At 39.2% G+C, this 72,089-nt stretch overlaps 1 protein-coding gene across 4 annotated transcripts; it reads left to right on the top strand.

Annotated features, from left to right (window-relative positions):
* Positions 1-19,892: 19,892 nt before the first annotated feature.
* On the top strand, positions 19,893-54,320 carry NGF (nerve growth factor). 4 transcript variants are annotated; one of them, XM_055819645.1, is made up of 4 exons: positions 19,895-21,015; positions 26,392-26,511; positions 50,027-50,167; positions 53,441-54,320. In XM_055819645.1, the coding sequence occupies exon 4, from the start codon at positions 53,453-53,455 to the stop codon at positions 54,170-54,172; it is 720 nt and encodes a 239-aa protein (XP_055675620.1). In that variant the 5' UTR covers positions 19,895-21,015; positions 26,392-26,511; positions 50,027-50,167; positions 53,441-53,452; the 3' UTR covers positions 54,173-54,320. The 4 variants fall into 4 exon arrangements, with proteins under 4 accessions (XP_055675622.1, XP_055675620.1, XP_027652820.1 ...); XM_027797019.2 differs by lacking the exon at positions 26,392-26,511; XM_055819647.1 differs by lacking the exons at positions 26,392-26,511; positions 50,027-50,167 and having other exon boundaries at positions 19,893-21,015.
* Positions 54,321-72,089: the final 17,769 nt, after the last annotated feature.

The raw sequence follows: 72,089 nt of genomic DNA, 5'->3' as shown, positions 1-72,089 counted from the left end.
TTCAATACTGAAATGTGGTTGCTGAAATACATGTCAGCATTTTCATGTATCATTCATGTATTTTGATATAATTTTGGACTAGAAGATTAGATAATATTTTCATTTGGTTCTATTTAAGTGCATTTCCCAGTACCAGGCTTTAGCATAAACAGGATTTTCCACACCAACTGTTCAGCAGTAACTATATAACTTTTACTCCAAACAAGCAAGGTAACCCCTAAGGTAGCTCATTCCCTGCTCTGCAGCTCTGTCATCAATGCTAAAGGTTTCTCCTCATGGCCAGCCCCAGCATACTGCAAATGTGGCATTCAACTACACTGAAGAGAAGTATAACTAGAGAGTGTTCACTCAAACAAAATCTGTTGTGGTTTTAATTTACATAGTTGCATTACTTACAGAACTTGTATAATTAAACTCTTTAGGAAGAGAGTCATATAACTGTATGTAGTTATAGTTTATACAGCAATTTCAAATATCTATATCTATGCAGTTACAGTTTACCTGTCACCAGAATAAGTTCAGTTCAACATCATACTAAGACAAATGAAATTTTACTTGGTAGTCCGTTAAAACAGGAAGACAAAACGTGTTAGCAGTAGATTGCTTTTGTCACTAACTAGAACAAATAGTATATTTCCTGCTTATAGTCAGAGAGAATGAAGAATAATTTTTACTGAAGATAACTAGGTTTACAGCTGATTCATGAATCTGCAGATTGCACAAAGTCTCTGAATTATGCTTTGTCAGTAAGTGGAAACTAATGGTGTCTCCTCAGAGAAAGACACTTGTATTCCTCCACAGCCTACAGCTGTAGTTCATAGACTGTGGCAGAAAGAAAGGGCAAGGGCAAGGGCAAGGGCAAGGGCAAGGGCAAGGGCAAGAGAGGAGAACAACAGGAGAGGAAAATGAAGAGGCATTATGGAGCTCCACTGCTTTCTCTGCTCTTATAAATTGTGAGGGGAAAACATATAAAGATTATAAACTTCAATTCTATGAGATAGTTTTACACAGATTTTTGTGAAGAAGTTAAATCATAAACTAAATTCATAAAAAATAGTGATATCAAAATTTACCAGTGCTGTAAATAATTTCCAGGGAAGTTCCCCTCTCAGCTAATGTAAATAATCATAGTTCCACTGAATTTTATGTGTCTTCACATTAACTCTTTCCAATCAATTTTAAATCAATGATTGAAACACCTAGGTTTTGCGCAGTTGATCTCAACTGTGGAATTCAGAACCACATGCCAAGAGTAAATGTACCACAACACGCGGGGAACAAAGCACTCCCGAGCAATGGTCATGCCACATCAAGGGAAGTTTAACTGGCTCAGTCTAACCAGTAAAGACTACCAAAAAAAGTGACAATAAGGCTACAGCATATCTAAAATCTTACAGCTCACTGGGAATTGGCTATTTTACCCAAGTATGTAATTCATATCCTGGAACCACTCTCTCAGTAGTAGGCACCCGCAACTTCATTTTCAAAAATCTCTATAGCCCCCATTCACTGGAAATGTGGCAGTGAATGCAACTGCTTCCACTGCAGCACACCGCACTCATTCCCTGCCTCCGTTTTTATCGCACCTATCCAGGAAGCAGGAGGCACAAGGTGAATTTCTTCATTCTGTAAAAAAATAATAACCCACATCTCCCATCTTCTGAGAGTGTTCTGCCAACCTGTTACGTTAGGAGTGGGCACTGGCACAGAGCAGAGCAAAGCCAAGCCCACCCCTGTGCTTCCAAGGTCCTCTAAACCACAGGCCAGCCTTAACCACATTCTGAGAACATCTGTTGGATGCAAGCCCTTTGGGATTGTGAGAGGTGACTGCCACACTTCTAGAGTCTGACCTACCTACTGAGAAGCTCAGGGAAGGCAACCACTTCATTTCAGAGCCTCATGGCTCTATGTACTAAACAGCTAACCCTTTCCAAGACTGCTGCATCTCTAGGGACTTAATTAAATTTAAAATAAAAGACTAAGGTGACAGCTCATGGCAGTGCAGTAGATATACTGAAGTTTTTCCACATCACTGTTTTAAAATTAGGTGACCAAACGTGGCCCTCTGATTTTTCTGAACTTTGAATCTGGCTCTTTATGTAAAGTCTTCTGAATATGAAAGACCACATAAAGATGTCACCTGTTATCTGGGCTGGATGGGAGGTGATATTTTTGGCAACATTAATTTTTTATAGACCTTCTTTATGTTCAAGATTCCTTAGCATTTGTTGTTTAGTTATGTGTGCATGTCCTCTGGGACTCTTGGTCTTGAGAACTTTCTGCCATGGTTTTGTTCAGTATTTGAATTAACATTCAGTTTCTTTTTTGGGTCAGGAAGTCATGCCCCCTCCCCAAGACTGAAGTTTGGGTTTCTTTACCCCTCTTTGGAGAACTTACCTGACATTAATTCCCTGAGCCTACAGATTAACCATCCTGGCATATTTAAAGCCTAAAATTTGAAAACAATCAAATGAGCAAAAAAGGTGAAACACAACACTATCAGGATAAATGCTACACTGACAGATCAGCTGGCAACATTTCAGGAGCTACACAAAATTGTTCTCATCTCCAAGTGGCAGTGAATCTTATTTTTCTTTTCAAGGGAATGACTATAGGGAATTATTTGTTAATGCTAGATGGCTAAATTATACCAGTCTATCAAAAGTTGAACCTGGTGATCTGCTACACTGCAGTTTAATTTTGAACAAGGAAAGTCGCTGTTTCTCAGGCTATAAACTCATCAGAAATGCAACTCTGTCCTTTGTTTTTTCTTGCCTGTAAGGACGAGTGCAGACTTTAAACAGAGGCAATCATCCTTTGTTTTTCTAAGCAGAAGACACTGCAGAATATGCAAATAAGAAGCATAACTTCAAGAGTATCCAGAAAAAGGAATAAAAACCCACAGTTGCTGTGCCTGGAGGGCTGCAGACCACAGAACCGCTTCACCCACAATAAAAAGATGAAAAAGAAATAGACTCTAGGAACCCATGATACATAACCAGATATTTACATTTCAGTCTGATAATTTTTGAGGACCCACAGGTGTACTCTAGAAAACAGACTTCTCCTTTACCAGAAACTGCATCCAAAGAAAACCAGAGAATGCTGTACATCAGGTTTCCTTAATTGCTCTGACTGCATCTGAAATCACCCCATGTTTTACACTGCTTACTGTTCTTACTTTTAAGAATTTCTAGGGACAGTTGACTAGCCTGAAATCTGACTGTAATTTTAACAAAAATAAAAGCAATACCTTCAAAACATTGTCTTAAACATCTATGTAACAGATGCTGATGCTTTGCCTTAAGGTTAAATTGGATGCATTCAGCATCTGTTACTGAGTCACCATGACAGAGATTAGAACGTTATGTTTGTGTTTAGATTATCTGCTATGAAAGCATCTGGGTGACTGTCCTGGGATTAATTTCGTGAAGTCTGATATTTGTGCATTATCACTTTATCATTATCTGGTCCTCACAGGGTTTGTTGGCAATGCCGTAACTACCTCCCCCATTCAATTAAAGGAAGGGAAATAAGAAAATGGAGAAGGTCAGGCTTCTGAAGTAATCTTCACCATGCAATTAACATTTACATCACAAGAATTAATGGAATAACGGTATAACCATAGGCATACAAGATGAAGGACAGATGCTATTTTTCCGTTGTGGTGCAAGCACCTTCTCACACAGAATCTGTCGCTGATTCTTTTCCCAACCGCATGACATTTATTCCCCATTCTCTTCCAAGATGCCAGCAACCCAGCCTATAGCTAAAGTTTGCCAAGACAACTATTTTTGACTTCTCTTGAAGAAACTGATGCATCACATTCTAAACACTTGCTATTTCCCCTGTGATAAATGTTCAGGTGGAGAAACATGATTGTGCTGGAGTAGATTAGGGGTGCTGGAGATGTGTACAGTATCACACCTGCTAAATCACTAGGAAGCAAAATATTGCCAAATTTTCATCCAGCCTTTACTGGGACACAGTATTAGTCCACATATAATTAAATGCAAAGCTATTCTAACTTGGAGGTATTCAGAGAACAAAATCTTCTTAAAACCACTGGGTGCAAATAGAAGGACTGTTACCAATATTTCCTTTCTCATTATGCCAGTTCAAACCACTGTTGTCACTGGGCATATGAAACAATTATAAGTATTATTGTGGCTTAATAAAGTTTGCCTTCTAGCAAACTGGAAGCTCACCTGCCTGCCATGTCCCAAGACAGTCACACTATCTATTTCACTGAAGTAAAACCCTGAAGTCTGAAAACCACAGTATTTTGTGTGTTTCTGACTACATATCAAGTATCTTCATCTTCCAAAACCCACTTTGCGACAGGAGGCCTTTGAACAGGCACTCAGTTCTGGATGTGTCACCAATCCATGCTACATTCAGAGCCTTCTTACCATTTTGTAACTGTGAGATTTTAATGTGAGCAAATAAAACATCTGGATACTTTTGCTTTGTTACTTGCATCCACAAACCCAAAACTGCAGCACAGCATTGTATGTCTTTAACATAGTAGAATGAGGATAACTTGTGGCTATCTTAATTACAGCGATTTAATATGGGCTTTTTATATGTATCAATTTATGTCAGCATGTTGTGAAATAATTCTAAAGGACGGCCTGAAAATCTGGTACACGATCACTTACATCTGAAAACATAGTCATCGTACTGTATGAAATGACTGAAAAGTAAAAAAGGGCAGACCTATAAATGAAGTTAAACTCCAATGAATAAGCAATGCTGCATCATGGAGATCCTCCATCAAAGTAGTGACAAGATCCAGTGCTCTCAACATAGGTCATAAAGACTGACAAGACCCCTAAATTGGAGCAGTCAGTAGCGGCCAAGAAAAAGACATCAAACACACAAAACAGTACTAAATGCAATCTTATTCATGTAGCATCTTTAAGTGAACACCTACATTTGCCTAGGACAGGCACACTCAGACCAAAGCAACAGAAGTTGAGGCTTATGCCCCAGGGTCAAGATAAACTTTAAGTAAGAAGCAACAGCTTGCTAACGTTTTTGTTAGCTGGGAGCTAATGTGAAGGTACTAATTTGGTTTGCAAACGTCCTTGCTGAAATACACTCAATGCTAGATTGAGAGGTATCCTCAAAAACCTCGGGAGTGAGGAAATGTGCAGGAGTAAATAGTGCCTCCCTTTTGATATGTAGGTTCACAGAAGCTTTTCTGAAACGATGACAGTTAGGTACCGAGATGCAACCACTTAAAAGGTGTCACCTATTGTGAGGGAAAATGATGGAGAACTACATCTCACTTTAAAAAGCTTCCTATTCTACTAATTTACTCAGAGGTGGCAGCTTGAAAGAATATGGTCTTCTGAAAGTGCCTGCTGTAGAGTGCAGCCTCCGGAATACATGCAGAGCTCTGATTTCTAATATAAACAATTTTAAACTGAAGTTGTTTGAAAGTTAGACAAATGCTTCAATTTAGCACATCTCTATCTCAGTACAAAAGAACTCTGAATGCTTGAGAGCTCTCAGGAAGGTACTACAGGTGCCTCTCCTCTCAGAGAACCTGGAGAAAGTCACACCTGACAACTCTCCCAATGAAAAGTGTTGGAAGCCCTCTTTGCAGCAGGTGAAGGAAAACGCTAGTTTTAGTAAGGAATCCGTCATAGATCTGACACAAGGTCCAGCAAGACAGCAGGTGGCATGAGACAAGTTGTCTATGAAAAAGTCATGTCAGCCACATCCATTCCACACATTGCATGAGCTACAACAGAAATGGGCAAGGTCCAGTTTTGCAAAGCAATGCATTTTGACTGTGATGATGTCCTAGCGAACATTTCACTTCAGCGTCAGCTTTGTAAAACTTAAAATCTGAATAATTTGTCTTTGCTGTTTCTTTTCTATAATAGTTTCCAGTGTGGCCTACAGGCTTTAACAACCAACATAACCTGCCACTTTCATCATCATCAGAGACACTGATCATCACCTCCTTCTGCAGTTTTACAATGCAAAACAAAAATCTGTCCAGAGTAAGTAGTTTATGAAGTCCACAACAAGAATAAGCTTTAATATAATTCATTAGTTTCTTCTCATTCAGCTCTAGTGAGGACAATATGATTCCAGGAACATGTCTGGTCCAAAAGTTTCAATGTCACTGAAATCTTCACCATTAGAAAACACTGAAAGATGAACTTTGACTTTATAGAATTTTAAATAAAAATAGCATTTTTACTAATGTACTCTTCCCAAGTGCTTGCTTCTTCCTAGTATGTTTCCCATCCTAATACTGTATGTTTTTGCAGCTGGCAATTGACACTGCCAATGAGCCTTTATGTTCAATGTTATTCAATGTATTCCCATCAGAAAGCTATTTTTACTATACAATTCACTATCTTCGTGAAGTGTCTTGCATATAATGTTCATATTTTAATTTGCATTTTTTCCCATAGGATAAGTAAATAAAGATTCAAACAACAATATTTAAAGAATTTAGGCTTGTTTGCTGAGAGAAAGAATTTTATAGAATGGAAAACTGCTTTGTTTTAGCAAAAAAACAGGAAAAAATGCAACTTTATGTTTCAGATTGCTATACTGGAGTTTGATACAGCACCATCATAATGAGACATTTGCATTTAATTTTATAGGTATGGGAAAATAACACACTCAGTGATCATTATAGATGGTAGGATGAAAAGTTCTCAAAATATTGTTCCATTCTATAGAACAATCTCTTAAACAGCTACAACTGGCCCTTCAGGAGGCAGTCTGTGTGGATCTGTGTGTGCATGCCATTTTGCCGTGAAACTGGCATTTCCTGGCCTAGCATCATGTGCTGTGGCTAAACCCATGTCATCCAATTTTCCCTTAATAATTCAGCAGTGTGCTTGCAAGGAATCACACCTCACATAGCTCTGGGCTCTGCCATCAGTTGCAGGCTGATGCAGTGGAACCTTCAGGCTCCCCTCAGGGGGAAACACCAGCCCGGTCTAAGGCTCAGGACCGTTCTTTGTGCCACAGGCATTTGAGTTCAATGTTCTCAGAATCCTTTCTGGATTTTCATATGTACAAAATTCAAAACACCTAGCAAGATGGAATCAAATCCACCTGAGAGTACAGCAGCAGAGACTATGGTTCTTTCATTTACACTTCAAATATACTTTGCTCACAAAACCGTAATCAGCATTTAGTCCATATTGCTCACAAAGCTCACAATAGCATGGGCTGATTTACAGTGTTTGAAGAATAGATATCATTTACATATGTTTGTTCAGGACATGTCTGCCACTGCTGCATCACAGTAGGATGTAACTGTCCTTTCTGCTATAGTCTACTAAATAAGCATGCTCTGTCCCTTCCCCTGGACTGAGAAAATTTTTATTCACACACAACAAGTATAAAAATACTGTGACCTCTTTAACAATCTTCAAGCCAATATTTTCTGCTGAATTGGAAAAATAATCTTATGTGGCTACAGAAATAATGTTTGTGTTTTATCAGTGTTCTTCCCACCAAAGGCTAGATTATCTGTTTCACATCCATTTAAACACAGGAAGGTTATAACAGGGCAGACAGCAATCTGGTCTTTATTGGCTGGGAAAACTGACCTCATAAATCTGATTTGATACATCTGTCCTTTCGGCTGTCTGCATATATGCCCATGCATCCAGTTGGCCATGTGCCTGCTCAGTGGTAGATCAGCTTCTGTGGCTACTGCACAGAGGGTTTTCCACCTCCCCCTCCCTGCTACAGAAATAAACATATTGCAAGAAGTGCAAAAAGGAAAATGTTGCTTGTAGGTGCTTAAGAGAGACAACGCACTATTATGATCAATAGTCAGGAAGCTGTTCAAACTACCTAGAGCAACCTCAATTATGTCTATCCATCTATTTCTCTAAGCAGATACTGAAATTACTCTCATTGGCATACTTTCTGCGCACACCTGAATGGAGTCCATCACTACACAATGCTGCAGGCCATCTCACACCCCAAGTACCTTACAGCTCACACTTCAAGAGCAAAAGATTGGTATCTACCACGTGAACCCAGTTAAAAGTGCCAAACTTTAAAAGAGACCGAGTTTCAAGTAGGGAATGAAGGATCAGAACTAGTACTGTATAACTACAAAACAGGTATTACAATGTAACAATTATTCCAGGTACATGAATTTGCTGAATTGTATTTACTAGAGTGAAATATTTTTGTTTGTTTATCACCAAAGGCACCTTAAGTCTGTTGCTCTGCAGTGCAAGTTTTCTGAAGGGAGTCACCAGCAACCCCTTTTTCCTCCAGTGTTCTGACCATTCCATGATTTAGGACTAGCCATATGGGCTCATAGCATTTGTTGTCCATCAGTAAACCAATTTAATATAACTAGTGAATACAAGAGAAAGAAAAAAAAAAATCACATTTGGCCCATTGCCTTTTCAAAATTAAGACTGTCGGTTTATTTAAACAAAAGTCCCTCTACCAATATACAGTTTTACAAACAGCTCTTACTAGCATAATAACATGTTCTCTTCTTTCTGTTAACTTCCACTGGTCTCTAGGAGCCTCAATGTGAAACTTCAGAAGTGCTGCTATTATACTTTACCTGGAAAAATGACTCTATATGATAGAAGTAGGAACAAATTAAAACTTAAATATTGTCATTTTAGGATGTTTCCCTCCTGCCTTGATTTTCTGTTTTGATAGACACACGGGTAATTTCATGACTGATAAACATTTATGTCCCAAATGTCTGACTTAGTTGCCAGATGCACATAACAGCAGTAAACTATATACCTAAGAAGCCTGGCATCTGTACTGATTTATGCTTGTTTCAGGCACTGCTGTTTAACTTCATAGTGGGACGGTAGAGGGTTAAAAAACAGATTAGCCTCCATACAATGGATGGATTTGGCAGTCCAGCTGCTTAGCAGGAAAGCAAAGAAGAATAGTCTCATGGTATTGATCCAATTTTCTGCTATGTGCTGAGAGGATGAAGCAGTTTGATCTGATTTTACAATGACTCCACTTCCCAACAGCTCTTCCAGTAGCACAGGGTAAGATAAGAAGATCACGGGAACAGCAGCTGATAGAATAATCCACCCATTGATTTCTTCTCCCTGCTTACTCCCTGTGTTTTAATTGAATTTTGTGGTTCAGCATTGGTTTCAGTCTGTGCTTTCCAAGTCAACTAGAGTCCAAAGTAAAGCAATGGGAAAAATCAAATTCTTGAATTTTGTCCAAATGGAATTGGACAAAAATAGACCCAAAGATTCTCATTGCAAATTTGACTCTGGAATGAAGGTTGTGTAGGGTGGGGGGGGGGGGGGTTGTTCTGGTTTGGGTTTCTCTCCTTTTCACTCAGCTCTTCCTTGCAATAAGGGCAATGTGAAAAGGAGAATGCTGGGAAAGAGACATTTTCTTGTTCCCAGCAAACAGGTTAAAAAATTAAGGGCACTGGGGGTTTTGAAGAACTCACTTTTGACACAGAAGTCACGGAAGAAACTTCATAGAGTGTGAAAAGTTACTGTCAGTCACCTCTTACATACTTGCTGGTCATGCTACAACTTGGTTTGCAGTTTCTTATCAGTGCACTATGTAAATGCTAATAATTTAAATTCTGGACATCTAAAGGCATTACAATGTTAAATATATGTTATTCTAAAAGAAAGCGAGACATGTAAAAATAGAGATGAACAGTTCACTTCCGCTCCACCATCGGGTAGAGTCTTTGCATGCCCTGCCTTCCCCATGCCTAAGTTAAGCTTCAGAAAAGTAATGGTGTTTTTCACCACCTTGAGAACATGGTCCAGCATCACTCTTTCTTTCTGTTTTACCTGGACAATGCCTTTAAGAATCTAGAAGTTAAGACTTACAAATATGGATCGTGAGTTGTCTGACAATTTACTAACAACCAAGACTATGGATGATAAACTCCAATTCAACCTCTCAGTCTCTCCCTATTCTCCAGCGTCCCATGCAAACTGCAGGTAACTAATGCCGTTTCCTTTTTCACAGAGGTGTCACAAAATCATGGCTTCATTCCAAAGGGACAGTGTGTGAACAGCCCTGTGTACTTATCAAAAGTTCAAGTGGCTAAGGAACTGATAGACCATATGTAAACAGAAAATACATGTTGGGAGAAAAAAAAAAAAAGCACACACACAACTTTTCACACTGACCACAAGGTTGTACAATGACTTAGGGCTCACTCAAGAGCTGCATATATAAAATCCAGATTACAGCTGAAGAATAAGGGAGACACTCTTTGAATATCCTGTAAGCCACTCTGGACCTCCAGAACTCTTTAGTCGCTGTTCTTCATAGGAAAACATTAAGCATATGTATCGCGTGAGATCTGTAAGTTTGAGTTCTGCTCTTAATATAGTAACACTGGCAATTCCTAGTTAATTTCCAAGCAGAATGACTTTATCCGTCTGACAGCTTGCATTTGGAATGATACAAATTTTGGAAAGGCTTATGGAATGACAAATGCAACATAAAATTGTATTTGCATGTCCTGAGGAGAAATAGTAAAAAGAGGAAAACTCAAAATACCAAGTCTCCTTTCTTGGATAATCAAGAATAGCTTTAAGACATAATGCGCTTCAGCATTTCAAAAGAATCACAGCAGAGTAAGAAGAATGGTGCCAAGACACAGAGCAGAATGGCAGGAACTCAAGCAGTGCCAGCACTGCAAATGTTGGATATTCATGCAGAAGCCAGGCATGATGCTACCCTCAAAGCAGCTACATGCCCAGTCACCAGCTACACTGTGTGGTCTTTCAGATTACAAAAACGAAGACAAAATGAGGCAGGAGCCTTCAGCAATACTGATTATCTGCACAGTTTTCTAATTAGCAATCATAGGATGGACAATCGAAACTCCTTTTTATAGCAATGACTGCTCTAGTCTTACCTTCTTCATGTTTGGAAAGACAATATGACATGTGCATTGCATTATGGAAAGGAGGAATAAGATTGATATCCAAGTTAGAACCAGTAACTCTCTCTTCTTTGGGGATCACCTCGTCTAAGTGGGGTTCTTCCTGCCATACAAAGAGGGCCCACATGAGTTTTATAACCCAGGCTCAAGATGAGCTACCCAAAACATGTGCCTTCCACCACTGCTTCCAGAACAACAGTCTTATTGAAACACTCTGTACTTCACCAAAGCTGAGGCAGCAAGGTAATTAAACCATTGATTCCCAGCATAAAATACTGTGCAGATCTTGTAGTGGCAATTACATCCACTTCATCCATAGTCTCTAGTTCTTCAATAGCATGTAGAGTAAGTTTTTGTTTGCTGAGCACTACATGACCACATTATATAAAGCTGCTGCTAGCAATATCAAAACATATTAAAAGTTTAACTAAGACAATGTGTTTCAAAAGAATTTGCTTTCTTTGGAGCTGGAATGTCCCCATAAAAAGCCATGATCTGTACTAGACTGAGCTGTCCAATGATCTGCAAATGCTGCACACTGTGTCCTGGAGTAAACCCTGCTTTTTCAAACCCAAATTGGTTTGGATTCCTCCTGTGCATACAGACAGCATTTAAAACTAATGCTACAGCTGTGTGTCTTAAACCTGATTTTCATTTGTATAGTTGCCTTTCACAGATGTACTTTCACTTTACAATATTGCAAATCTACTGACAATGCCACAGAGCCTCTTCCTGGTACCACTGGGAGTGGAGGAGGGTGTGTGCAAGTGTCCCTGAAAAGCATAGCTGTTCCTGTTTTCAAGGCTTGATCCACTACCCTGATTTGGAAAAAAAAATAAAAGGGGGGGTGGGGGGGTTTCCCCCAGAGATTCTCCCTCTTCCTGCTAGCCACTGAAAATACTATTATTTCTGTAGATCTGTACATCATACAAAAATATAATTCAGCACATGCAAATTTTTAATTTCTCCCTGTGCCAACACAGACTTGTGATTACTAGTGGCCCTCTGGTTCTCCTGAGTGCCTCTCTCCCCACCTCTTGCCACTAGTTCATCTCGTCCTCTGCAGCGTCCCATATCTCTACTAGAGCTGTTTCACTAGTTCTCCTTAAAGCTTTGTATTCCCTAGTCTGCCCATCTCCTCGTTAATACCTGTGGTCCCACATTAGCACACAAGGCGAGAAAGTCCAGGACACATAAAAGTGAGTCAATTGAGAGCTTCGCTTCATTGCCGATAAAGGCTGAGGGATTTTAATTTTGCAGACTCTGAGAAGCCATACAGAGGTGAAAGTCATGGTGAAAACAAGACAATGTCTGTATTACTGAAAGAAAAACCCAGTGTATGAGTGTTACAGTCCTACCAGGGGTTGACTCCATGCCTACTTTTCCTCATAGCAAAACTGAAGAGCTGTGCCTTCATTCAGTTTTCAACTTGCAATACTTCTCACACACAGAACCATGCCTTTTACTGCAACACAACTTAACACACATAAGCAGTCCCAGCCTGGCTCAGTCCAAAGGTAGTTCTGTCCTGGAGTTCAGTCTCCAAAAGCATCCAGAAGACGCGTAGAAAACAAGCGCAAGAAACAGGGTAAGCACAGAGCAATTCACTATTTGATATACCCTCCCTGTTTACTGCCTTTTTTAGTAGTAAAGACAAGTTCTAACATTGGCAGGGAGTCCCAGCTTTTAACACTTTCCTCAGCTCTATTGTTGTTACACAATACAGAGTCCAGGTCCTGGAAGACAAGTATGATATGCAATCATTTGCACTTCTTTTCAGACTTCCCCCAAAGCCTCTTTAAGATTTATCACTAAAGACAAGAACATACTGGACACAGAGATGGTGACAAGCAAGTCCATCCTTTGAGTCTTCTAGTGTCAGGGCAGGTTCCCTCCAAATAAGCACATTCTTTAAGCTACTTTAAAATAAGTCCCACCCTCAATAGCTAAATGTATCTCGCTCCAAGTTTGATGTTAAGTCTATGTTATGTTCCTAATTTCATAGCAGGACTTCTTACTACATCCTTCGTACCTCCCCCAGATAGAACTGAAGGGACTACAGCTGAGTGCACAAGCTAGGGTCAGTCATAGCTAGACACTGAAATTTTTCCTTTGTGTGTGTATTGAGAGAATACTTATAAATGCAGGGGATAGCCTTCATGCTTTAAGGTAATATTCATACTCTGATATCTAGTAAGAGAAAGGCAGTTTAAAAAATTATTAGTGACGAGTGCCTTAAAAAAATGGGCTCCCTCCAAAAGAGACAGAACTAGCTTCTCTTCGCAACATGGAGAGTTGTTCAGTAGGATGGACTGGTGTCCAGTCTGAGATATAGTTCACATGCCTGAAGGTAAACTGCAGTCCGGGTCTGATCTTACGGCTGTGGAAGTAGAAAGGCCTTGTCAGTAGCTGCAGAATGTGAACAACAGAAAACCTAGGAATCGGCATGGCAAAGTGATAGCCCCGCTCCTTTCAGTGAATAAAAGCCACTGCAGAAAAAGACATTTTACACTTCATTGTGAATCTGGTCTCTAGGTTTGGACAGTTTCTCTTGACCAAGTAATGCAAACCTATGTGTCCCTAGAAAGTGGCAGTCTCTTCAAGCACATTTTCCTTTTTAATTAAAATAACAATTGCCCTGTGAGGAGAATAAATGACAGAACAGCAGCTGTAGTGATTAGCTCGTAAGGACCTGCATAATGCAACACTAATGAACTGCAATATACTCTTGCAGAATATCAAAATGATTTCTTCACATGGGTGAAGGGGCTCCTTGTTTTTTTCATGAACATTTAGTGCAATAGATGGCTTGACGACTGTGGACAATAACATGGTTTTATTAGATGCCACTACTGCTTGCAAACGTCAGACATCTCAGAAAACATGTGTGCCTCAGAAATCACCTACACAAACCCTGGGGCACCTCTCTGCATCCGCGTGCTGAGTCTCTGTGCAGTTCTAGTCTCAGGAAGGGCATAGTGGGGTTAGAAGACGTTCACAGAAGGGCATGTAAAGAGATTAAGATGATGAAACAGCTGCCTGGTGAGGAGAGACTAGAAAGACTGGGGCTCCTTGGACTGAAGAGGAAGAAGGTGGAGCAGGTCATGATGAAGGTTTACAAAATGATCAAGGTGGTGGATAAGGTGATTATAGAACTGGTGTTCAAGGAACCCGACGTTACTGAAACTTGTGTACACTCACTGAAACTTACATTAGATCAGTTCAGAACACGTACAAGAAAGTACTTCCAAGAAGAGAACTTCTGAATATTGTTGCCACAGAGGGTTGTGGAAGCAATAGTGCCTGTAGACTGAAAAAACAACCCAACAAGTTTACAGACTGCAGGTTCACCAAGATGTAAATGGAATTAGGGTAGGGGTGTGCTTTCAATGTCCCTACTTCAATGACTATGAGTATATCTTATCTCCTGCTGCCACTTCTCAGGACAAAGTCTGTTTTTTATTAATCTAATTCTGCTGTAGTCATTAAACACTTTTCTGTTCCTAAAACTTCGATGAAAACAAAACAAAACAAAAAAAACAATGACCTCAAACCCAGTAGATTTACCACAGAATACAGACTAACAAAGTCAATGCCTTCAGGCACTGATGTATAAAGAGTGACTAACAGTACTGATTTTAATTACTGCCATGCAACAATGCTAGGAGCAGAGAACCATGTTTTACAGCAACTCCTAAGTGTGCTCCTCCTTAGGAACACCAAGAAGCACTGGCCAGGGAGAATCCTGCAGATGGGATTCTTTTTCAAAGACTGAATTAAACTTAAGGAAATTAAATCTTGAATGACTGGGAGGCAATCTGTGGTCATCCCCAAAGTATGGCCTCTAGCATGGTAACTGATTTATGGTAAAGCATAGGTAGCTTGAAAACTTCTACAGGGCATAAGTGTTTGAAGAAATTCACTGATATTGTAAAGCCTGTCCTGGTACCAGAGCTTGGACAAATCTTAGATGAATTTCAAAGCAGCCATGTAATACCTGTTACCACAAAGTAATTTGCTAACTTTATCAAATTATTTTTTTTTAGCTAAACTTCATAGCTTGGCAAAGTTTTGCTAGTTGGTACTTTGGTCTCCTTTGTTGCAGCACAAATATTCTCTTAAAGACTTTCAGCAAAACTGGGGCCCCTGAGAAATAAGTTTTAGGCAGCATGTTTATAGAAAAAGAGGTGGGCCAAGCCAGCTGGACCTCTTATGACCATGTTCAGACCAAAAAGAAGGAAAAGATTTAATGACAAGCCTAATTTTACACTTTAAAAAAAATTATATACCAGTAACTTACAATGCCAAACAGTTTGTCCCACCTCCTCAAGAAGATTTAAGCAACGAGGCAACCTTTCCTGATAGCACAAAGTTCTCCTCCTGTGGTCTACTTGATGACAGAAAGTCAAGGGGGTGCCCTGAAATGTTTTGGGGCTCACTGGAGAAAGAAGGTACTTCTGTTGAAGAATCTGTGGCACGGTGCTTATAGTTCCTGTGATGTCCCAATGCTGCTTGCTATTCAGTGCCACTGAAGCCTTCCTGAAGAACAACATGCTGCCTTGTGGGGATTGCCTGTAGGTCAGTCAGATACACATCATATTCCATGCACCTGTGCCTCTAGCAAGACCTGCTGCTGTATATGAAGATTCAGTACTGCAAGTGAAAGAAAAAAAAATTGTGATATGATCATATGTCATTTGCCCACTAACATGGCAAAAAGGATCAGGTTATAATACTCATCCCCGGTGGATATAAAATCTCTTAAGCAGCTGCCAACTCCCAAAGGTCATGAGCAAAGTATGGCCGTACCGGCAAATTATTCCCGTTATCCCAGCACGCATTATGCACATGTGATGAAGCCCGACTTTGACAAGGAGACATGTTTTCTCTTCTTGCTCTCCACCACTCTTCTACCATGCTCTAATAGAAACTATGAGGCCCGTTTCACAGAGCAGAGCAGAGAGGAGTAACCTCTTGCCACAGCTCTTCTCTCTGGTCCCAAACCCTTTGCAGCAAGCAGAGGAGCAATGCTGGAAGCCATGGTTTCTCAGGGGCCATGCAAATGATAGTCCCACTATCCAGCAGCAGGTGGCATGGCCAGACCTCCCAAAGAATGGTCTCATTTCATGCTGACATTGGGTGAGTGAGTCCTTAAACAGCGATGAGCATCACTGACAGTGCTAATACCCCCCCAAAAAAGGATAATGCTGTCAGATGCTGTGGATCTTAGAAAGATTAATGCTAGCACACTGTTAGTAACATATAACCAGTCAAAAACCCCTCAACCCCAAAACAGGGGAAGCACGCATTTTACTAGCTCTTGAAATGGAACAGAGATTCATATGAAAGGTACACCAGACGATGTGTTTGCCTTATAAAACTCCATCAAAGGAGCTTTTGTCCACAGAGAGAGACCTCGTACAAAAGTCCACAACCAGCGAACTCTGACTGACAGACTCTTTATGGTTCCCAAAGACAATTCAGAGTTCAACACAGGTCTGGTTCAGCCCAGTGCAAAAAGCTACATCCTGGGAAAAAGCTTTGCAGCTAGTAAGCAGAGTATCTTAAAACTTTTTAACCTCTCACAGAAGTGCAAGAAATAAAAATCTGAGTGTTGATTTTCCAAAAACATAGGTTCTTTAATAATTTAAATAGCATATAAGCTCTTGTTTGACCCTCACTTCCAATCAAGAGCTGAGCGTTAATTAAAAAGGTATTCCACAGAAGTGCAGGCCTTGTGTATTCCAGAAATATTTGTTGTTACTATATCTTTCCAAACAACTACCAGGCAAAATCTCTGCTGAGCCTGAAGAGTAATGTAAAGTTTTTCTCATAGCTCTGCCCTGTCTATATGTCACTGCCATTAGATTTATATTCTCTGTCTGCAACAGTGCTTGAACAATCAACTGACATTTTGCATTTAGTAAGCTCGGGCTTTTGAGATGTTTTCATTTATAGTAAAATGTTGTTTTTCTACTGTGCACTACATAACTCACCAAAAGTGAAAGAAAAGATTAGTTCAAATCACTTCTGTAATTCACCATAAATGAATGTTTCTAGTCTCTGCATGGTTTGAATTGCTGTGTATTGGAAATGCATCATGTATAGATCAATTTTCCAACCCACCCAAGCTACATTCTGTATGTGTTATTGACTCAACTGTGAAGCCATGTGGCAGAAACAGTTAAGAAAATATTTATAGGAGACTGAGTCCTACAGTGAATCAGTAATGAACTTGTTTGTCTGACCTATTTATTCATGACCCATGGGTGAGCTTCTGCTTTTTTCTAGTAACTTCTACCATACGCATAATACTATAAAGTAATGCTGCACAAACTAACAAGGATAAAATAGATCACTTAATTCCTGTATCAACTTTTTCATTTTTTTCTAACTAACACAAGAATAAAATATGCATTGTGATCATTCCTTCCAACATTTTGATTAACTTCTATTTAGCCAAATATGGGTAAGCTTCCTCCAGCTGAGTATTAAGGGAAAAGTTTAATATCTCTTTACATTCAATTTAGCCTTAGGAAGACAGCTCTCAGACAAGTTTGCTCAAGATACCTATGTTCTATTTTCTGGAAATTTTGAAAACTGGGAATGATAAGTATTTTTTTAGGTAAACCAGACACTGTCCTACACTTTGAATGCCTCATTTGTGATACTTAAAACTTTTCCTGCATTCACATCAAACCACCTCCAGGACAGCTAAGGGAAGGGGCTTATTTTTGATACATCTTTATTCATGTAGAGACTTAGTATTACAAGAAGTATTGAATGTAACTGTTTGCACACACACACATGTAAGTAGGTGTCTCTCAAGAAAATAAAACTTAACCTTATCCCATGCCCCTAGACCTTTATGGGATCTCTGTAAACTGTTTGATGCCCTGTGAGACCTTTTCTCAGTAACTCAACACTTCTTTTTAAGTGCCCAGATTTTAAGAACAGCAGCTGTAACTCACCTGTGTTACTTCCAAAACCACAAATATTTCAGAAATAAATGAGGATTTTCATAATTTTGGGCAGCTTTTTTTCCTCAAAGAGTGCTGCTTCTAAACAGAAAAGCCCAGCCACATCCTCTCAAATGCCTTCCCCAAGAATTTCATCAACACAAAAGACACTGACTCCAGGACACATCACATACAGTCCTCAAGCCCTTTTACAATCCTAAACATGCCACATAAGCATAAGGCACTTTCTTCATATATAGTGCCTCCTCCACCCTCCAGCTTTCTTGGACAGAAGTGCTGATGTGGAAGGAAGAGGCTGTGATGATCCACAGTTGCTTTTGTGGAACTTAGGGTGATGTCAAACTCAGCCTACAGTCTGAACGGACAGCCCTACTGTCAGGAGAGCACAAAACATTTTACCTTAGTCACCACTCAGCAGTGCTGCTCTTCATTTTGGTCTAAGCACTTTTTTTTTCCTGAAATGAAATGTCTTAGTGCACTACATGGCAGTACTCAGGCACACACTGGATTGATTTACTCCTGGGGGAACTGGAGATACTGTTTAAGGAACTCCATACACGAGATCATGTGAGACTTGAAATTACTGTAGTAGAGGCAGAGAAATAACTGGATGCAAATCTGTAGAGAACCAGGATTCATTAGTTCTGTGCTTACAGAAATTCTCTTTATGCAGCTGCTTCTCTGATTCCACAGAACATCTTTTCCTTGCTCAGCCTAACATTACTGGTCCTTCACCTTGTATGCACTGACCTGCCAAAGCAAGAAAATCCTCAGCTCATGGAGGGTAAAAGTTAAGCAACCACGCACATGGTAAGACCTTTCTCCTTGAATCTGTGGTTCAGACCACTGCCAAAAGAGGAAGATGAATGACCTCTGTGCGATGCTTTCAGCCACTCTGCTCAGAGTATAGTAGTTCAACCAGCATCAGGCATTCTTCTGTGCATTGCTAGCATGCCTGTAGGGCCACACCAACTCGGACAGCTAGAAACGATGCTTGTTTAGGTTACATGGGAACATCAGAAAAAAAAAAAGCTAGTGCTTTTTCCCAGGGATTGTCACAGCAGTCTTGCTTGCTTGCTTGTATCAGTCTACTGGTGTAAACTTGAGAGGTACAAGAATAAGGTACAAGAGAAGGACTTCTTCAAGACAAAAATAAGTGTTTGTCATACAGATTAAGTACAAACACAGATTATTATTGATTACTGTGACCAAATGAGCTTTTGTGGCCACAGTTTTAAGAAAAACAGGCAGCTCTGGCCAAGAAATCAACTGTAGAGATGCTAAACCCAAGTGTGCACTAACTTAAGCAAAGGGCGGGAAAAAATCATATCTTTTTATATCTCTGTTTTGATGCTGTTTGCTACAGTCACAATGGGCTATAATGCTCTTTCAAATTTTCCAACACAAAGTCCTAATCTGAGGATATTCTAATGAAGTGACACAAATGCTGAACACAAGAATAGCTTGGCATTTCTGCAATGAAATATGAAGCTAAGGCCAAATCTCGAGGTCAAGTTTTACAGGCGAAACTTTCAGAAACTCTGATGGCTGGCTGTGTAAATGAAGACATCACGCTTTGGCCTGTGATGGCTATCGTGTGGAAAGCATTTTTCTTTTAGAAAAACAAAGCAATCTGCATAATCCTGGCATACTGGAAAGGTAATTTTAGCACTTGCATCAAGCATTTTGTGCTGCAGTTTCCTTAAGGATATATCAAGCAATTTTAAATGCACAATACCTCCAAGAAACAGCCTAGCACTGAAGCCACTATTATCTTCGGCACTGCGGGAAAGAAATTTAAGGTTTGTCTGCTAGTTTTAATAAAGTATGAAGATATGCTTGCTTTAGGTTCAGGAAGCAGCATATCCGTGGGGCAAATAACAAACATTATTACCTCAAAGCTACTTTGACTTCGTGCTCTGTGCCTTTACGTAGTATCTTCCACACATCTCTCCCTTCCCCAAAGGATTTTAAGGACAAGTCTCTCCAGATGGCTGCCCTCTTCTGGATGGAATCAAAAAGTGTTTGATTATTTCCACATAGATAAAATGCGGTGGTCTGCTTTTCAATGGAAGACGACTTAAATTTTTTCCTTGTGTCTGTGTAATCACAAAAGTTACACTACAGTGGAATGAGAGTATGAAATTCTAAGGGACGGCTTCATAATTCTCTACATAGTTAGCCAAGTTTTTTTAAAGTAGAGAGTTTTTAGCCAACTTGCTCCCATCCTGCCCCATTTCTTTCCTATATTTATCAGTGCTTAAACCACACTGTTATTTCCTTGCAAAGTACTTAATCCTGCTTCACAAAAATAATGGCAAACATTTCCATATCTCTTTGTTGCTTAAGGTAAGCATGTTAAACATAAAATATTACAGTTGGAAGGGTTCTTATATAATCTCTTCCTCTGTCCCAAGTCAGGGTCAAATATTTCTTTGCTACTCTAGATAAGTGTTTGGATGACCCCTATTAAAGACAGCTGATAGCAGAGAGCGCACAATTTTTGCAGGGAACACAGTCCACTGCTTTACCAGTTAACTATTAGTGTTCCTATAGGTTTGTTTATAGACTCATGACATGAGTAAAGGGCTCTAGAGATGATTTTCAAAAGGACCCATTTGTCAGGGAGCTCGAGTTTCTTTCTGCGAGCACTCATCTTTAAATTGAGTGCAAGGATTAAGATGCAAAGTAGAAAGGCTGTAGACAAAACATTCCTTAAAGAGGGTTTCAGTTCTTGACAGTGGAACCAGGAAGTTGGAGGTTTTTCTCGGTATTATGTATGCGTAGTCATACAACCAGTGCACGCTTTGAAACTTTCACTGCACATCTGTGCATCACTGCGTGGACTAGGCACCATGCCAAAGGCTGAATTCCTGCGAGTCCATGCAGCTCCCACACGTTTACAGCACTAGGACCCAGAGGGAGCTTAATTTCTGTGAGTCAGTGCAGCTAGCTGAGCCCCGAGAGCAGTGAATGAGGCTGGAAAAGCAGAGGGAATGTGAATGGCTCTTCTGGCTTGGAAAAGTGTCCACGGACCGGGGTGCTACAGACTACAAAACAGCTTGGACAACCCTCCAGAATCCCTGTACCCCTGACGTCCAGTGATACTGCTCTGAGGTGAGTGACCCCACAACAGTCAGCTTTCACAAAGCAAGGAACACGGCTGTTGCACCAGTTGTGGAAGTTTGGTATCTTCAAAATTAGCCAATGTGTTTTTGCTGTACAGTGATTTTCACTCTCTTGAGGAGGAACAGATCAGATGTCTTTGAAATATATGGAGTGCTCGTTGCTCTAAAATAGCATTTGCAAGAAAAGTGTGGTCTAGTGAAACTGAAAATTGCATCTACTAATGCAGGTTAAACTGCACGCACATCTGGAAGGTGTTCATAAAGCATTTGTGTTGAAGTTTAAAGCTTGAAAAACATCTTTAGTAAGAGGAGCTTAATCTTAGAGAAACATAAGTATTCTTCTCATTCTTTTTATCCAGGTAGCTTAAGTTTTATTTGCACTGTACAGCAGTTACACCTACATGGAAATTCTTTACTGTCTTTGTTCTGAATATTAAGGCTTACTTAACACTTTCCTTTTTTCTTTTTTTTTTCTATGATAATTCTACTCTAGGTAAGAACTCCTTTCCTTCTTTACTAATGTAAACAAATGGGAATTCTGCTAAATCAAAGCATGGCTGGCCCAAGGCAGAAACCGTTTAGCTACAGGCAGAGCAGTAATTCACTAGAGACTGTATCCTCTAGGATGTCCCCTTGGAAAAGCTTACAAACTCCCTGCTGCCTGCCTGTTAGTGACAAGATGAAACCGACAATGTTTATTGATTTATACTGGGTGATAACACTGTTTTATCTGATGCACTAGTCAGAGACAAAAATGGGGACCCCAGTCAGGGAGACAGAAGGAATTTGTGTGCTGAGAACAAAAAGCGTTCGTGCTTCAGTTGCTTTCTTGACTTTAAATTCTCCTTATATGCTCAAGAAGTTTTAGAAAACCAGTGAAAGTGAGCGTGCTTGTCAGGCTGGTTTTTCCAAGTTGTCACAACTTTGAAGTTGCATTGTAACTGTTAGACAGATAATTTATGGGTGTTTTCATGCATTAGAGTATCACAATAAAGTCTTTTGGGCACTCTTTTGCTAAGCCAAAAAAAAAAAAAAGTTACCATTATCTGCAAAAAGACAGAGAGGAGCTAACTTGCCTGTATATTCATATTCTTTGCACTTCTGAGCTGTTTCACATATTACAGAAAACATGTTTTTAAAAGAACCCTGACAACTATAATTTGTCTGAAACTAAGAAGGTTACAATATTCTCAGCATTTTCACAAAGAGGTTACAGTGACGGAATGAAGAACCAAGTAAACTGGAGTATTCGCATGAGTGTGATGAGAAAGATTTGGCCTTTAAATATATTAACAATTATATATATGAATAATTTTCTAACATATCTTGGCAAGACCTGGATAGGAGCCCTCCTGACGAATCTGTGCAATAGAACAGTGATTTCACATCTTGGTCAGTCCCAGCCACTCACCCTAAAAGAATCTGTCAGTCTCACAAGGTAGTAAAGAAAGTAACCGGGGCTTTCTTTTTCTCATCCTTTTAGCTATGTAGTGTCCATTTGCTCAATCAAAAGCTTAAATTACCTTTTCAGATGTCTTCATTTAACTTCAATGGAGAATTACAATGAGCACAAAGGATCATTCTAGCCCATATGCTAAGTAAGCAATTGTTACATAGAATAACTAGGCAGTCTATGTAATCACCATAAGATGTTAATTTAAAAAATCAGGTTAGAAAAATACTTAAAATATGTATTCAGATTAGCATTTTCAAGTGTAAAATGTCTTTCTTTAATGGGATACCTAGAACAAGGTACCTAGAACAGATAGAACACATTTAAAAAATAGATTATTTCAATCGATAGAATAACTCCCATAATTTCCCCTATTGCTCCTTGGCTTTGGCCATATAAAAATGTTCCTTTACAAACAAAATTCTATTCATTGGTTTTCTGTTTCTTTATTAAATGCTTTTGGGACTAACAGAATATTAAATATATATTAATTAGCATTCATTTAATTTAAAGTCATGTGGGAAGAAATCCGTAATTTTAGGAAGTTAACATAATTCTGCCTTTTTTTTAGTCTATATTTTAAGAACAAACTCCGCTAATAAAAAAATAAAGCGTTAATAAAATTAAAATGCTTTCATTCCAGACGACTCAATATTATAACAGCCAAAGTCAATGCTGGGCTGGTGGGTTTAGAAATATTTGTCTGTCCTTCAAATCTCAGTCCAACAGGAGCCGGTCAGACCCAACTGCTTTCAAACCAGCTACAGAACGGTGACCTCTGCCGGCAGCCACCCCCTCATGGAAAGGGCTTTTAAAGGCTTATTCAGAAAGTGACAGTGAACTAAAACGTTTATTAGATCAGCTGATATGCTTAGAGAAATGTAAGATAACACCTCTTCCCACAAAACTTGCCTCATGGTAAGGAAAGTAAAAGGCACATGTGACAAGGCTACTGCAGCTGCGTTTCTCTCACAGCAAGAAGGAGATTCTCCCAACGCTGAACTTGACTTGAGCACGGTCACAGAGGCCAATGTATTTAAGAGTATTTCTACAACAGAAGCGTCTCCCACTCTGAGATAATGTCCTATGGGCTGCGTGTGATTTGTTCTCCTGCCAAAATGCCCTTTGTGCAGCTCTGCTGAATTCATTAAATATTTGCCTGTGTGTGTATTTATACCAAAAATTATGTGGCCAACCAAAGCAGTATCATTTCTGCTGTTGCCAAGAGATTGCAGTATCTATTAATGTGATTTATGTGCACTCTTAGCTGCCCAGTTCCACTAATAATAAAGCTATGGAACTTACTGGAAAGAAAATTCCAGACCCTCGCTATAAGCCCATACTGTCTCCACATCCTGAATATTGTTTGTGGTTCTGGTCATTATTTACATCCCAAGAAAAAGAATAAAATAAAACAAGAAAAGCTGGAGGAGGATGAAAGGCCTGGAACATTTTCCATATTTAGAGAAACTACATAGATTATGATTTCTTAGTGTGGAAAAGAGATGTCTGAGGAGGGATATAGTGAAGATATTTACAGTCATAATTGTCCTTAAGACATTTAAAAGGAAATGGCTGTTGTCCTGTCTCCTAGTTCAAAAATTGAGTAGTGGGAAATAAAACTAGCAGGTGGCAAGTTCAAGGCAAACAAAATAAGGTAGTTCCTCTTCCTTGCATGATTGAGCTATGGAATTCCTTTCCACAGGATATTGTAGTTTGCAGGGGTTCAGCAAGTAATCAGACATACTTTTTAGTGTGCCTGTGGTTCAGGACATCTGTGATTCAAAAATGACTGCTGAGTGGGAGAGTACACCAAAGAGATGATCACCACATGGTTGCCCTATTTGTACACCACTCCCTAGACATTATTAACTACTGCAGGGAATAGAATACTGACCTGGATAAACTTCTGTTCTAGTACAGACACCCCAATTTCTCCTCTATGTTTTAGCCTGTCAAATACTTGACCTATCCTAGTAAGAAGAAAAGTGGCTATGTAGTATTTTACTATGGGTTGCTGGTTCACTGATGAAAGAATGGTGGTGCTGGGAAAACAAAAAGGTAAAGATAGAATTCTTCATGTCTGTTTTTGTTCAAGAATCAGGTGTAGGCATGTGTACATATACTTCCACTACAGAAAGACATTAATGCCCAGATTCACAGCTATTCAGGCAAATCAAAGTCTAAATATATTATGAGTTAGATACTGGAAAAAGGCCTGTGAAAGTACATAACTGGTTGATCTTGTAAAATTCACTGAAATATACTGCTAATAAGAAAATTCAATTGTATCTCATATCTTTGTGACCTGTTTATTTGTGGAGCTAACACCTCATTTGAAACTGGTTATTGAACTCAAATCTTTCTAATTGCTTTTACTAAAAATATTATACATACATCTAAGTAAAAAGTAGCATGGAAATATTACATTATTAACTACATTGACAATATAACTTTTACTTTGAGAACTGCTTCACCCTTAAAAATGCAACAGTCCAGAGAAAGGCAATGGAAACAGTGAAACCTGAACGCCAAGAGCACTGGCATATGTCTGGGCTGAAAAGCAGAGATGTAAGATACCAACCTGACTTTGCTAACCTATCCCCAAGTGTAGCTGACTTGTTACTGATGCATTAAATGGGCTTTTCAGCCTGTAGCATGCATAAAATAACACTAAAATTATACAGAACTTCCTGTGTGTAAAAGTGGGATTTTGTGCCCACAAATTTTGCTCCTCTGAGATTATTAAGTACTTACAAATAAGTTGTGAGGTACTGGAACATTAACACGTGGCACTTGTTAACGCTATGAGGACACAGGAGAAGGGATGAAATCAAATTCAGTGGATACACAAATGAAGACGTAAGATGCTGACTGCACTGACAGAGAGTTGGGAAGTCACCAAGGATATACAGAGGTGGCTACAGCAATTCACTAGTCAGCACATCTCTGAATGCATTAGCTCCAAATGAAGCACACCCAAGTACACCACACTGCACAGCTGCTTTCACGTGTTTAGAAAAACGAAACACAGAAAGATACAGTACTTGACCACCTTCAGGCATCGTGTCTGTGTGATGTGTATATTCAAGGGAAAGACATTTAGATTACACCATTATGGTACAGCAGGAGAAAATATGCAAAGTGCTGCTCAACATTTTGAGCCTGCATACAGCTATCAAGATGAAAATTGCTGTATGCATGTAGAATTCCAGCCCTACATACACATACACACGAACAAGACTGCTCTGGCATATTATCTAAATCCAAAATTAAAATGACTGCATGAGGCAGTTTGAAATAACATGCTGGGTAGCTTTACTGCCAGGCTGCTGTAGCATCATTTGAATTTCCCGTGACATTGTTCAATGACTGAAACAACTTTGACTTTTCCTTACTGTGGAAGCAATGTTTATTTCCCAGTAAAGAGCCTTCTTTTTTCCTAGGCTCTTGCATTTACAACAATGCTATGAGGTTTTATGGCATAGTAGTTGACACTATCAGATGACCCAAATCAAGATCTATCAGACTCACACTCTCTGTTGCTGGGATCAGTTTATCACATGAACATGGCTTCCACACTTCATAGTGGTATTCCCTTGAAGAAACTGTGAGATGGTGACAATGCATCGCAAAAATCCTGAGGAACTGCCCAGCCTGGACTTCATAATCCAAACCCTAACACGGTCTCCCCTCAGTCTGGCAGTCCCTAGAAATATTTTCTGAACACAGCTCTGATCACTGTCAGAAATCATCCCTGCAATAACCACACCACTTGATGTAGTTCAAGACTTCTTTTGTTCAAGGATTTTCTAAAACTGAACATTAAACACAGACCATTAAACTGATTAAAAAAAAATCCTTCCCTAATTTATGTTCCTGGCTCCAAAATCAAATTTCCTGTTCCCATAGGGTCTGTAACAATGTGCTAATAAAAGAACAGATTCTGCTCCCATTGACTTGTTATGTATCAAGACTCCCATTGATTTCAGCAGAAAAAGATTCAAGCACAAAGACAGAAAAAATCAGAAGGTGAGACAATTTCTTTGACTTTGTTTTGGGCCTTGGTTTACATATTGACAAAATCATAATGACCATTTATGTTATGAAAATATGAAGCTCCTTCCAGAATGAAATGAATGAATAATTGATAAAATTAATCTGTTTCCTACACTCAGGGTTGGTCATTTATTTTGAACTGCCATATTTGTGAGAAATGTTGCTGCATTAAAGAGTATACAACAAAACCTGATTTAGCTCAGTTAGTTATTAACTGCTCACAGAACTAATAAAAGATTAGACTGCTTTTGACAGTTCTGGCCTATAACAAATAAATCAGCCCAGTATAAATATAATTATCCCAGTATAAATCTGCTAGGGAGCAGATTATTTCTTTGACAGCTTTCTATTTGCTAAGTATGGCTTTGCTAATCTAAAAATGTCTATTTTGATTTTTTCCTATTCTTAGTTGTTTCATATTTTTCCCCCTGTATTGTATAGGTATAAAGGTGAGAAGATTTTTTTGTGCTCTGGTTCACTGATTTACTTTGATTGTCTTTATTTTGTTCTTTACACAAGCACATGAGATCCAGGCTCCAAAAAAAAACAAACCAACAAATAAAGAATTCTTCAGAAATTTTTGCGAAAAAAAATTTTGCCAAGCACCTCACTGTGATATATTGCTTTGATTATGATACATGTAACAACTCTGGCTCATAGAATGTGTTTTTCTATTTTGAAACATATCTTTTTTTTTTTTTGAAGCCTTTATGTGCTGGATGACTCAGGTATGAAAAAAGATCTGTTCACAGAGTTGCCCTGTGGTGAATGACACAGCCTGCATTTTCCAAAATGCATCATTTCCTGCCCATTATTTCACGATCCCTTTGAGACACTGCACGTACCAGCCCCAGACCAGCAAGGTGTTTAAGGCCCATGCACAACCACAGCCACAGCAATCGCTCATTTGAGCTATTCATCACTTAACACATTCCAAGAACAACTCACAGTTCTCACGAGCAGAACTATAAATTCAGCCCTACTTAGGGATCTGTACTTTCACTAATCATGGAAATGATGACACGGTGGCCTTTCGGGAGGGTCAGCAGAGCACGTCAGCTGCAGTGGGTCAGCAGGCAAGAATTAACTGTCAATCTGGGCAAGCATGGATGTCTTTTGTCACTGCAGTTGTCCATATCCTTCATTTTCTGGTGCTTTTATATTTCAGACTGTAGCCTTTCAACAATGGGATTTTCCCTCATTAATAATGGTCAAGGGGGCATAGAATAGCCATCACTGAAAATGTACAAATATTTCATCTTATTTAGATATATGAAGCAAACTTTCTAACTGCAATTGATGGACTGCTACATTGCACAGACTGCAGGCAGCTGCAGCTCAGATTAGTGACTTCATAGGACAATTTGCTTCAGGGCAGGATGATCTACAAAACAAAGGACTTTTTTCTTTTTCAAAAGCAGCTACTAATTTCCAGTTGCACTGTATATGTTGTGTGTCACATTTAGAACCCACTTAGCAGGTTCTGAAGCATATGAAAATCAACGTGGAGTTTGGGAACTTTGGAAATTCAACCCCAGGAACTGAAAATTGGGCTTTTAAAAACTGAGATACCCACAAATAACGTGCTCTATAGGGCACCTGCTAAGAGAAGTATGCTAACTTACACTGCATATCTGTATCAGCTTCTGCTTGCATTTCTAGAAGTCCCTAGGAAACCAACTTTACATGATGCTTTTGTGTTTAAATTTGTTCCTAAGGTTTTATAACTTAGAAATAAACAAAAGAAATGCTTTCTAATAATTCACATGTAGTAGAGTTTCATACTCCATTCAAATTTTACTGCTGTTTATCTCTACAGATCTCAAGTAATCAAGTACACTATGAGTGTAAGGTGCTCAAAACCTTTGAGACAGATATGCATGCATGTAATCTTAGGAGGATTTAAATGTTCTGAATTAGATTAACACATTGATTCTTTTGAACAAAATATGCACATGGATATAGATATTTTTTTTTTCTATGTATAGCTACTATTCATTAAATTTGAGTGATTTTCAGATTCTCTAGAAAGGCCATAGATTCCCAAGTAACCACTGACTTTATTCTATTTTCACTAATATATCAAGCTTCCATAAGTTTGCTTGCTTATAACATCAGTAACCCAAGTACAGGCTTATTTCACTTCCACTTGCTACCAGACACCTTGCTGGAGAATGATTTGGTGCACATGCCCCCCATGGATAAAGGGAGAACTCCCTTCTGTCTACCTTGCTCACTGAGAGTTGCATTGCAGAACTCACAGCTTTCTGTCTGAATTAAGAAAATCTCTGAAGTCTTTTGTGGTCAGTGGATGCATGCTCCTTATGTACTGGTAAGAGAACAGGAAATTCCACATCCAAAATTAATAATGTAGAGGGTATTTTAAGTTTTCCATGGCTTTCTGTCTTTTCTGTGTGTCCTAGCACTCTATGAACACAAGTAGAATTATGGACACCTCCTACAGCATCATGCTTGACAAGTCTGTTCTGATTGCTGATCACCAGAAAATGTCCCATTTGTACACTTTTCTGTTTGTTTCTAGTCTCCTAAGAATTCTTAAGTAGCAAGAAAAATAAATGCAGTTACATCTTCCTTTTTATTTTTAATTATTGCTACTATCTTCACACATCTAGAAAAGGACTAAGCTTTGTGTTAGACTTTCAACATGGAAAATACTTCCAAGGTGACAAACATAAATACATTTCTGTTCCCTCTCAGGGAACCCTGTATAACTGACTTGCTTAATTTGTTCTGCATATATGGAGCCAGTTATTTTCCAATCAATTTTTTAACATTCATCCAAGGTTGTTTTATACTCACTTCTTCCCATAATAAAAACTCCAGTCCTGTAAATAAGGCTAGTATACTTTGTTCACCTATGGATGACATTCCTCCATATTCCTACCACATACTGGCTGTTTCATCACGTGCTGTTTGCTTACGCTCAGTTTACCAGGCAATCCATAATGCTCTATGAAAAGTTTTTTCCTCTTCCTTGTTTATCATACTTTTCATATTTACATTAATTGCAAATTTTATTTGTTGTTGCAGGTCATAGGCACATATGTTAAATAGCTCAGGATCTGCCCTTCTCTGTTTGTATTTTTACATCAGTCCCTTCACTGTATTAAAACAAGCAGTACAACAAGCAGAAATAATGAAACCTTGTTCTCTATGGTGATCAGAGCTTCTGGTGTCAACTAAACTGGCAAGAATTGACAATCAAGAATCTGTGAAGTCTCAGTGACTTTTAGGACATGCAGGCACACGTCTGCCTTAATATACATTCTCTAATCGAATGGCCCTCTAACACCATAGCTTTTGTTTTGGTCAGGACCTCTACCTATCCCACATTTTCATCAAACTTGTAGAAACCTACTACCTTCAACATAGCATCTTTATGTAGAAATCTATTGGCCTTAAAACCTCAACCATTCTGCTAGATGTGATCAACAGTCAACAATTTCAAGGGTCATTGGGTTAAGGGTTCACCAGACAGTGTCATTTCACCAGTGTCATTTCTGTATTAGAACAAGCTAGAAACAGGTGATGTTCTTTGTTGAACCCTGTTTGAAGTCTGTTCAGCAACCAAGAACTGTGTACTCAGTTATGCACTGCACTTGTGTAGTAGCTCATGTTTTATTTACAGAAATGTCAAGCCACAGAAACTAGGCACGCTCTTATTTTCCATGTGAAGAAACCTTTCCATTCCTCTCCTTGTTATTGGCGTTTCTTAACAATGCTATAAATATTCAACATCTATGGTTTTGTTCTGCCTAGATCCAAATCCTCCCTGCCCCATCCATTCTTGCCAAACCTTCCTCTCATCATTTTCTCGGGCACGTGCTGTAAACAGAAGAATGCAAACTTTCACTGCTCAGCCTCACTTTATATACGCCAGGACACTTTATATACGCCAAAAGTGTGAGTTTCTGGCTTTGCCAAAGCATGCAGAATCACATGCATCAGAAGGATTTTGATCCATGAGCTCTCCCTAGGTGCACATTCCTGCACTATAAACTGACTTGTGGAACAGGCTCATGTTGTGAAGGACTGTACTAAAGACCACTTTTTCTCCTCTGTGTGTTTTGAGAGAGAAAATCATGTAGCTTTTCTCATTTCTCCCACTCTTTCTATTTGAAAGCAAAGACATTTGAAAACTGTTTAATGAACTGTAGATTTCTTACATTTGTTTAATATTTCAAATTTTTAGATGAATTCAAATTATTTGAATTCAAATCTTCAGCACTTGACCCACAATTGTGCCATCACTTGAAAGTGAAAGGAAATACTTTCTAAAAAAATAATTTCCAATGCCACAGACAAACTGACATAATATTGTTGGCCAGATTTAAAGTTCATCTCTCTAGCTTTGGAATAAAACAAATCTGCAAAAGCTAGTTTCCAATATACTGGTTTCCTTATATTTAAACTCTGTGCACAGAAACATGCCTAATCACTGAGACTTCCCTCTGGTTTTGATTTTAAGCAGACAGAAAATCATCTTACAAGGTGTACAACTTGATTATCTGCTTTGAACCCGATGTTCATTAAAAAAACCCTACAGAAAGTGGAAAATATGCTAAATGCAAACACAATAGGCTTCTTTAAAAAGACTTTTAAGTCAGAAACCTGCTAGGCTTAGGTTATTAAAATAAATAATAAAGCTTATTTCTTTTGTGATAGACAATCTAAAATTGCCATGTACTCATCATCTGATGAGAATTGTAGTAAAAATAAGCAAATACCAAAGAAAAATCTATTCCTAATGCCATAATTATAACAACAGTCTGTGGAGTCCTACTCTTCAACAGCATTTAGGATTTTCATACCATAGATCACATCTGGCTACAAATGTCATCTTTTGTCCTCTCTTTCCACCATATGCTCATGCATACTACCTTCCTTCCAATTCAGAATAAAATTGCTTTCTTGTAACTATTATTATTGTTTCTGACAACTGATTAAAACAGACAAAAGCTTTAACAAATAATACTGCAATAAATACAATGAGGTGCACATCAAATATCCAGACAAAGGAAATATGTGGTTACATACACTGTTAAGTGATATAATGACAGTGAATTTCAAATATGTCAGGTTATTTGAGCTAATTAATATTGGCACACAAAACATGAAAATACAGATTTGAAATCAGACTTTTCTTAACGCTTTTTTATATGGAGCTAGAGAGTGTGTAGAGTGCAGACATGGTGTGCTGTCCTGCCTGCAGAAGAGTGCCAGAGGCTTTGTGAATGTGTTCACTTAGCACTTCGCCTACTGCACAAATACACATATTTCATAAAGGATGCAATTTCTGGTTTTCACTATAGGAAAATATTTTTAGGTACTCTGCTCAGGCAGCTGTTCTCATCCTGTCCTGCACACTGCTGATGTGCACTAAACTGAAATACAAACTAGAGTCATAATTGTGTGGGGAAAGTATTACGCATTTTATTATGCTTCCTCTACTGTGACTAATGACTAGACAACAAAGACCAAAGCTGTATCAGATAGTTCATGTGCATCACCAGCAGGCTCCCAGCTGATCGTAAGTTATAGGTATGGTATATAAGCTTTGGAGTAAATGTGCCTAGTTTCTTTATGAAATCAAATACTGGTGTTCGCAGGGTGGGCATAAAGGTAGAAAAAGAAATAATTTTTGGTTTATGTTACCCAGCACAGAAAACGGAATTGAAAATTAGCATTATAAACTCTGAGTTATTAACAAGTTTTACTTGTTAGCAAAAACTCCAGTGTACATTTAGAATGAGAATTTATATCCCTTTCCACCTTCCCAATCATGTGAGGGAGCTCCAAATTACCTGTTCTAGAAGCAGTGCGGCATGGATTCAGGGTAAGGCACAAAGCAGAGGGAATAGAACTGAACTCTGAAGAAGGGCTCTGAAAAAAAAACTTTGACCTCCTTCTCCTGTTTCCTTTGGCTTTATTTCACTTTTCTCCCCACAATGTCATCATTCAACAAATAAATTCGTAAAATAAATCTCATATAATAAAAAGGAAGAACCTTTCAATTCCAGCATTTGTGTTGAGTGAAGACTTCTTGGCACAGGCAAAATTTATCATCTTGATCCACTAGGAAAAAAGAAATACAGAGAGAAATAAAAGTAATTGCTTACTTTGTAATAATGTATCTTATCTAAGGTTCTACTGCCTGCTTTGCACAGTCAGTGCTACACATTATACTAAAGCCAGATGAGAAATGTTTAACCCAGGTGCATGGTTTGCAGCCAGATGTCTGTGTTGTAACTTTTATCTTTATATGATTGGTAATTAAATAAGACTACTGTGTCATATTATATTGGGTCACAAAATTATTATGAATACATTAATTGTGACATCGTATTAAGGTGTTAAGTGTGCACAGAATTTCCGATATTACAAATATGATGGAATAGCTTCACATGACAAATATCAAATATTCATCAAAGCAATCAGTCAGTAAAATTGTGCAACCATGTGGGTGCGGGAAGAAAGATGATTCATTTACAGATGTGCTGATGATAAATTTTTCATCACTGCACACAACCTGGGGCACATTCAGGAACCAGACAAGTACTTAAAACAACCAGCGTTACTTTCAACTACACAAACTCTTGCAAAAAATTTGACATAACCTGTCTTCAGCTCCTATTTGAAATAAATTTTCCTAGATGTAATAAATAAAATCCATAAAAATATTCTTTTGGGATTAATTCTCTAAAAATAATAACTGAAAAACTTACTGACTTAACTCTAAAATACCCCATCTCCCTTCCAGGTGTGACTTTTGCTGCTAATAGTAATATCTGCAACAGGTTGGGTAGGTTGGTATTATTTATCTTTCCTAAAGCTTCTAAAAACTTGTTTTAATTCCTAGAGGCTCTGCAAATTATCTGTCCCAGAAACAAGGCAGCATTGTTCAGAAAGAGGGATGTGAGAGATGCAGGTGCCATGTTCCTGTTTGTTAATTCCTACATTACAGTGTAACCTAATGTTAACCCATAACATGGGAATAAAGTTCTTTTACTTAGAGGAAGCCCTAATGAAAATCTTCAAATTATTGTGAAGAACAATGCAAGTTTTCAGGAAGCAATTAACTGCTTGACTGAGAATATCCCTACTTTTTATTTTATCTAAAGCTCATGGGTGATATCTTGAAACATTTAATTGAACTCACTCAGTCTTGATTTGGGATTTCCCTCTGTGTAGGGCGATCCATAGGGAATGCCATTCATACCAACACTGAAGAAGAGCACGATGACTCAGCTGATTAATTGGCTTTCTTTTTTCTTATTGAGAAGCAAGGATTTGCCTTCCCCAAACGCTAAAGAGATCATTGTCAAGCTCATGTTATAACTTACATAGCCTTGGTCACCCCTGATTCATGTTCCAAGAGAAGGAGATAACCTGTAACCTATGCTCTGTTACCCAGCTGTATGACCGATGAATGTACATAGCAGCACCGCACCCGGTGTTTTCTGTTCACTGTGAAGTCCTTGGCATTTGTGGGGAGAAATGTTTCTGTTCCTGTTACTTTCTGATCAAGATTCAGCCCAAATTTGGAATCAACCATAAACCCAGGGTTTATGGGTTCTGACAGCAGTCTGAATTGCTATCTAGACAAGTAGCTACTGAAACTGGAGCACCTGTATTTTGCTAGATAAATACAGAGAATAAATAAATACAGAGAATAAATAAAGAACATAGCACAGAATCTGTAGATGGGCCATATCTCTAATTTCCATTCCAAAAATTTGCTGAATTTATTAGCCAAGTTAACAGAAGAAAAAAAAGACTACTTGTAAAAATCTTAAGTAAACATGGAGCTTTTTTCTTTTCTTTCATTAATAGGTAAATCACAACAGAAACACAGCCAGTGTACAAGCAATGTATGTGATCACTGTCATGAAATGCCTACAGTGTCAATGGACTTAATGACAGTTAAACAAATCTCAATTAAAGGCACAGTGATTCTAGACAGACAAAACACATCATTCTCCCAGCTTCCCACTAGGTAGGTCTCCAAGCATGGAAAGGTTGCCAGCTATGGGGAACAGTTTAGAAAGTTAATGACAGCAAAAATGGGATTCACTGGAGGCTAATGCTAACTCCAGTAAGCATTGCCAGAGGCCTGACATGAAGAAACAAGTAGTATTTCAAGCAGACTGCAAAGCCAAGGGAAAGATTAACATCTGTCGGAATCAGCTACAGATAAGATTCTTACTGATCTTTGAATGTTACGTAAATTTAGAAGGACTAAAAGGAAATTTAAGGAAAATAATCACCTGTCTCTGGATTTGGTTTATAAACGTGAAATACCTCTTCCTACATTTCAGCTATACATTTTCAAATAGCTGTGTGTGATGTAGCTCAATGTTATGAGGCAAAAGAGGTATTTCCTCCAACTTATTCACTGTCAAGCTTAGTCTTGTACAAAAAGCAGGGACAGGGAGCAGTTTTGTTGCTGTATCTACCATTGCTGTTACTAGCCTCCAAGCCATTGAGTTTTATGTTTAGGCTATGTTGCTGTGGATTTTGTTTCTGCCTTATCCATGTCTATCTCTACTAATAAGATTAAGACGTTGCTCACATTCTTGTAATTAAAACATTGTAATTCTGGGAAGAGATTCCAAGTCTTCTTTTAGCAGGGTAATCAGTAGATCTGTGAGTTCAAGTTACCATTTTTTAACACCAAAGTCTGCACAAAGATAGCATTCTTCCATGCAGGCCATAACTCTTTATCCACACTGGTTTGAATAACATGGCTCCATTTTGTAGCAGTGGTATCAACAGTATTTGCTGCAGTGCTGTCTCAGGCTGAGCAGTTTACAGGTTTTGCAATTGCCATCCTTCTCAGTAGTTTAAGCAACCAAAGGCTCTTCACATCTTGTCATGCTAGGAAGATATGTGCATTTGTCTACAGCATTTTTTCCTTATTAAACTGGAAGAAGCATGATCTGAACTTCAAGCTGTATTGCTCTTACCAGCTGTAGCCTTCAAATATTATTTACAAGTCATTATTTCTGTAGCTTCTTATTCCTATAGCAAGTTACCATTCCACAACTTTCAGAAGTACCTCCTCGCACTCTGACTCCTTCCCCCATATCTTCTATAAGATATGTGATGCAGTACTAAAATAAGTTTTTGTTTAATCAGCTTCTGCAAAATTGTTTTGATGACTGTAGGGTGAGAAAACCTTTACAGCAGTTTACTCTTCCAATTTCTAAGAGTTCACACATTCAATCTATTGATTCTTCTCACTATGGAAATGGAAAAAAAGGTTTATACCTAATATAATAAAGACAGCAAGGAAAATAATATGCTGGTAAACACAGTAACAGTAGTCTTCTAATTCTGGCTTACTTTATTAGCATTCCCCGATTTCAGACTCTGCATACCAGGAAAGTCAGTGAACCCCACAGTAATTTGAAGCGCAAACAGCATAAAGATGTGCAACGACATCAGCGATTAGCATTGCTCTGCAATTTAGGCATTCAGATTTACTCAGACTTAGAACAAGGCCAAAAAGAGTTCTAGAAAAAGTGGTAGAAACATGCAAGTGCACAACTAAAAAGAAAGAGATGCATCTTCCCCTTTATACCTTTTGGTTGTAGATAAAGCATGCATTCAAGCAACCAGATGACACTAGAAAACAGAAAAAAAAAAAAAACATTTAAGAACCCTCCAAATGTTCCTAACACAAGTGTGTTGCCAAATACAGATTTATAGGAATTGTTGAGGATGACAGGTTTGTCCAACTCCCTGTTTCCTGTTCGGAATCAGAGGTTGCTGAAGGCTGAACTTCATTTAAACTTCTTTGCACTTTGTTCTTTGCTTAAAGGATTCCCATGAACTAGGGAGTGAATAGTACAAGAAAGGATGGGATCTTTTCTTTACAGTTTTCTGATGAACTGTCCTTTTGCACAAAATGGCTGTATGACCAGGAGAACTGTACAAAGAACACAAGCATTTATTTCAGAGACAGCTGCAGACTCCCAGCAAGGGAGGACATCTCGCACCCTGTGTCATCCTTCACTTGCTCTGCGTATTACTGATCGCTGTCAAGGCTTTGTGTGAGGTATGGATGTTGCAGAGTGGTCAGGCTCCAGAGGCTGCTGGTCCAAGAGCCAAACAAATCCCTTCGCAGACTTAAATTTCACCTTAAATATCATTGAACCTTAAATGTCTGGGTGGGGAAGAAAAACCTCCTATCTTAAAACATTCACAACAGCTGCCTCCCCTCAAACTCTGACATAATACAAAGACAGCAAACTCCTACTCGCCCACTGCTCACTGGGTCTGTGGCCAGAAGCCCACACCATACAGCTAAAATATGGACCCAGTTCAAACTATCTTTGCTCTCTGGGAGCATTAGTCAGATATTTTGTGCAACAGCTGCCTGACACACTCAGGATTTTGGGAGTTTTGCACAGTGTAGAAGTTTGGACTGTATTTTTTGGCCTCACAGGTTTAGTGTCAGGGTCTCAAGTAAAGCAGAGCTGAGATCCTCAGAGCATAGGAATGAAGTAACCTCCTTCATTCAAGGATTCAAGGAAATTCAGTACAAGGAAATGCAGTTTGATTTCATTTTTCTGAATCTGTACGTTGTTGCTAATGTACAGAATCCACCATGTTTTGTTACTACCTCTCTTTACAGTTGCCAGTGGCTGTCTGGCACTGCAACTGTGTGAGCCACTGTGCAATGCGTCAATGCAGTAATGGGTAAGTACCTTCCACAGACAATGAAAGTCAAGATGCTTAGGACAAGAAGAGGTCTAATGTGCACTGCAATGAAGACTGGGTAGGGCAGCAACTCCAAGGCAGCTGGTCTCAATGTGTGAAAGCAGAAGGCAAGGAGAATCGCAAATAAAGGAGAGGACACAGGCAGAAAGCATGTGGAGCAGAGAGCACTGGGAACTGGAGAGAAAACAAAAGGGAGTAGTCAAGACATAGGCCTGACCAGGGGCAGGACTGAGTTCCAGAGAATACAAGACTTTACCAGCAGGAACATATTGCTTGGTCCTTGAGCGTGCTGGCAGCAAATCATCATCAGATTAGCACAACTGTCACACAGAACAGCTGCTCTGTTTAGCCAGGGAATGCACAGGTCTGTCAGGCCCTGATGGAACGGTTTAGTGCAAGTGCCTGTCATGTGTGTGTGCTGCTGTACCACTTAATCTTGGTAGCAGTCACAGGCTGGACTTGATATTGGTAAACCCATTCTCCTATTGCTTTTTAATCCATTCATTCCATAAAGAAAAGTGCAAAAAAGGATTATGGTAAAGAGAGAATGTATGGAGTACAAACACTGGCAAAACCACACCTGTGTTTCTACCACTTGAGGCTCACATGCACACACAAAAATACAATGAACAAAGAAGGACAAAGAAGTGCAAAGAAATAGGATCTGTTTCCCAAACTTACTGAACACTTCTGCAGATCAACTTTGCAATGGGTTACTCTGCTGTCAATTAATCAAGACAATATCCTAGGCTGAACACAGCTCAGAACAGAAAAAAAAACAGATACAGGGAAAAACATGTAGGTATGGAGCATTTTGCATAATGTCAATGCATTTACACAGAAACCTTAAGTAGTTTCTGAGTACAAACATAGAAAGTATGAGAGCACACAGGTACCGCAGTTCACAAAACAGCTCTGTTTCTTCATGGAAAATGATGTAGCATCATTGCTTCTGAAGTCCTAGAACTCAAAGATGAAATCCTATTTGCTTGTTTCCCTTTTCTCATCATGTCCAGATCAGCCAAAAAATTAGAACAAACGGCTTAAAGGTCTAAGCAATAGCAAGAACCTTGTGTTTTTCTTGGTAAACCACCCTAGATGTCAGGAGACTCACTTCTGTAAGAACTACTTGTGCTTCCAGAGAACATTACACCAGTTACACAGATGATACTGCAATCTGATAAGTCCTTCAGCATTTCTGTGTTTTACTTTATTTGGCAGCGTTTCCAGATATTTTTGTGGACAGCTCTGCTACAGACCCTGTTCTTAGGAGATTTTACCCGCTCATTTCAACATTGCACCAGATTTAAAAGGGTCTTGCTGTGCAGAGAAATAAAACTGTTTTTTCCACACTGTTAGTAACTTCCAGGTTTTAAGTCACCAGAAACTACTAAAAAGCTTTCAAAGTCAAAAGGTTTTCTTGCACCCAGCTAAACTATTTCCTTAGTTTAGATAGCAAAAAGCACAATTATTTCACACTTCTGTACTGGACTACTTAGGAGTTCTAGGGAAATTGTTTTGAATGCAAATTAAATAGAAAAGGCAGGTGGAGTACAAGAATTTGAGCATCACTGCATTTTACAATCTTCAGAACAAGGTCAGGCTTTGCAATGAGAAGATATACAAATATCTTCAAAACCTTTGCACGTCACCTTGTGTGTAGAAGGACACAAGTCACTGCTCTCCAGTGCCTATGTCCAGTAGCCATCCAGAAATTATGTACTTCTCAAATTTACAGGATACAACAAAGAATACATAGTCAAACTGCCAATGAACAACAGCCCAATTACTTAGGCTTTTATACATTCAATTCAACTTGGGGCGTGTTGATTTAAAGAAAAATATTACCATTTTGATTCAATCAGAAGTATTATTCCCATACCTCATGTGGACTTTTAACAAGGTGGGTTAAATGCAGTTAGAATAAGGTGGGCCCAGAATGAACGTGACTGCTGTGGGGTCAATACACATTTTCAGCTGCAATGAAATTAAGGAAGTCAATTTCTAAAGCTCTTGTCTGAGTTTTCTTGTCACAATTTCCATGTTGCCGTGTAAAGTAAATAATTAGAAAGTGAATTCAATCACTAGTAAGGTAATCGAATTCTGTAGGTCTCACAAAGGTAAAATAGATTTAAAAATAGGAAAGAATATCCTAGAACTGCAAAAGGAAAAAAAAAAAGGGGGGGGTCAGGGGGAGCAAATGGGAAAAGGAGCATAGCATAGCTACTGCTTGGCAAGAATCCTGTGTTATTCTTCAGGTTCTTCACTTGCTACAGGAATAACTTCTACTGATGGATTTGATAAGCTGGTGGTGAGGCCCATTTGATTCAGTGCTTGTAAAATGATTTGACATTGTTGGATGGAAGATCCTATATATGCAATGTAATATCCTGTTTCAATATTGACTATTTCTCCACTAATCTCAGCAATCTCTGAATGAACACAAGAGCATTTCCATTTTGTAAGGTAGAAGTTTTATTTTGCAACCCTTTGTCTATATCCTTAAGGGCTTTTTACAGAAAAAAATCCAGCACATCATTTTGAACTGCTCTGGCTACAAGACTTTTTATCAAGTGGAGCCAGATCCTCAGCTTCAGCAGAACATACATTTTAAAGTTCTCTCAACCCTAGCCTTCACTGCTGCATCCTTCCTGTATTTGACATACAAGTACAGACAGACTTAACTTCCCTTTTGTATTTTCAGAATTCCTGCCCCATTAAAATATCATTGAGGCTTTTAAAATAATTATAAAAGCACTGGAAGATTTGTAGAAGACAAAAGTCCTTTTTAATGTAAAGACTGAATAGAACAAGAAAGCCTGAAGCGCTTTCAGGCATCAAGTATTAAAAGTCAGGAGGATCTTGGCCATAACTTCTGGATGCTCTATGTACTTACATAATGTTCTTTTCCAAATTCAGAATCTAGAGAAACATTACAGATTATGGAATCTACCTTTGGGAATCTGATCATGACATACCACCTCATTTTTATCTTCTACCTCATTTTTGGAGTCACCACATTTTATGCATTACACTAGAATGCATGTTCAGTCGCTAAAAATCTCACTTGTTTGAACTTTTTTTGTACAGTGGTAGAAAAGTGAAAAATTATTTTTAAAGTGAGAATTATTAGTTTGAATAAGAACTAAAGCTAGCATTGCTATTAGGATTCAGCTGGTTCTTATTAATCAGGGTTTGGACAAGAATCAGGATTTATATTCCCTTTTGAATAACTGGAATAAGATCACTAGTTGGAAAACTTTACTGGCCCTTAAATATATTGTATGTTTCTGCTTAACTACTTATGGATGTAAGATGGGATAGTAACATTGCAGTCTGATAACCCTCATACTTTCTTTTCCCAGATGAATTCCAGTTTGATTTTGGTAGTTTCATAGTTTGAAATTCCAGCTCTTTCACTTCTGGTCATTTTGTATTGGAAACCTCAGGACCAAATATAGCAAGCTAGACACTTCACAGAACCAGCTGAAGATCCATTTGGGAAAGGTGGGGGGAGAGAGAGGACAGGCCGTGCACCCACCCTCATGCGGCTCTTTGGACTCGCTGTTTTAAGCAGCAGCTGGGGAATGACTCCTCTTCTTGTGTTTGGCAGGACCTTCAGGTGAGCAGCAATCTTTCATGCTGGCTGGCAGCTGGGTAGGATGAAGGCATCTGTTTCCATAGACGTCAAAGGCATCCAACTTTATACGGGTGGGATGATTTATCCCATTTATGCTGCAGTAGTTTTCCTGTCAGTTAGTGCCTGAGATCTTTAGTCATTCCTTTGTGCCAATGAATTAGGATTTATGTAACCCTGGAGTCCTATAAAATATATATACAGTTTGAAGTCTGTATTCAAAGTTCCAAAGTTATCATCACATGTCAATCATTAATTTCAGGATTTGCTTTATAGATTATAATATAGGGATGATATACAACTGTAGTATGCTCAGATAACTTCTAGCCAGCATTTTTATTTCTAGCTCACCTAATTTTACCAGCTTTATCCCATTGAGGCCACCAACTTCAGAAGAATCAGATCCACATGCTCCTTTCAAAGGCTGTTTTCTGGCATTTATTTTCAGAAAAACTTTTCACTAGTTTTGGTAAGTGACAATTCATTTTTCCTACACGGTATTTAAGGAGATTTTTATCCTGACAGAGACAACTTCTGTACCTTTTATTTAATGACTGTCAGTCTGTCTTTGTTATCTTAAACAGGATAAAATTTTCTCTCCTGTCAGGGTGGCTCTGTGCATGTCTCACACTCTACTAAAAGCCAGTCTGTCACAAGAAGAGCTGCATCCCTTCGCAAGGTTTCACTGGTATGGCCACCATGACCTGAAGATCATGTATTGTTTTCCAAGAGAAGCCACATTTTAGATGACTGTTGGTGACTCTAAATTCCCATGAGCATATTCTACAAGTCAGAGTATCATGATGCCAAACAGTACATTCTTAGAAACACAAGTCTTATGTTTGACAACTCAGCAGTTACAAAGTGAGCCTTTTAAAGTTGAGCTCTGTCTGTCCCATGTCGCAAGTCTCTCCACTGCTGCAAGAAAGCACTGCCTGTGGCTGGAGGCTGGATGTCTCCCATCAGGTAGCTTCACTCAGCACCCTGTGCTCTGACGGAATGGAGTGTCAATGAAGGTGATGGGCAATAGATTTTTTTTTTTCCTCTTTTTGGGCTTCTCTACAGAGGCACTAGCAATTTAAATATTTATGTACTGGTTCAGGAGGATAAAAGTGATAAAACTAGGCTCCTGCAAATCAGCCATTCCCATTGCTTATGCCCCAATAAGCATAAAATAAAACCTAAGAAGAAGTGTTTTCCACAGCCTTACTGGTTTGATTTGGTGAATCTCCACTATGCAGGTCAAGACTCATAGTGCTGTTTCCCCTTAAGTACCCAAAAGGGACAGACACATCATGGGCTGTCAAGCATTCTTGTTATTACTCTTGCCTAGACTAAACCTGAGTCAGAAACCTAGAGGTAGATGTTTATTGCTCATCCTGTGATGACGATGATCATGGTGACATGATGCATGCTCACTGCTGCGGGGCAGCATTTTTCTCAGTCTATTGCTCTCCCTAGAAATACTCAAAGGAACGTTTCAGTACTGGAGGCATTTGGAACAAAAGGAAGTGTATGAGACACAGGTAGCTTCCAACTGGCTCTTTAGTGTACATAAAGCTCTTATTTACAGGATGAGTAACTGTAGATATAATACAGGAGTGAAATCTCAAGTCCATTAGAAATTCCCATTTTCTTGCTCATCAGCCAAGATCAAGGGAAAGATGAAATGCAGTGCTTCTGACATGGCTCTTAGTCATAATGGAATTTGAAGGATTCCCTTCAAAGCTTCTCAGGTCTCAGAAACTTCTTCCCTGAATCGCTACTGCTGTATTTTAATTCATATACCTGTTCAAATGTTTCAGTGAGGAAGATGTGCCAATAGACACTTTCTCTTTAACAGCAACTGCTTCCCTCATTTCTCTCTTACTACCAGAAGCAGCAAGATAAAACACACACACTACCTGTTGCTTATTTTGGTGACCCTCATGATCCCATTTGCTGCGTAGACAGTTAAGCATACCATCCATCATTGCAAATAATACCAGAAAACAAGTGACAGTGACTCGCTGCAAACCATCTACTATCAGTAGCCCTAGCACAGCACACATGCTCCATGTTGTATCATTGGGAATAATTGCACAAATTTCACTGCTGGGTCAAACCCTATATAGTATGAACTACTTCTTTTGTCATTATTTAATAAAGTAATCATTTCTCATCTCTGAAATGGAGAAGTCTCATCAAATACTTTTGGGGGCTCTATTGGCTCATTCAATACTCTGAAAACTATCATTTCCTGTTCTTACAATGCTGGTTTTCTTCTATTTCCTGTAATCTGAATTAGAAAATTGGTAAATCAGACGTGTGTTCTCACAAGCCTAATCCCTTGTTCTTCCACTCCTTCTGCATGAACTGCATGAGAATACAGAGTAACTAGGTTATCTGCACTAGGGAGCTCACTTCTGAAGCATGCGTCATTTCATTAAATTGAGATGTATCAGGGTTTCTGTAATCACAAAGTCAGAAAGATTTAAATATCCTTTTTGTGTATTTTTCGCACGTCCCTAAGTAGGCCAACAACTTCAAGAATGACAGAAAGCAACATTCCAAATTCTATCATGCTTTAGATTACAACATTCTATGCCAATGTTTATTTTCATTTAGAAAATAATTTACTTGCTGTATTTGACTGAACCAAACTGAGCATTAATTTATCTTTCCTCTCACTAGCGTAGAAGCTACTTCAATGGAATCTGGTGAATGTGAAATCAGAAGGCTGTACTGTCTTCTCTATTAAAATTAGACACTAAAAATACTCTGTATTACAGACAAACATACCTCATTTTTACTGACATTAATAGCAGTAATACCACATTGGCAGCCCAATTCAATTCTAGTGCTTCACTTTACCTAGTCAGGTATCACTGGAATCAGCAGGATACCCAACAACCTCAAGGCCTACAAGACAGACAGGTTCTTAAATATTATCATTGGTTTCTGTGTTCTAACAGCCTAATCAGTACTCTGTGTGCAGCAAACAGAAAGTATCTAGGATAAAAACTGAGACAAAATTAAAGCCTTACTGGTGCATTATGAACAACAAGCAACAAAAAGGCTGGTCAAAGCGTTTTGGAAAATTTTGTTCCTTCAATTCAAGCCACAGCACACTTCACGCAAGCTGAGGATGCTCCCACCTGTTTAATACTATGACAGTAGATACATGAAGCATCACAGGTGTCCTGGTATAAAATCAAGGCTTGGTCTTAAGTTTCCACTTCATGCTGGTAGAACTGCAACACAGCTTTAATTACTGATTGCTCCAGCAGGTTTTTATTTGTTTTCCTGGTCTTTCAAGCCTTACATCATGAGATTTCACAAAGCAATACAATCAGCATATTTACAGGCTAGTATAATGCTAAGATAAAAACCTAAAAGGAAAAAAAAATATGGCATTCTTCAAGGAAAGCAAGAATACATTCCAACCAGACATGATGGAATTGCACACTTTTTAATAGAGTGTATATTAATCTCCACCAAACTAATAATGAGGAACTTTTTCCTGCTCACCCCATCTCCACTCAAATTTAGGAAAAGCACATGGCAATAAACACTCAGATCACACTGTCAGCAAAAGCTAATTGGAAAATTAATTGGGCTGAAAAATGAAAAGTTTTCAGTGCTGAATGCACATCCTCAGCCCTTACAGCTCACTATAGAAAACTATTCTGTGTTTCTGAATGGAAAGTCATTATTTTGCAAAAAATCACATTTTTTTAAACCTATAAAGTTTGGTGGCTGGAGCTAAATCATGTGCAATTTAAAAATAAATGTAAATGTTTTACCTGTTTAAGTGAAGTAATCGCTTAATCAAAAATGATCACTCTCATTTGTCTCAAAAGAACGAGTATCAAATTCAGCAGTAGTGCAGCCTGACTATTAATGACTGAATCCTGTTTTCTAACTTACAGCATTTGGGGGACTCAGCCAATATAGAAACATTAGGAATCATCTTTGTAGAGCTGTATGAGACACTGTAAGGCAGGGATTTGCCCCAGAGGAGATGGCTGTGATTTGATAGTCGGAGCCTTCATTGTACTAGTGCTGTGTTTGTAAACTAAACCTTAGAGGTTCTCACTATAGCAGCACTGGCTGGCTGTCAGCTGGCCTAGCAGGGAAGCTTTGTATACACTTGTGGCTAAAACTTCTATTGTTCTTGGTCATGACAAAACACATTTTGCTTCACCTCACAATGATTGTTCTAGAAGTATCACGCTCATTTTAAAAAGCTGCGTTATTGTTGATCCTGAAAAAAAAACCTGGATGACCGGTCTCTGAGTGCTGGTTCTAATTGATACAAGGCAGTACAGCGAGACCACAGTATGTGCTGGAAACTGAATTACCAGAATTCATGTTCCTTTAAGACTTAAGTATATCTTAACTGTATTACATTGGCAGCAAAGAAGAATGCAGGTGTTTCTCTTCATTCTATAGTATGAAAAAAAGAAAATTGTTCCTAATCTCAAGGATGATTCTCAGTGATCTGAATGCCCTGGGACTGATGGGTACTGGGAAGTTCTTAAAAGCCCCAGTGCAGACTTCCCCACTGGAAAGCTATCCATTGTTCATGATATCATGGTCAAACATAACCAGAAATAAGAAACATCAGAAGACCACAAACTTTCTGAAATGTAACTGTATGTTTTTCAAGTGAATTTCAAGTAGCAGCCTTTCATCTGACTCCCCCAGCCTTTCCTGCTGAGTCAATGAAAGAGCAAAATCAATCCACTTTGCACACAAATGTAAAAATACCCCTGAAACGTAGTAAAACATGGTGTTGATGTTCTGACAGTTACCATCAAGTATATATGATGTTATTCTGTCTAAACAGCTGATTTTGGAAGAACACATAACTGGAAGGAACCCTCCTGGTTTGGTTAAGTCCAGTCACTTCTGCTTAAAATATAGCCCCCAGAAAAGCTATTCAAAACATTAGGATTGTGACAAATGTGCAAAAGAAGTATTTCTGATTTGTTCTGACAGAGCTGAATACCTGGGGGAGGACTTTATGTGGGTTAAACATCACCACTGCTAGTCTGCTGGAGTTGTGTTAAATCAAGCTTCCATTTTCCCCTCCTTCAGAAAGCTTAAAATAAAACATTAACATTCTTGAAGTGAGAAGTGGCATTGTTCAGTGTCCCAGGGAAGAAGAGTGGGTGATGTCCTGGAGTCCAATCTTGCACGCTAGATTTCCAGTGGTATATACATATACAAGTGGTAGTCATGAAATGGAACTACTTCAACACAGTACACTAGTTTTTCTCCCCACTGTAATGATATTTTATCAATACTTCCAGGTTTGAAAGAGCTAGATAGAATTCTGTATTCCAGCAAAAACAGAGCTGCCAAAATTCAGCAGCAGTTTTCACAGAGAAGTGTCAAATCTATAAACTGCTCTTGGAATTCCAAAACTCTCACATGTATCTTTACATGCTTTATATCCCAGTTGCTAAGTGTTGAAGTACTGCAATCTGAATTGCAATTGATCTGGAATCAAGAGCCACAGGTGAGGGGTTTTACATGGAACAGAGATCTATACAGAGATCTGGCAACACTTTCAAGCACTGATATTCCTATTGGAAGCAATTAATTTAGTACATTCACTAAATTTTCAGTCTAAATATGTTTCCAGGCAACACACACTTTTCCTCCATTCTTCCTCAGATTCTGTGGGATAACTGTTTAAAAAACTAGGAATTCCCTACATATACTTGTCTTGTTTGGCACTTGTCTCACTTACAGGTGTGTGCAAGCAAAGAGTTTTTGAAGACACAGAACCACTTGGTCTTTTTATGTGATCCATTTCTCCACTCTTACATTAAGCCCCTCGTAACATTGCTTTTAGATTGTTCAGCTTTTACTAATGGCATCTTCATTGCATGATTGCCAAATAAGCAGATAAATAGGGAGACTGATCATCTATATTTCATTTTTATTACCTTTTTCAGACAGCCCTTAGATCAGTTGGTAAATATTGTATTTGTTCTACTGTAAACCCCCATGAAGCACTCATGTGCAAATAGCATTTTACATATTTAGAATGCGCCAGAACTCCTACTATATGTGCTGAGACTAAGAGATTAAAATGAAGTGGGGTTTATTACCCCCCAGGTCTGCAATCCTGAATGCATGTAAATGCTGAAGAAATACTTCAGTAGGGTATCTCTAGGAACGGTAGGTAGAGAGGAATAGTATATAGATGCTGTCTTCAGCACCATTTCAATAACACTGCATCATTTACTGGATTCTGCCACAAGCGGGAATCCGGGAATAAGACAGTAAAAGAACTTTAAAAAAAAAAACAGCTGAAAATAAACTCTTGTGGTTATAAAACCAGCCAGTTGGAAGTGAAACACTGTTTTCTTAGGGTGGCAGAACAGTTGGAAAAGTTGTTGGATTACTTTTGGCAGTGGCCGGCACATTATAGCTCTATCATTACTGTTACTAAACTGTCAAAAGTCCACTGAAAGGGTTATTACTTTACTAGTGCATTCTTGCAAAAATATAGGATACTCAATCTGCTAGCGTGAAGCTTTGGATTTTAGAACTTTGTTTGACCTTTCTGACACAGTCATACCACTGTAACTAGCTTAACTCCTAAATACTTTAACACAGGTACAGTAGAACATAAGCTATGATCTACAGACAGAGTAGATCCAAGGAGTGGCCAAATCATTGCAGAAGTGTTGCAAAATGTGATACAACAGGCACAAAAATGATTGACTTGGAAGATTTCAGTTAGATTTTTAAAAAGTAAGTAGCTTGTATTTGGATCTTGGTAAGAGCCAAACCCAATGGCTACAGTTACTGGCAGCCAGCTCTCCCATGGACAGAAATTGTGCAGGTGTAAAACGAATCCAGTTCATGCTTTTGTGTTAGCAGCATGTTCTCCTTAACAAATGCACCTGAATCTCCACACTGAATCCAGCAGGATCTTCTGCAGTACAGGACTACTTTATACTACTCTTAGTTACCTTATTACATGGAACAGATAAGCTATCCAAATATTTAAGATTAATGAAACACCATTCCTATCACTTTCAATGGCAGTCATGAAATTAGTCAGAAATGTACTCTGCTGAGCAGATGTCAGCATGCTGGATTTAAGTGGTGAAGACAATGATTTTGCTTTGATTTGGGGTCTATATGACTATTCACAGTGTAGTAAGACGAGTTATTTCTGCCTTTACAGTAACAAAAGGACAAGCATTTAATATGTGCTTTCATGCGTCTGCAAGCTTTGTATTTTCAGTAATTCTCAAGTATCAGCCACAAACAGATAATTCTCTGCCAACAAATGGCAATCTCTTACTCTCCTGATTATCTACTGAACTGATCAAGAGATTTCCCTGCTGTTGTAGTTGTTGCTTTCAGCCCATTGCTTTCCTCTTCTTCCCAAGACTTCAGCAGCTACCCTTATCTTCTGGCTAATTCCTCCTAAGTCCAGGAGCAGGTCCACAGTTTATGTTGCCTCAATGAAAAGAGTATCCCAGCCAAATACCTCATTTGGACCCACTCTGAATCACACACCAAGTTTAAGGCCTTTGTCCTGTGAAAGGTCTTCAGATTCTCTCCCAAGCCACGAAGATCTGAGTATGTCTCTGGCCCTCACCTGATTCCTGCCTGAATACTAGTGAAAAAAGGAAGCCTGCCTAGAAGAGAAAGAGGGTGACTCATTGTCTTTTCACCTCACCAGTGCTAGTTTGCCAAAGGTCTCGATTAAGAGATTCCATCAGATAAGGACACACTTGGTTCACCACCTAAAATGTCATCCCAAGCTTGTCTCCAAGTTTCATTTCGTACAGCATACTGATTTTCCGGTGTTTACCTAAAACTGCAGACATCCAGCACTGAGGCTGACCAGTTTGCTGGCTTTTAGCACCAGTGTCTTTTTGCCCTGGCAGTATAAGACCCTTATAACTTTTTTTTTTTTTTTCTTCTTTTTCCATGTGTGAATGAAAGATCTCAGTTATCATCTCTTCACTGAAACAGACCCTCAAGCTGCCTCTTTTGAAATTGCCCAAGTGGAACTTGCATTCCAAACAGTCAGCAGACTACTGTCACTGGACAACATATGAGATGTTGTCACTCCAGTCTAATGAGCTGTATGATTTATTTTTTTTCTCCACTCACCTCCACTGAATGTGACACTACTACAAAAGAGTCTAGCCAACCTTGCAACTGCATTTCTTCACACTTAGCTTAGACAATGATGGGGAGGCTAGAACTATCCTGTGGGCAGCTGGTATTTCATGTGGAATATTATCACTGCCAATATTACTGTATGCATTGATGAAAACTCAAAGGAGAAACTAAAGCTACTTTCCACTAGCTATTCATAATGTAGGGCAGTATGCACATCTGCAACCCCTTTCAGGGACTTCCAGCATTTGGGCATCATGAGAAGACAACGCGCAGGGCACGAGCCATGTAACTAAGGTGTGTGCATAGCAGGTTTGTGGAGAGGGAATAGACAGGTTCATGTCTTGTAGGTACTATAAATGCCTCTGGTTTTGTGTGCTTGAGTATTGACAACAGGAGTGCACCAATTTCAAGTACTGTAACAGAAAAAGGACACAGAAAAAGCTGGTGAAACTGCTGTTTAGACCAATCTGGACAACCACAAAGAGTAGCTGCCGAGTTATACCTTAGCTGCATTTGATGGCACACAGCTAGTGGTACCTTTTGTGTAACCAGATTTTCTTCCCAGACAAAGATGATGGGGGTGTGGGTATGTCTTGGTCCTCATTTATCTGTTGCTACTGTGCAAACTCAGTGTGTGACATCGGCAGGTATTGCTTCACTATGCTGCATCACTCCTGGTTTTGGTGAGCCTGGAAGATGCCTGAAAGGGATCAGGAGCAGCGGACTGTTAACCAGAGTCTCGTAAAGGTGCCTAATAAAGGTAGCTCTGTCTTAGAAATGCACTGCTCTTGAAAGTCGTGAACTGCACTTTAGACAACCTCTACACTGTAACAGTGAATGGGCACGCTTCAGAGAGCCAAGCAAGTAGATTTGTCCCTGCACTCCTACTGCCAAGCGGGGAATGGAACTGAAAACACTTATTTGTTGGCTATTTATTAAAACAAATACTTCTACTTCTAGTGGAACACAGAATAAGCAACTCCCAGACTCAGCTACGCAGTCGAACTGGCCCGATGGCATGCTGCAGCCAACCCCAGCTCAGCGTCTGGATGAAATAAAGACCTTGCTGGGGGAGCAATTTTTTGTGCAGTACACTCAGAGGTAAGCACAACACACACACACTCTATTCTCAGAGCAGACTGAACTCATCTATTGCCAGTATCACACAATAGCCTTAATAGCCATACCAGAAGCGTTTAAATGACACTTGACCAACATACAAGCGGGGAAGAGAGCTGTTATCGTGAACTTAAACAATCATTGGTCTGTCTATCAAAGAATGAAGTTGAAGACAGTTTGCATTTAATACTCTTCGTTTTGGAAAAGCTTAGTTCTTTGACTTATTAAACAAGCTGTTTCACTGATACCCGCTAGCAAGCTATTGTCTGGCTAAAATGGGAGTTTCCACTTACTTTGTCTTTTTTTGTTCTGTCTCCAGATGTTGTGGGTAATGTTTACTTATAATGAGAGATGGTTCGCTTAGAAGTCACAGTTCTCATTAAACATCCTCTGTTTTAGTGAAGTTTTTGTATTTTTGGCATTGAAATGCCTGCAACAACCTTTGTGGCCAATGTTACAGATAGCCACATGCTACCAGCACTAGAATTGGCAGCTGTGCATCTCCCTGGAAGTTCAGGCGGCTCCACTTGGCATGCACTGTGAACACATCTAGAAAGCACCATGAAAGGGTGTAGTAACTGATTATGTGACAAAGTTTAGAAATAACCCCCTCAAAATAGCCTGTAAAATAGCTGCACGTCAGCAAAAAAGTCTGCAATCCTCACTGACAAAGGCATACCTATTCTTTAAATGTTAACTTTGTTTGCTTGTGTTGTCATCAAGTCTAGTCCACTTTTTTAATCTGTCAGTTTCTATTCTCCACTAATTTAATAATTCATTGAAAGATTAAATTTTGAACCTTCAGGAAGACTACCAGGTGTCTCAAATACATTTTGTCTGTCTTTGGGCCACACTGCCCACAGAATGCTTTGACACAAAGAAAGGAAATACAAGACACGTTAAAAAAAAAAAAAAGGCGAGCAGGTGAGATCTTTCTGATTTTGTGTTAATGGCCTTAAAGCAGTAATCTTTGCATAGGCAACATAAGAAACTCAGAGAGGGGAGATAAATGTAGCTGCATTTTAGAGCAGTGAATCTTGTATAGCACAAAACCAGAAACAGCTCTTTGCTGACATTGCAACGTCTCTTTCCTATAGAAGGAAATAATAAAAAAAGGGTTTATGTATAAACACAATAGGTTGAGGCTGCTATTGGCATGTCTAAATTGTGCCTGGATTTTGTTCTGCAAACCTTTTCCATTAACATTTCTGTTGGGAAAGCTAACTCTTTAGAGATGTAATAAGCCATCTGATTTTAATTTGGTTGTAGAATAAGGGGTTACTCTGAATTGTGCATAGCCGAGCTATTGAGCTACGCCCAGCTCTGTTTCCTTATACAGATGATGATGACTGTTCAAGCACAAGCAGCATGTGGGAAAGCAGCAACCCTCAGCCTTGTTTTAAGCAAATTAAAGTAGCTTTGGAACAGTAAGGATTTTCTGTGAGATTTTACTTTCCTCATCATCATTTTATCCCCAACAATTCCAGCCCAACTGTTGTACAGACAACTGTTAATGTGGCTTTTGGCCTTTCTCTTCTTTTCTCCCCTTGATGCCGGGACTGTAGCACCTTCACCCCCTTCAGTCACTACCTTCACTTGGCTCCTTCTACTGATTTCTTAAATGCTTGCCTAGCCCTGCACAAACACCGCTGTTTATTTCATTTCAGTTCTTGTCCAAGATAAGGCTATCCACACAAGATCCTGTGGGACATCTTCAGGTTCTGCATTTTCTACAAGACTGTGCTCCAGCAAAGCTAAAGCCCTGGCTGAGTGCTTTAGGGCTGCTTGGGATTCTAGTCTGAGAAAGCCGAGCAGAATGAGAGGGGGAACTTCAACAGTAATTGACCCACACCCAGAAAAAACATAAAGACATGCTGGGAAATCACAGCGGAACTGCAGAGCCTGATTCCCCTTTTACAAAACCCTGTTTGTCCAGTCTCTGTGCGGCTGCCTGCCTGCTGGCCGGACACAGTGTGATTCGGGGCCAGCTGAGGCATGTCAGGCAAAACAAGGCAAAGAGACAGGGGAGGAGCCTCACTCAGTAGTTTGCTGTTTATACCTATTAAGTCTTCACAGAGGAAGTAAGTCTGCTCTTCAGTGCAATTTCAGATAATTTTTTAATCTCTTATTCCCAGGATGCCTACTGCTAATTTGTTAACCTAACGTGGCTGAATTAGTGAATACGTGATAGTTACCTAAAAAACTATTACTGCCGCTGGTCTTCTAGCATAATGATGTTCTCAGTGAAGTTTTAGGCATTTGTCTTAACGCTTTTCCACACCCAAACAGATACGCACGTTCTCCAGATGGAAGGAAGGCTAGCACTGGATCTGCTATGCCGTGGCATTCATGGAGCTCCCTGCTCATGGCATTCTGAAAAAAGGAAGATGCTTCCCTGTACATAATTCCCAGTACTATGTCCGCAGCTGGGTTTTACCTATGCTATACCCAAGATGCCAGTCCAGAAATAGCCTGTCACCACGGTGCTCCTATGTAATACCCATATTTGCCCTAATAGGCAGCTTGAACATGGAGAAATCCCATCTGCCTTTGTGACATGTGATGCCTGAGCTCTTCTGGAAAGGAGCCTGGGCTTTATCTGCCCCAAATCAGCAATGTGGTGCATCCTGAAAGGGCAGATAGGATAGATGGAGGCTGCTGGAGGCTGCTGAGCCAGCTAGAGTGGTGGGGCCTGTCCCCATGGCAGGTAAGCGTGGCTGTTGAGTGTGTGATAATGGCACAATTCCCTGGGGCTCCCTGCCCCTCCACAAGTATCGGCTTGGTAGTCCCCACCCTAGCCCCAAGGACACCTCTGCAGACAAATTAAATGAATGGACAGCTATTTTAGCCAAGGGACTGCTTCTGCTCTCACTCTGCCGGGTATTTGCAGCCAAGAGACCAGCCCTGGCCAAAAAGGTTGCTGCAAAAATCACTAGAGATTTCACTCCTGGGAACATGCTGTCGCCATATGGCCTCCACATTAACAACACCAAACAAGCGCTTCATAAACAGCGTTCTAATAACAAATACCAGAGGAATTAATAATAATCTAGCTATTATTTTCTAATGTTCTTGCTTTATTAAGAACGTTTATGCTGTCTGAATGAGCTCTTCCGGAAGAACAACATCTGGCACCCACATGAATACCTGATGAAATCCACACGATCCTGAATATCTTACAAATTTATTGTCAGCAACAGCATCTGTTTGTGCCAGCATGGCTTACAGTAACGTTACATTTTTCTTTTGTTCTAGGTGCATAGCGTAATGTCCATGCTGTACTACACTCTGATTATAGCTTTTTTGATCGGCACACAGGCAGCTCCAAAGACAGAGGGCAATGCTCCACTGGAGTATCCTGCAGAACACTCCCTGCTCAATACCCACCGGAGTAACAGACATCACATTCCCCAGGCAGCTCCACAGACGTCCCACAGCCACTCCACTTGGACGATAGGTAGAAAAGAAGCTATAAATATCACCATGGACCCAAAACTTTTTAAGAAGAGGCGGTTCCACTCTCCTCGGGTGCTGTTCAGCACACAGCGCCCCCCAGTATCAGGGCAAGGCCAGAATCTGGGATTTCTCAGCAGCGCAGGTTCTCTCAACAGGACTGCCAGGACCAAGAGGACCACACATCCCGTATTACACCGGGGAGAGTTCTCTGTGTGTGACAGTGTCAGCATGTGGGTTGGGGACAAAACCACAGCCACTGACATTAAAGGCAAAGAGGTGACAGTGTTGGGAGAGGTCAACATTAACAACAACGTTTTTAAGCAGTACTTTTTTGAGACCAAGTGCAGGGACCCTAAGCCAGTCTCCAGTGGGTGCCGAGGGATTGATGCAAAACACTGGAACTCTTACTGCACCACAACACACACCTTTGTCAAAGCGCTGACAATGGAGGGCAAGCAAGCAGCCTGGCGATTTATCCGAATCGACACAGCTTGTGTATGTGTGCTCAGCAGGAAGTCAGGGAGACCCTGAGCTGGATCTAAGCCCCATGACAGCATCCTCCTACCCCCCTACCTCACACTGTAAATTATTTTAAGTTATAAAGGACTGCATGGTATATTTATAGTTTATACAGTACAGAAACAACCTCATTATTTATTAAACTCTTTTGGAAACCTTTTGTGGTTTGCAATTTATTTACTGGCAAAACCCTTCAGAAGATGTTCACCTTAGTCCCATTCAGCCCTAGGACTCAGAAACGTTCACAGGGCTGCTGAACAATCTTTGCTCGCCATTCTACAAAAAGAACACATTTTGCACACCGTTTTCACACATAATTCCTCTCTTCCACAACAAAAGAATTTTCCTCACAAAACCCGCCAGTTTACTGTGAAAATCTTGTAGGTTTATTTTATATCAAGAATTTTTTTCCAGCTACCAAGAGACCGTGAAAGACTTTTCAAGACTTGCTTCCAGTTTTAGTAATTATCCATAAAATTATTAATCTTTTTCCGTCAATCATCTTAGTGAACTCCTGCTAGAAATACTATTCTGCATATTGCCAGATAAATTTCTAAGGTCTTTGGTGCATTTTTTAAAATTGCCAAATTGCCTTCACTGCAAAAATAATCCATTCTGAATTATTTTGGAACATTTGTCTGCACAGGAGTAGAATCTAGATGTATGTATTTTTGCATTTAAATGGTATTTTACAGCTCATTACTTATGAGCTGTATTAGACTGATGAGGTTGCAAATGTCAATACACATATAAAAATAAAAAGGGTCATGTGGCTTATAATTAAAATTTGAAAATTCTCTCAAGATAGCATTTTGGCAATTGGGGACTTGACATTGGAGCAAGTCTTTCCATGCATGGCAGAAGAAAATTCAAAATAATAATAAAAAAAAAAAATCACTGAGGCTGTGTTTTAGCAAGGACCCCCAAAATAACTCTATACTTATAATTTCTGTGCTTTGGGGGACATTGGTCTCTGGAAGTCCATAGCGGAGCCTGAGGCCTGCAATGGGTGTTTCAGTCACTGCACACTGAAAAAAGCTGCAGTTTCTCTCATTGTTTCCTTTGGAAAAGCAGCTGCTGCCCATTGCAGAAACTGTTTCAAAACAAATACCATTAAGTTTTTTCAGCTTGGTTTCTTCCAAATCATAGAGAGCACACTCTCACCCTTGCCTTCCCTCACGCACAATTATTTCTTTAATGAAAAAAACAAACCTGACATTTTCTTCCTCCACGTAAAAAGCAAAGGAGGGCAGCAGATCTCTAGAGAAAATGCACTGTGGTGAAATAGTACCTCTGGAAATAACCAATCCCAGGCAAGGTATGCTTTCTGGTACGATAGTGCCAGTCTGCATGAAGTGGAAGGCGCTGAGACAGAAACCATCCCTGATAATCACTAGCATGCCACCTCTCAGCCCTCTCTAGTAGGTGGTTATGGTGTGGGACAGCAATATTTTAGTGAGAATGTTTTGCTCTCTCCAGAAAAACGTATTTGCAATATTTGCATGAATAGTCAGTTATCTGAAAGGTCAAGGAGAGGGCTGGCTCCTGACTGTCCTGTGTCCCCCAAATAACAGTGACTTGTTCTGGAGCAGGGGGAGGCCAGGAAGACTAAGAAATACTTAAGAGTGCAATCATGTAGGCATCAGATGCTCTGACACAGTAGTAGAACACAACAGCAGTAGCAGCGACCTGCCTGTCATCACAAGAGAGACAGAGAGATCAGTGACACACAGTATTCTGAAGCAAAGAAAAACACAGAATTGGAGCAGAGTCCCGCCTGTGCTCTTTAGTGGTCATAAAGCAATGGACCAAAGTAATAAATCTGCTTTAGAAGTGTTCTTTACCATATATGACACAACACAACTAGGGAAAAATGAAGCTGCTACTCTCCCAGGACTTCCAGGTTTATGGAGCCTGCCATTATTTTACCACCGACATAACAAAACTGCAACTGAAAGCGTCTCATCAATGCATTTAGTAATTTCAAACACGTGTAAGCCTTGGCATTGCTTCAAAGAGCCTTGAAACTGACAACTTGCTTCATCAGAAAAGCTGGAAGAAACAGTTTACAAAGGCATGTCATGATAGCACAAGGGGGAATGGCTTTAAACTGAAAGAGGGGAGAATTAGATTAGTTATAAAGAAGAAATTCTTCACTACGAGGGCAGCGGGGCACTGGCACAGGGTGCCCAGAGCAGCTGTTGATGCCCCATCCCTGGAAGGGTTCAAGGCCAGGCTGGATGGGGCTGGGAGCACCCTGGGCTGGTGGAAGGTGTCCCTGCCCATGGCAGAGAGATTGGAGCTAGATGGTCTTTAAGGTCCCCTTCAACCCAAACCATATGCTATGGTTCTTAAAGCAATCTTGGGAGTTGACATTCCTTCCACATTCAGCCCACTTAGGAGTTCCCTGACTACACCTCAAAGCGCATTCTTGACAAGAACAAGGTACTACAACCTGTAACACCCAATCTGAAGGGCAAAGAGCTGTCATTAAAAGGTCTATGAACTACTGTTATAAATCTGGACCTTGATTAAAATCTCTATTAATAAACATTCACCTATTCATGATGGGAGGAAGGTTTATTTAGTCTTGCAGATATTGATGTGATCTAGTCCACATTTATCCCTTCACCTGATTTTTATTTTATGCTCCCAAGACCAAAACTAGACTACTAGTTCATCCTTCATGACAGTGATCTATTGCATTACTGACATTTCTTGCCTGTTCATAAAAAAGGTCTCATATGGGAGGGTGGAAGAGTGAAAAGGGCAGGTCAATGCATTCACACTTGATTTTGATCCCATTGGCAATTGCAGAATCTGGAACACCAGACTTAGAGCTACAAGCCCAAGACTGCAACTTAAATTTTAAGTGTGTACATTATTTCTCTCCTTGCACATATGTTATTACGTCTGTGTGACACCTTGACATGACCAACAATCTGCTGATAAGCGATTTCAATAAATTAAATCAATGAGAACGTGTGGATTTATGATTATAAAATAAGAAAAACCTGGAAACCTGCATTCTTAGAAAAAGAATTATTGCCATATTTTGATTTTTTATTAACTGTGCACTTAGGTGGTAAGATAAGGCTCCATCTCAGACCACAGCAACACAAACCCAATCTGTGAAATTGCCCCTGCTGCACTCAAACTTCATTCCACTTACAGATGTTTGCACCACATATAAAGACTAGGATTTAAAACAACAGTAGTCCTGCCTGTTCTTGCAGTAACTGGCATCACACTTCCCTGTTACCTCCAGCAACAAAGAAATACTCTTGGTAAAGCCCAAGCACAGAGTTTCATGCAATCAAAAAAGGTTAGTATCATACGATAAGGATACCCTGAACAACCAGAAATTAAGTACAGGACTGACTGCCTGGAGGTATAAGAAACTGCCATCTCTGGACACACCAGAGAACAGATGAGGCAAATATCTGCCAGAAATGCTTCTGCCTTGAGTGAGATGCAGAGACTACAGAACTTTCAGTGACATCTGCCACAATCTGCACGCTTCCAGGCAGGAGTTAAGTCATGTTCACAGCTGTCATTCATCTACAGAAAGCTGAGAAAGAACTTTAGAACATTTTCAGTGTTGTACATGGACACTGTTAAACATGGCAACATTTTTGGAATTTCAATATGTGAATGAGGAAGTACACAGCAATTATTGCATTAATTTTGTACAAACTCACAAATGCTACTCGTTTACAGTACATAAGGCTGGGTTAATAAAATCAGAAACAAAATAAAACCCAGGAGAGCATTTTTGATACTGTTGCTGGTACTCTGGAGGCTTAGCCTTCCAAACCATAGTGAAGCCAATGACAAGACATCTTTCATAAAGACCTTCTGATTATCTCAATAAAAAGTATCTCTTAGCATCCTGCATCAGACAGGTGAGAAGTCATGGAAAATTCCTCTACACAAACACACTGTGAGGGTATTTTAAAAGCCAGCGTTTCCCACATCATACTAGCAACTCAGTCTCAGAATGCGATGCCTCCAGGAGGTGAATCGCATGCATTTGTTACCGATTATCCTGGCTGCTCTCTGCTTCCTTGGGCAACAACTGGTATCTTAAGAGCAAAGAGCTACATCAAGATTTAATTACAAAACTAACTTACTGCCAAGCTGTTAATTTTTTGTTTTCCTCAGAGATAAAATCCAGCTAGAGATGCCCAAAATATCATCTCAGTTGAAGCAACTCGATCTTTGACATCATTAGGTTACAGTACATTGTTGTACACTTCTGTACAGTACTGTCTAGCCCGAGTACTGAAAAGGGAACCAAAACACCTGTCTTCAGCTTGCTCTTCTGGAAAGTAAACCCATGAGGAATATCATACCAACATATAAGTGACAGAACTTTTAGAGATTATGCAGATTAAATACAAACAGCAATGCAAATTTATGTATTCTAATTTGAAATATCTAGCTTCAGCGTTGAAGTAAGTAATTTTCCAAATACTGTGAATTGATTTAGTGCTGCTGTTTGGGAAGCTGTGACAACCATTATCAGCTGTCTACACAGTTGTTAAGTCTGCAGCTTGCAAATATTTCAGGAACTGTCCTTTATCATGGTTAGCTTTTTTCTTTCTTTTTTTCTCCAATCAAGTACGTGGTAGTCCACCATTTTATTTTCTGCAACTCATATGACAATCAACGTACAGAATTCTGTATTGACGCAAAGTCAGGTACAAAGAAGCTTGAGTGTCCTGCTTAAATGTCATTTTTTTCTCTATTTTTTAATTAAATTTTTTAATTTAATTAATATTTCTCTCTAATACACATTCCTGTGTCTGTGTTATATTTACTGACTGAGAAACTGTGTTTTCAACAGTGCCATCTCTCAGTGGCTTAGTTATTGACAAGATGGCATTACAGACTCATTTGCTGGAGAAATCAGCCTGATGGCAATTACAGCATATCAGACAAAGAGGTTATAAGTTGCAATTTGAGTTAAGATGGACAACAAATATTACAATACACCCATACTGATTAGTTGCAACGGCTCACTTCTCACGGTGTCTGTCACGGGGCACAGGCTCTCCCACTTGTTTCAGCTACGTTGGGTGCCAGTTGTTGTAGCTGGAGCCCAACTCAGGCAGCCTCACGCGGGGCACCCGCTGCTGCAGCACAAGCAAGCTATCAGGCTGCAACAAAGCTTTACCGTCAGTCAGATTCTACTGTCTGTGCTGTTTCTCCTTCCTCCAGAGGCCAGACCACACTGCTCCTCCTCCACCTGACCCCCTCTCCCACAATCCGCAGGGCTATTTAACGACTTAGCGGGAACCAGCTACAGCTGCACATCATCCAGTCAATCAACCCACTGCCTCTGAGGCAAGGCCACAGCTGCATGTTATCAGTGCTCATCAACCCACCACCTTCATTCCTCTACAGTTACACAGTAGAGCAATGGTGGAAATCTGTTTGCTGATGTGATTTTAAGGAAAGGGGAAAACAATTACAGGATTACCACTCCACAGGATCGTTCAGGATTCTGAAGAAGACCTCACGTGATCAAACCTATACCACAAGTGCAAGAGAAGGGATGAGGCACTGAACAGCCAGGTGTCATAGCTCAGCTTACACTACTGAAACACTGTTAAAGGCACCCAAAATGGCTTATTTTGTTGTTGTTCCCACTGCACCTATAGAATGACAAGAGTATCTATATTTGAATAAGTTGCTTTGATTTGTAATAGCTGCAGTTTAAACATATATGCTGATTCAAGACTGCAGTTCACCTGATAAGCCTGCTCACTTACTTGTCTAAGGTGACAATAACTGAAAAACCTGTGAGGAAGGATCACTACAAATCAAGTTTGTTCAACATAACTGCTAGCTTGCAGCACACTTCATTTCTCAAGAGCGCTTCTGGTACCCACAGCTTCTCCACTTCTTTTGAAACAAGGGCTGCACACCATTTGCTGGACTCTCCTCTGACTTCTTAAGAAGTCTGCCAATATTTAATTATTTATATGAGCTTGACAACTTGCTGCTTCCCTAAAGATAGTGGGACTTTATTTCTTCTTAAAGCCTTACTTATAAACACAAGGATTGAAAATAATTTCAGCTAAGAAAAAGGAAAGTGACTTCATACAAATTAAGATCAATTAGAAAGACTGCTATGAATCAGACAGATTTATTGCAAGAATTGCATAGCCACTATTACAAGACTCTGAAACTCATCTCTTTAGATTCTGAGGAAAGAAAAACAAGATCCTTATGTTTAAAAAGCAAATCATGCCAGAATTGGTTTCACCTTTAGCCAAAGGCCACATGCATGACACCACTGATTTCACTACTGCCCATTTGGTCTGACTAAGGAGTGCAGGTTAAATTTCACCTGGAGGAAAACAGATAATTCTCTAGAAAGATGAAGGTGTGGACCATAATCAGTTTCCATCACCTAATGTGCAGCTCATCCTCTCATCACTACTGTTATTACAGTTTTGGTTTGGTGGTGGTTTTTATTGGGAACTACAACACCACATCTGAAATCCTGCTGGTTATACAATCATTCCTCCTGCTGAGTTGGTGCAAAAGTTCGGAATGCCAGAAAGCCCATTCTAATGCCTAGACCAGCAATCAAGTTATACTTTGGGCCTTGCCTTGATTATTTTCACTTCAACTGCAATATAGATAGGAAGTTTTGACATTGACAGAGAAAGAGCCAGGTCACATAATAGTCATGCTTTGTCTATATGCTTCCTTTCAATCCTTACATGACACCACTGCTTCATTATCTAATCTTTTATTTAAACGTGATCAAAGAGAAACGCCATCAAAGCCAAACCCTTGCCAGCTTTTCTTTAGTAAGCAACATCTTTCATTAGAGCAATTACAACCACTGTCAGAGCCTGGAATCACTGTGTATTATATTATCACTCTTCTCTATCTGTCTTCTAGAGAAATTCTTTGCTCTAGAAAAGTCAGCTTCTACGTGCCTACAAAGAAGCTATTCTGATATTTTATCTCTAGCATTATATAACAGTCATTGGACCTGATAGGCAATCTTGAACTCCAGCACCCTGTATAACCATTGAAGATCACACATTGACACTTCAGTAGCCCTCTTCAACCAAGCTGCTTTACCAAGTTAAAGAAAACTACAAAAAACTAAGGAACACTGAATGTTGCAGGCCAAAATGGAACAGAATATGAAATAAGTACTATATAACAGTTGAATATTTAAAGAAAACAACCCAGCAGAACACCTGGGCACAGGGGGCAGGGTCAAAACAAAAAAAAATACAAGACAGAATTATCCAACTTCCAATCTGGCCAGGAGACAGTATCCAGCACAAGTGAATCATGCCAGGACCAACATTTTGTTAGAAAAATGGATGTTCCCTTGGTTTGGTTGGTGTTAAAAAGCAAAAATAGCTTCATAATGGTTTAAGGAAACAATGACATTAGCTGCACAACCTCAGTGCTAACATTCAGGGACATGCCTTCCTCAGCACAATCAGCTGACAGCTTTTGGTAATTATAAGAAAAGGTAAGGTTAACATGCAGCACTGAACAGAAGACAACATCCCAAGCATGACAACAGCAGACAAGAAGGGGCTTTGCAGGCAGGGCACGTTGCTTGAGAAGTTTTAATTTCTCCAGGATGGAGTTTTTTGACCAGAGGATCACCTCTTTCCTATGTGCACAATTCTATGGCAGGTCCCATACGCTAGCCTCCAGTTATCAGATCAAATACTTGGTTCCTTATCCTCCCAGGGATAACTGTTCCTGCAATGATTATTTTTACTTTATCAATCTAGTAGGAACTTCCTCAACATTTCTGAGTTTTTCTTAGAATCCTTCCAGACTTCAAACAGCACCAAATACTTCCTGATGGAATCTGAAATTCATAGCTTTTGGAAGCTTTTCCTAAACTCTCCAAGAAATTAAGAGGAAGTATGAAGCTGCAAAGTTTTACTATGCATCTTTGTTCACAAAAGCCATCATTTTACTACCTGTCATCCACGTGATGAGGACACTACAATCTGAGTATAAAGTCACTGGGGTGGGGTAGGAGGTTCTTCCATTGTGCTTCTACCAAAGTTTTCTGGAGGACAAGTTCTTCTTGGTTTACACCAAAAGAAATCAAAAAAACTCTCAAAAATGCCCATGTCCAAATCAGTTAAATGCATTACTACTTTAAATACCTATTTTTTTTTCTTTTGAAGCATTGCTTTTGGAATACATGGCTTTTAAATAGAATATTGCCAGCCAGCATTAAAGCACAAAATCCACCATATTTAGTCTGCAAACTGCTGCTTCACTGAATACTCAAATTCAATTACTGTGTGATGGCTCCTTCTGCCTGGAAAAGGCAAGCCTGTACTGAATGCACTGACTCAGGGATGGTCTCATTTTTATCACTTCTGTTTACATAATCCAGCATACACAGTGGCCCCTTTTCAGGCATTTAGCAAGATCTTGCCCTTAAGTGTGTGATCCAAAGCATGATCATTTGGGAAATGAATCATATAGTTGTAAAGCTACGCAATAACATTCAACCTACGTAATACCTTTAGCCTCTGATGAACACTGTGCAGATGCTTTCAGCATCCCTATGAAAAGCACGTCTACTGTTGCTACAGATCATATGCATCCTCTGGGGATTTTATTCTGTTTTCCTTTTTCCTCTTGAATCATGTGACTTGGTTAAATTCCAATTCTGCTGCACAGAATCCAGCTCTGAGAACAAGTTAAGCTGTGGCAGGAAGGAAGAAACACACACAATCTGAACTTCCTTGTGAGAGATCTACTAATCAATAAATAACAAGACATATTACAGGTTCTAATTAAACAGAAATTGTCTGATTTGGGAGTTAAACTGTGTACTAGTTTCAAAATTCAATTTGATACATTGCAGCAACATTTAAGCTCTATTCATTTTCATTTTGTATTGACTTGATGCACAATTAAAAAAAGGAAGGGGAAAAAAGTGTTCACATCACCAGCTGCAAATGATTGCTTTGGTTCTAAGTTCTTCACACAGACTGGATCTCAAATTTCTAAAATCACATGCACTGTGAGTCTTTAGACATCGTGGGATGACAGTTTCAGTGGGGTGCAATGTGCTGAAGATAGGAAAGAGCCACTAAATAGGTAAAATAATGAAAGTGTGTACAATTTGATAGACAATGTCCACTATGTCAAATCTATAATTGTAAGATCCAAGCTTTTATTCTTTTTTCCCCACAGTTAAGAATATTTTTCAGGAAGTCATGAAAAATAATGTCCTATTAAGGTAGTAAAAAAATGAGCAGACAGATTTTGTACAAATTTTTCAATAGCTTTTATGTCAACTGACAACAATCCTAAGAAATTTTAGCCATGGATATTGTTTAGCAAATTAGTAAAATTAGAGGCTTAGGTTAAAAATATTCTGAACCAGGACAGCTGTATGTAATGCTGAAGGTGACCAGAATGTAAAAAGTGTATGAAAAGTCCCTTGACCTCCATTAGTTTCCTGAGACTATAAAATCAGAATAGACAAGGAGAGCAAAAGGAAGATGTTGGTATCATAGAAATAAATTTAGGTGGTTAGCAACATAGGAAAGGTGGTATCTAATGGGAAAGTGCTGTTCTAAACTGGGACTGTTTGCTGCCTAACAATGGAAGTCCAGTTCTCATTCTAGGAAAACAAGAGTTCTTAAAGTTTTCTTTCAAAGTGCACTCCCAAAGCAGATCATTGAAGCTAAACACAACAAGCTTTGCAAGGGCTGTTGTCAGTCTGAAGCAAACAATTTTTCAGATGTATGACTGAAGCAAGTTATTAGAGAAGATAAATTCAGAATAGTTAGGCACTAACCATTTTCAACATCCATCTAACATGTATCTCTTGCAGAGTTATTTGCTAACTACAGTATTAGAATTACTACATACAACTGTATCATTGAACCTTAAAACCAGGCGAAACCCAGAGAACGTAAAGCTACTTTTTGCCACAAGACTGCTACCTACTTGGCTGTTGCAGAAAAGCCATCTGTAACAGACAATATCATCTTCATGCTTCAACTCCTTGCCGTGTAAGTATAGTGACCTACACATAATGTAGCTTACTATGTATTGAAGGTACTGTTACAATTAATGACTAATTGCTGACATATGAAAGAAGAAAAAATAGTTTGGTGTACTTGCACTTGACAACCTTCTGTTGGAAGTTTTCATGCTTCCTCCTTGCCACTACTAAGAGCCAGGAGAACTGTGGCAATAAAGCTTCTGAAAAAAAGGTAAGGGCTTTCTGCTCTGTCCTGTACTGAATCATTTACTCTGACTACAATTTCCACAGAGAGCACGAGGAGGAGAGTGGCACTATGAAAATTAAGGCCATACATTCCAGGAGCAGCAGACTTCTATATAAGTTCAGCACTACTGACAAAAGCACCACTTTCCATTCAATTAAGTCATATCAAGAGATGTATCTTTCTGAAACTGAAAGATGATGGTGTCCCCAGCAACTGAAGTTATAACCAACCTAGAAATTTCCTTCAAATTTGCACTTGAAATACTGAATTGCCCTCTATTTCACCAACGTTTTAAAGAGATTACAGGTCCCAATTTTCTGATTTGTTTAAAAATAATCAGATATTTCCTTGGAGAATTTAACATACAGACTCTCTTGTCTACAATGCATTTGCCACAAATTGAAACAATATTTATCCCTTCTTCCCTAAACTCAGGTCATCTTTACTTTATCGTACTGCTTAGACATTGTCTAATGCAGGTGAACTCATTCAGTGATTAATAACTTCCAATACAGCTGTCATCTGTGGCAAGGCTTAAACACTGACTTCTGAACATCAAAGCTATGTAAAGGCAAACAGGTGTAACCAAATTAATAAATGAGATTTTGCAAACCGGAATTGTTCCCAGCTTCTTCAGCACTAGACTGAAAAAGTGTTTTAGTGTAAGAGTTTATTCCTTACATTCATAATAACCAGTCATTCTTCAGATAAAGTATACATTTGCAGCAGGCTTACCATTGATCTCACACTGCAAGACAAGCCAACAGATCCTGGTTTTCAGTTAACTAGTTCTAACAGGATCTTACACTTGAGCACAAAAGGTGATACAACAAACATTTAATATTGCCACTTCTCAGCATCACCCTGTATTTACTTATAACTGCTGCCTTTTTTTAGTAATGTTAACGTACTTATGAAATAGCTGTACTCCTAAGCACCCAGCTGTAGCTAACAAAAAACAAACAGGCTGTCTTGCAGTTTGCATGTTTCCATTTTGTTTTAGCAGTCTCCATCCCATTCTTATTTCTCTTTTATTTTCATGCACTAAATTTTTTGCGCTCAAGATCTAGCTTTTTTTTTTTAAAATGCTCAACAGCAGCAGCTCTTATTCTATTTTTGACAGTTTTTCACAATATTAACCTACTTTGCATCTAATCCCATAAATCTTCATTTTCTATTATGCCACCTGTTTGTTCCTCAGATTGTCACCCTGATAAATAAGACACACAAGATGACAAAACTCAATCACCAGGCAAGTGACTACGCACAGTGGAGCCCAGTTAATCAGTCTGGACCTTCAAAACAGATACCATTCCTTACCTAAAGATCCTACCTGTCAACTAAAATGGCAGCTGGAGGCAGAAGCCACCAGGCCACAGTTTTAGCTGCTTCATATAAAGTAGTAGATGGAGCAATGAACACACATTTTACCCTCCAAAGCTCATGCAGAACAGGCTGCAACACCACCAGTGCTCCCGCCAACATGCCTCACTCTTTGCCTGACAGAGACTCTGTCGTCCAAGTACCTTAGATCTTTCCCTCAGATATGTATTAAAAGCTGTATTTTGCAACTTGAGCATCAGTTACAGTTGGACACAAGCCCACCACTCTAGAGTGTTCAGAGCAACCCACAGAAAGAGTAGGTAGGCTTTCCTGCTCATTTGCCGTTTGTATCAGAGCTCTGCAATTCACTGGAAAACTGCTAAATATACCTCTCTGCAAGGCTGACCATTTTCAGACACCTTGTAGATGTAAAGTTACTATATAGGAAATGAACAATGATTTCTGCTGACCTGAGGCAGGACTGAAAATGAACGAAAGTGTGTACACATAAGGCATTTATTTTATGTTTAACAGTTTCCTACTGGCAGTCTTCATGTAGGTACCACATCTCAAGCAATCCTTGTAAAGCCCTAAAATATTCTTTCAAATAAAATGTACATTTTTGAAAAAGGCTTTTTTGTGGGTTGGTTTGTGGGGGTTTTGTTGGTTTTTGTTGTTTTTTTTCATTTTGTTTGTTTGAATAAAGTGGCTACAAGGACAAAAAATGTTTCTAGGCTGACTCCAGTTGCTTTCCTGGCTTTTTTCCAATGATGTTCAAATCGGACATTGTTCAAACTAGCAAACAGTAGTCTTGTAGTTTACTCATACAAGAAGCTGGGAGCTCTGGTATTTTTTTAGCACATATTACTAACAGGGTTCAAGAGTACCCTCTCCTCTGTCATGTGGTTCTGGCTGTGCATAAATATTGCTTTGACCAATAGGGGCAAATTTAGATACTTCCCAGAACGATTTCTTGCATTCTCACGACAGTTGCAATCCCAGACTGGATTAGATCCAGTGGGAAAATGTTTAGACAAAGTACTGCTCCAAACAACACTCCTGAGACATGTGGCTGCGGTTTGCCTATAGCAGAAAGTAAGGTTACAGAAAGGCATTTTTAAATATCATGCTATTATTGTATGTTTCAGAGCAAATGACCTATTCACAAGGGGGTAATACTCCAAAGAGATTTCAGGCCAAAAAAACTGAGCATCCAGCAAATATGATCTGTAACACCAACCATTTTGTTCAGCTCTGTGTAACTCAGACATCATGACAGTCCAAAAATGCAAACAAGAAAAAGTAAGGAGGTACATGTTGAGACCAGAAAAGGTAGCTACCCGTTAACCCCCTCCTCCAAACACTCTCCCTCCTGACCCACAAGATTTTAGGTTCCAAGAGTCCTTAGGAAATATTTAGCTAAAAAGAGTATCCTCATTCAATGATCAAACATGAGAGGTAAGTATGGGAGTTGGAAAGTGCAAATGCAGCATGAAATTGGAAGCGGGAAAATGGCCTTAGCACCTCTACTGGGCTGCACTAGCCAGAGCATAACTAGCACTTGAGAGAAGCAACTATGCCCCTATATACAATAGCTTCCACAGCAAAGAAAAAAAGATGAAGAGCGAGACCATTGCGATCAAAACCACCACAGGGAAGTACCAAGAGAACACAGTCACTATTACTAGGTAAAAACAAACTCAGTGAGTGGCTGGCTTTGGATGCCAGGTACAGCCAGTCTGCCACTTGACCAGTTTCACCTCCTCAAACATTTCTTCCTGTCTTCACATTTTATGTTGCAAAATATGTAAGTATTTGATTCCTATTCACCGCAGAGTTATGCTGGAACAGCTGAAGTTCAACCATAGCTCCTTTTGCGCAGTCAGGAGCGACACAGTGTGGGCAGAGAGCTTATGTCCATCGCAACTTTTCATTCTGCAGTAATACTAATGGCTCCTTCAGCATATCAAGTATTCTAGAGACTTAGCTGCGATACTAGCTTAGGCCACAAGTTGTTCCACCATCAAGAGACAGAAAGCAAGATCATAAGACACTTCTACCAAAATATCTGCTTCCTTAACTGCAACAGCCTTTGCCTTCTCCCAACAATTCCCAACAATTAAACCTAGCTACTAATTTCTTCCCACCAGCTAGTATGGAACAACATTTCCAAACAGCTGCTTGCAGTTTTTTTCTCCTTCCTATTAATTTTCCCTTTCTTCATGTATTAGAGTTGTCTGGACTCATTCCACTTGTGCAGATTCCACTCAAGGCAACAAAGTTACTTCTATAACTCCTTACTCAAAACATTTCTACTCTCAAAGGCATTTTTGCCTTTGCCTTCAGCCTGCCTGATGACTACTATGCAAGATGCATAGCCTTGCATTTTTAGTCCCTTCAAGTGAGTTTTGCCAATTATTGTTATTGTTGTTATTGCTACAGCAGATTGCGCTGAATAGCAGTTACTATATGTGCACATTCACACAACACAGAAATAATGAATTATGTCTGAAAGTTTGACACACATGTTGTTAGAAGTTCATTAAAACTACATTCTTACAGTCATCTTGTGATAGTATGCTTATAAATCTATTTTCTGACTCAGGTGACATTATTATTCAGCTTTTCTTATACTGTTTGTTTGCTGGAATGTTATCTAAAGCTGTTTAGAACCCAGAAGATGTAAGAAATTGAAATCATCTGGAGACTGCTTCTTGTCTGCCACTGATCACAGGTAACATTACAAAAACTAATTCACTATTATTGTTAAATTACTGTTAGATGTAGTGCTAGTTACTTCCACTCACACCTTTGCTGTGAATGCACAAAAGATCCTTTGTAAACCAGAGACTAATTGACAGCAAAAAATAAACAGCCAGAATATGTAAGAATGACTTACTAGTTCTTAGACTTCATTTTATGTTTATTCTCTGTGTTTAAATTCACTTCCTCTCTAAGCCAGAAGTCAAAGTGAAATTTCTTGTATTTATTTTCTCAGTGTGATTGAATAAGCAGAAAGTCATGAAGTTACTTTATGACAAATCATGTTTAACTGACCATACAAACAATGGCTTAAGACTTTATGGCAGGTGTGTTTTGAAGCAGTAACAGCATAAAGCTGAGACCACTTTTCTCAGCCTGGGAAGCTGATAGTTGTGGTGTCTTTGTGGACAGTGCATGGACAGAATGGTTCATTTTATCAGGGTGGGGGAAAAAAAATAGAAAAACACAGCGACAATAAATAGAGGACCTCTGAGCCACAGCAGCAAAACCAAACACCTTCATAAACTTGTCAAAAACAGTTTCTATAGCTTTTATGACCTAAACAGGATTTTGGTATTACTGTAAAAGTATCTAAGCCTCTATTTAGCCTCTCCCTGTTGCATAAATTTAAGACACTGAGGGAGCTGGGAATGAACTCAGAATCAAATAAACATTTCAGCCTCCTGCATTAGACCACACCATTCAAACTGCCGGCCTTGCAATGAGCTATACACAGAGCCAGGGGGAACACTTAGCGTACCATGCCAGCTCTGAAAACACAGACTGTGTCTCTATGAAGCGGACAATGTTCTTACGTACAAAGACCTAAGAAGTGAAAGTGAGAGAACTCTTGCAAAGAGGCCTTGAGACTGGTTAGGATGACTCAGCAATATTGCTATGGGCTATTTTTATATCCCTAGATAAAAAGTAACATGTAAAACCAGTTAAAGCTCAATGGCTACTTAAGAAAATGTAAGGAGGCAGTTGGTTCCACCATGGTTCACCCAATGCATCTCATTTCTTCTATGTGAGACGAAAGGAACATGAATAGGAGTCTATTTCCAGAACATCAAAGAATTCTTTTCCTTCTTCAGAGAAAGGTATGTTTTTATCTACTCATGACTCTAAAAGACTGTTTCTTACACCTTTGGAAACTAACACCTACTCAAGATACCACCAAGAGCTGATCTTACTTAGCCACACAAACATATTCCAGGCCTGCACAATTAAGGCCTTGGTCACCACCTCTTCAACTCATTTACAAATCTTTTTCCGAGATAAATACAATTGCTTTAAGTTGAATAATATGCATAGCAGAAAGAAAACAAATAGAAGAAAAGCTGATTTAACTGAAAGAAACGAGTCCTCCCTGAAAATTCCATGCTGCCTTTAGCTCCAATGCCTGTTGTAAAAATACGTTTAAACCCTTAAAAAAAAACCAACTGATATATTCAAGTCAGACCCAAGGTTTGCTATTACAGCACCCTGTTCCAGAACAACGGCCAAAACTGGATGCTTACAGAAGAAAGGCCAGTATACATACTTGCTTAATAGCTAGTAAAGATCTGGATACAATTTAAGCCCCAAACAAAAGAGCATACTAAAACCCCTAAGATTCTGAGAACTATGAAGTCTGAAGACCCTAATCAATAGCATGTATCTTGCCACTCGATAAAGAAATACTTCTTACAGTTTTACAGGAAGAGGAATAATAGCAGAAAAAAATATTATCAAATCCCAGAATCTATGAAAAAGAGAAGGAATGCAGCAGGAGAAAAAGACTCTAGCTACCAGTTGCATTATTAAATTATCCTCATTAAGACAGCTTCACCAGGAGACAACTGCAAATTTGCGTTCATGAAGTTATAGGCTAAATCCCAGAGTAATAGATTTTATCAGCCTCCTGAACTCACAGATCATGGGTGTTGAGGCAAATCTCTCTCTTCTTAAATAGTCCTAGCGCAAAAGTAATCTATACACAGTATTATTCATTGCACTATGACCAAAAATGGTATGGTTTTGTAATTGAACTGAGGCTTAAGGATACACTAATGCCATCAGGAGTCCGGGACACGCAGATCTGGGAAAGACAAATGCACTTCAACAGCAGAAAGAGTTCAGTCCCTTCTGAATTGTACAGGACACGGCAATGTACATTCAGTTGCACGACACCAACCTACTGCAGCAGGAAGTAAAATGCTACAGAAAGTAATCAACTAAGAGACAAATACATACCACCCCTCACCATCTTTCTTGCCAGCATATGTAGAATGCATCATTATAATCACCCATTATAGTGGACTGCATATACCCTATACCATTATCAGCATGTATAGGCTTACATTCTGTCATATGTCTGATACTTCTGCTATAGACCACCTTGAGCTGTATCACTTGATATGTTAGCACTGTTAACCTATTATCAACAAATTATGGTGTTTGTTCAAAATGCAGGGCAACCTTTTCCTATTTTAAACATCAGTGAGCACTGTTCACATTGCTGGCAGCACTGACCATGTTGCTGTGTGCTGTTACAATACAAACAGTGGCAGAACATTAGCTTATACAAACTCAGAATGCTGGGTACGGAGGCAGCAGAGAAGCTTGCTACTGGCCACTGCTGTGGCCTGTAGTCCAAAAAAAACCCTGAATATTATCATTATATTACCGTTACATTTGAAATTTGGTTCCAGTTTTGCTGTCTAGTCTTTTCATTCCTCTTTCTCTTCTCTTAAGATTTCACCATCTTTTAATTTATATGCAACATTGAAGTCTTTATTTCAAAAGCATACATGATCTTGGCTTCTGAAAAATCATCAAGAAATCACCTTTACTTCCCACAATGTAGACCCAGAGTAAAGTATATTTCCTTCATATATTAATAGAATTCAGAAAGTTGCTCTACAAAATCCCTAAAAGAGAATCAGCCAAAGTTAGACTTGGCATCTGCACAAGTCTCAGTTATTTTTTTGAATACTTTGACAACACTCTTACGTTATTGTCTCCCGGTTCATTTTTCTGCTCATGTATTCCCCAAAGAAGGAAAGAATGGTATTCCTGTTCTCTGAAAAAGGACATATCTTGCTTGTTAGAGTGATTTCATTATTTATTTTCCCTTCTCCTTCTTGAATTGTTGGATCTTTGAATCTTGAAGCTTCAAATCCTTCTAACTCTTGCTCTTCCACATGAGGTCACAGAAGTCATCCTGCTGCCTCAAAGTAAGAGAAATGAGAACAAAATTTTACCAGCAAAGGAGACGCTTTCAATTTTTGTCTTTTCAGCTGGATACTGCAAAGAGAGCCTTCAGAGATCACAAAGCCTGCTAGTTTCCTAAATCTAATTTAGTAACAGACAACCTGAGCTATTCAAGGCTGGCATGAGCAATGTTGCCACAAGGCCCTACTTCATCTCACCTATGCACACCTAGAGACAAAATAAAGGTGGTGTGAATAGAGTTACTCTCCTATAAAGCTACTTCTGAAGGAACTCTGCAATCAATTGAGAACATTTTCATTTTCTTTCTTCCATTTGATCTTCTCTGCAACATATTTTTCATATTACTCCTCACATTTTACTTCCAT

The sequence above is a fragment of the Falco peregrinus genome, chromosome 16 (assembly GCF_023634155.1).
Source record: "Falco peregrinus isolate bFalPer1 chromosome 16, bFalPer1.pri, whole genome shotgun sequence".
In the NCBI taxonomy this organism is placed as follows: domain Eukaryota; kingdom Metazoa; phylum Chordata; class Aves; order Falconiformes; family Falconidae; genus Falco; species Falco peregrinus.
This window is presented reverse-complemented; position numbering and strand designations above follow the sequence as displayed.

Excerpts from the sequence above, each read along its gene's own strand:
- NGF (XM_055819647.1), top strand. The coding sequence starts at position 53,453 with ATGTCCATGCTGTACTACACTCTGATTATAGCTTTTTTGATCGGCACA.